Source organism: Podarcis vaucheri (genome assembly GCF_965113315.1).
Source record: "Podarcis vaucheri genome assembly, chromosome: 9".
NCBI classification, from domain to species: domain Eukaryota; kingdom Metazoa; phylum Chordata; class Lepidosauria; order Squamata; family Lacertidae; genus Podarcis; species Podarcis vaucheri.
The window spans coordinates 34053855-34125943 of NC_138767.1; the positions used below are offsets into that span (position 1 = coordinate 34053855).

The 72089-nt window shown below is 40.5% G+C and overlaps 1 protein-coding gene across 1 annotated transcript; it reads left to right on the forward strand.

Annotated features, from left to right (window-relative positions):
- Positions 1-5667: 5667 nt before the first annotated feature.
- Positions 5668-44486, forward strand: LOC309540685 (uncharacterized protein). The gene is made up of 2 exons (XM_082237767.1): positions 5668-7383; positions 44330-44486. Exon 1 carries the CDS (start codon positions 6170-6172, stop codon positions 6830-6832), a length of 663 nt encoding a protein of 220 aa, XP_082093893.1. The 5' UTR covers positions 5668-6169; the 3' UTR covers positions 6833-7383; positions 44330-44486.
- The last annotated feature ends 27603 nt before the right edge of the window (positions 44487-72089 follow it).

The window sequence follows — 72089 nt, forward strand, 5'->3', positions numbered from 1 at the left end:
AGCTACAAAGCACAAGGAAAACAGAAAGATGATTAAATATAGTAAAAAAAATGAGGTGTTTTTCTTTTTTTCTTAAGGGTTTAAGTTCTGCCAGCTTTCCTCGAAGGACTGAAGGATTGCTTAGTTTGTAGGCTATTTCTCATTCCTGTGCCATAATTATCAGTAACTGCCATAGGCCATAATAACTATTACTGAAAAGAAAAACAATAAAAATATATTTACACCAAAGAGTTATGAGTGTTCTTTTTCTCCTAGAACCGAATTCTGAGCTGATTGCCAATAATGTAAAACCCTGTAGAATCCCATTAGTTGCTAGAAGTTTTATGGTTTGAACCAGTATACAAGACTCTTTTTTATTGTTCAAAAAAGAAAAGAAAAGAAAAGAAAGCATTCTGTGAGGCTATAACTTTTTGACAGAAAATGAGCAGAATTTTGGGAACAGAGATGAAATAAGAATGGTCATGTGTCCTACTTTATAGAGAGCAGTCCTCCATTTGAATGGTTGTTAGAGGATAATCCTCGCTTTGAAAGTGTCTTCTGTTTGGAGCACTGTCTGGTCAAACTCCAATTAAAGATAAAGAACAATGAGTTGCCCAAGCAAATAAGTAAAATAGTTGGATGAGACACAGGTTGTTTGGAGCTGGTTATGGATTCAGGGGCTGAAGGCCCTTAATTTCCTGGTATTTTATAACCCAGGATGAGTAGCTACTATTTAATGAGAGTGGTTCCTGCAACACGTATACCAGAACAACGACACAGCAATGCTGCTTTTGATAAGCAATGCTTCTAATGTTGTTTGTTTTAAGACTCAAACACTGGATTGGAGTCAACAAGCCTAGTATGAGTTTCTCCTTTAAGGCCATCAATGTCCACTCAGTTTTGTCTGAACCCTTGGTTATATACCGTAATCCCAGGCTTTATGAATTCATATGAATATCTGGAGAAAGTTCATACTCACACATACTGTATCTGCATATACATAGACTTCCCATGTGAACAGGAACCCTGCATGATTCTTCCCAATCACATGTACAACTATACACATGAAGGCACATTAGCATGAATCAAAGAGTGAGTAGGGAATCTCAACACCATGCTTTCAAAATAATGACAGCATCAGAAAGTAACTCTGTTAGAGATCTCACCTGGCACCTTTGTCACCGGAGTGGGGGGGTATTCCTCTTCTTCCAGGCCTTTGGCTAATTAAACATTCTATGGCCTTTCAAACTGTGATCCATGGATGATGAGTGGTATAGAAATTTAATAAACGAAGTAAATAAATAATAAAATATTCTCTGTAAAATAAACTCAATGCACCAAGATTAGGAAGCCTTCTTTAAAATAGTCCAACAAAGCATGAAACACTATTCTGAATGCAATTTGGGAAGTTGGTGTTAGTGTTGTGAAGCTGATTTGCCTGTGCATCCATTTACTGCATAAATAAAGATCTATTGCGCAAATAGGCTTACTGCTTGAAACAAACAAATTTATGTATGTAGATCAAATTCTGGTGTTTATATGTCTCAGAGTACAAAATTCGCAAATTAAGAATGGTTGCAAATGTTTTTGCTATTTGGTATTTTACTCCATTCATACTTAATCAACCTTCATCGTATGGCAGCTATTAATTAGTGAGTGGTCTAAAGAAATGCCAGATAGCAAATAAAAAACTTAGTAAATGTTGATTTTTACTTTTTTCATTTTCTTTCAAACAGTTTTGTTGCAGATAGGGAGTCATTGTGTCTTTAATTTAAAATAAGTTATGTCCGTGTTAAAACACATGGAGGGAAAAAAGGAGTACCACACTCACTGGGTCATATCCTTGCCAGTATCAAGGATATTTATGTGATCTGGAATCTCTATCATGCGCTGTTCCCAGACTTATGGAGCACACAAAGGAAAAGAAATGAATATAAAATGAATGGGCATACACCAAAATGTGGGAGAAGGGTAGAGCATTTTTAGTAGAGCATCCATGCAGAAGGTCCTTGTTTCAGTCAGTGTACACAGTTAGATGGACTCTGTATAAGACAGTTTTGTATATTCCTTTGGTAGCACTGGAAGCCACAATCTGCTGCACAAGAGCCCAAACCAACATGCACACAGGGCATTTGTCCATTAGCTGCTTTTTTTCTTTTACCATGATAGTTGGATGATCTAAGGAACAGAACAGCCATTTTTCCTCCAGCTTTGAAGTATTCTGTTCTCCCACCAAGTGAGAAATCTACAAGAAGCAAACAAAGCAAATCACACACATAGAAAATATTTTATGCCTATGTGTCAGTTTATTTATTCAGTTTTCCCCATACCTGTGAGAAGAATGGCGATTTCTCAGCATGTGGATTGCCATGGTTGTACAGGGAAGCTCTTCACCAACGCGTAGATCCAGCTGCTGTTATTTTTAGGCTTGCTGTGCTTGCAAAAAAACATTTCAACCACAATAGAAGAACTTGCTCTCTCTGTCTCCATATGCATCCCAATTCATGTTAAGGAGGGGTGGGGAACTTCTGGCCCAGGAGTGGCAAATGTGCCCCACCAGGGATATTTGTTTGGCCCTTGGGACTCTTCCCAGACCACTGTCCTCACCAACCTTCCTCTGTGTGCATCCTACATGAGGGCATTTTTCTGCTGGAATGTGCCCTTGTGCTGTGATCATGCCTCTTGCAGGCTTTGAGAGGGGGTAGGAAGATCAAAAATCAGAAAAATTCTGATTTTTGCGTAGCAGGGTGGTAGCCAACTGAACAAAGGTAAGAGTCACAGCCATTGTTCTGATCACTTCTGCCTTCGGTCTCAACCACCCTGGAAAGTCCCCCAGGAATAAATGCACCTCGCTAGCTGAAAAAAGCTCTCCACCCCTGCACTAAATGATGGTGGCCCTGCAAATGGGACTATGTGTAGGACACATAGGACACAAACTTGCTGGTAATAGTTAGCCTGAGCAATCTGTATCTGGTGGATGTGTCTCAGCTTCCACCTGGACTGAAAGACAGAAGGATTATTATACACCTCTAAAGTAGTTGCCCTAGCTTTGCTTGCACAGCACAAGTAGTACAAATACTTATGATTTTTTGCTGGAACATCACTAAATTAGCCAACTGACAATATTAGCTAGCAGTTTGGCTAAAGCTCAAAAACATTAATCTGAAACACCACCGGGCTCCCATTATTCTCCCTGGGCATAGCAAGATTTGAAAGAAAACAGAGAATTAGAAGAGATCGGAAAGGAAAATGCCATTTGCCATTAGCCTTGTTTGCTGAGATGCTAATGTGTATATCATTTACAAGCCATTTAACAAATGAATGGATGCAGTGGAAACAAATAACAGTGGTAAAAATACAGTTTTGATTCTGATTTCATTGAAGAGAGCAGAGTAGATTCCGTAAGCCTCTGCTTGTGGATGCAGAAAACAGTTGAGTGAAATGAATGCGAATGCAGCTATTTTGAATCAAAGTGCAAAAACAAAGGGAGGGGAACCAAACCATTGTGTATACTTTCTTTTTATTTAGTAAGAGAATTTCATACTACTTTTGTGTGCAATAGAGCTATGGATAAGGACATACAGAGCTATGAACAGGGATGATCAAACCTATCAATTTTTATTTCTCTCCATTTCTCATTTTTACAATCTTAAATCCAGTTTACCCCGTTTCTGTATCCATTTCCTTTTAAAAAAAATGAATGAAAATGCATTTTTTCTTCACATTCCTCCTATTACACATTTTTCTGTGCACTTTTGCCTAGTTTTGCCAGCAATTTCCTATAATCCACTTTATTTATGTATGTTGTATTTCCTAACATGTACAATTTTGTGTGCAACTTCTCTTAGTATATTTTTGTACACTTTTGTTGCAGTTGGAGAACTGCATCAGAACTATGCGGAGAATTGTGAATTTAAAAAATAATAATAATGTGTCAGCGGCCCGTTATTGTGGAATACAGCCAACAGAGATTTAAAGGGAACCTTCGGTTTCAGCTTTCAAGTTTTCTGTTCTGTTAGGCTTATACAGGTGAATACATTTTTCCATAAGCTTAGCTGGTTTCTGTATTCAACATTTTTATGTGATTTTTATTGTATGGTTTTATGTATAATTGTTGTAAACCACTCTGATATTCTTATGAATAGTGGTATATAAATGTTTTTGTATAAATAATCCACACAAGCCAAGTGCTATCTAGGACTGCTGGGCTCCACTATCATTTTACAGGGACTGAGAGTGTACACTCAACTTTTCCTGGTGGTTATACCTTTTAGTGTCTGATTGATAGCAGTGAGTTCAGCAAAGCTTCTCTGCCAATATTGGGCTTCTCTTTGAATAACACTCAATAAGCTTCTAAAGTATCTCGGGTTCCTAGACTGTAATTTGTAAAACATTACATCAAACCATCCCAAATGAATATAAAATTGCTTTTGATTCTGACTCAGTTAGTAAAAGGGAAATCAGTGTTAGTCACCGATAATCCAGCTCTGCATGAAATAGATTTTAACCATCCAAAGGGTGTAATTAATAACAGGCAAATAACATCAAGAAGTTCACTGGTACCATCCATCAGTTTCAAGCAGAATGGCTCTTGCTGCATTTTTCAGTGTTCTTCTTGTACAGATATATTTTTGTTTATGTTCAGTAATAGGATGAGGAGAAGCCAACGCTTGTTGCCATCTCTGCTACATCTTTGTGTCTCTCATGCACCAAGCTTGGAGGGAGCCAATTGAGCTTCAGAGTGAGTGTGCTATACTGTGGTCTGGGCCAGGTTGTGATGTAGTGAGAGCCAATCTGGACTTCAGACAGTTGTTGAGGGGCAGGGATTGCACACAGATCAGGATGAGAACTCCTTCCCTATGGTCCAGGCCCATAATGGAGTGTTTCACCTTGTAGGCTCAAGGCAAATTTGGATTTGAGGGCATAGCATCATTCATTGGGTACACCAACACATCATCACCAGCATGTGGGGCCCATACTTGGGTCCTGGCAGCAGAACTCAAGTCTCTTAGTTTGACATGTGCAACATGGCATAGGATGGCCTAGTACTCATGATCGCAGAGATGGTAGTCACACACAGTTCTCCAGAAGTTTGATCATTCAGTTTAGCAAGAGTGATCTGGGGAAAAGGAATGTCCTTAATTGCCCTGATGATCACAATGAACTTTGACCCAGTTGCAAAGTCCTTCCTGGGGCTTGCAGTCTGGTGGTCCAACTTGCTAGAACATTGGGTGTGGTGATGGGCACCTGATCTAGTGAAGATGGATGGGTCAAGGAGAAAAGTCTGTGTATTTCGGACTTCCGGGGAGGCGCCTCTGGCAATGGCTGAATTCCTCCGATCGGGAGGAATTTGCTCTGTGAAAAGCAGGGTCTGACCGCCACGGTGAAGGCGGAGACCCATAGAATTCACAGGCGGGAGAAGCCTGTGAACCTGGGATTCGGCTGGCACCATTTGCGCCCCCCCTACTCGTGGGGAAACCCTATTTTGGGGATCTGGAGCGACGTGGGGTGAGTGGCGCAGTGCTTTGAATCGATCGCTTCTTTCACGGAGTGAAGCCGCATTGCTGTTGCCGGAGAGCGCTGACTTTTTCCTGTGGACAATTGGATTTTAAACGACTACCCGTGAGTAGAACGGGAAATTGGACTTTGAAACACTTTAATTTGGCACTGAAGCGGGAAGGCTCTAAACAGGAAGTCCGCCTCCCGTTTTGTAAATAGATTGAAGGAAAGACGTTATAAGCTAAAGTCTTTGAAAGCTTTTGATAAAGGATTAAATTCCCACCGGACAAGAATATATAACCCCTCTTGGAAGCAGGAGAAGAGAGGGGAAGTTTTGGATTTAGTGTGCCTGCAGAAGAGAGTCAAAATTAAATTGCCACTGCTCTGAACCTGGAAAAGGGCTGCCAGATGACGTTCGGGGAATGTTTATTGACAGAACGGATTTGACAGCTAGCTAAAATAAGAAAGGCACTGTCTCCATTGTCCTCTTCTGCGTTTAAAAATGGAGGAAAAAGTAACCGAAAATTGAAACTATTGTTACTTGCTTGAGTTGTGTTTGAAAGAATTGATACAAACGGAGACTGTTTCCCTCTAGAGGGAGCATGTGAAACTGTCACAGGAGTGCAACAGGGAGAGCTCCAGCTGCAAGATAAAATTCTGAAAAATAGAGTCTGACCTTGGATCACTCAAAATGTTGATAGGAGAAGCCATTGTGACTGTATTATACAAGATAAACTACTCGCTGGAACAGCTTCATAAAAAGACAGATGACACGATCTCTAAAATTGACAATTTGGAACAGAACGTGATTAACTTGAATCAAAAAGTGAGTGTCAATACAGAAACAACTCAGGATTGGGTACAGGAACATATCTTGGTTGGACAAATCGTGGAGGAAAAGGAGAAAGTTGATGATGTGAAACCAAAAGTAGTACAAGCGGGATCCTTAATTTCTCAGAAGCAGATTGAGGATTATAAATTGAGGTCTTTCATAACTGAATTTAGCAAAAGTCAAATTTTGAGGCTAGGATCCCGGCCTGGATTGAAGAAGGAAAGTTGGAAAGAACCCTCTATCCAGGGATTGACTGACTTTTGGGACATGGACCTGGGCTTGGAGGAGTTTGAAGTTTTGGGGGTCGCTAAAATTGGAGGAATCCTGAAATACGTTCTGAAACACTCTATGGACTTTACTTTTAACTTTGGAAATTTGGCTGAACTGTCCAGAAGGAACAAAAGAATTGCTAGGCTGGAGTTTTCCCGAGATTTGCTCCTGAGCATCAAAGAATATGAAGAAGACCTGCAGAAGGGACTTGGAAGAGATTTAAGAGCCTCGGATATAAGGGCACCAGGTTGATGGATTATATGGAACTGACGGAAAGGACTAGCAGAATCCGAAGCCAGGGAGAGGAGATAGTGGAAGATTAATGGAAAATTTAAAGTGTTTATTTAGAAATTTTGTTAAAGTAATGACTGTCAGAAAAATGATGGAATGATATTTTATGGATTTAGCAGAAATGCTATAAGAAGTTGGGTGTATATAAGTAATCAACCGTTAATGGGAAATAAGGTTAAAGAATATGTTATTCACAATATGACAGAAAATAGAGAAAGATGGAAAGGATTTGCTGAAACAAGTACTAGAAGCGGGATACAAGAAGGGAGGTGTGAGGAAGTCGAGGAAACAAGGGAATGAAAGACAGAGTATGGAAAAGGAGGGGTGTTTTTAAATTGTTTTTGTCTTGCTTTGTTTATGTGTTTAGTTCAATGGGTTTAGGGTGGGCTTATATTGTTTATATATTGTATTGTTTTTCTCTTTCTTTATTCTTTTTTGTTTTTCCCTCTTTTTCTACTTTTTTGTAACTTTTAAAAGCAATAAATATTATTTTAAAAAAAGAAAAAAGAAAAGTCTGTGTATTTCACACCAATGAGAGGAGCTCATCTGACTACCCCATTCATAGACTGGGACAGATTTTTAGCTGGCAGACATGCAGACCTGCATACAGGGCTAGTGGTGAAACTTTCAGCATGTGCTTCTGCCTTTTGTAGCAGTAATAGGATTACTTCCATGGGTGGTGGCATGTGAAGGTCTCAGCTCCAGCTGAGGGGCTGGAAGAGATATCCCAGGTTGCAGAAAAGAGTGGACTGCATTGTGGTGGGCCTATGGATCCTGCAGCACCCTCCTAGTGCCCAGCAGTTAGGTTGAGGAAAGGCAAATAGGCTGCCTGAGGCCAGGCTGACAGTCACACCCCCAGGTTTCAGGTAGGACCCTCTATAGGTGGTTGCATTATGTTGGGTCTGTAAGTCCTGAAACATTATTCTGGTGCCCATCAGTCAGGTTGAGGAGAGATATTGGCCAATGACAGGATCCTAACCGTATGTTACTCCAAACCAATATGCTGTTACCAATAAAGTTGTGGTCATTTTTAGCCCCCTTCCTACCTCAGGGTGTTCATTGTTTCAGGTGGACAGCTTACTCCTTTTGCATGCAGGGCAAAAATTCCTGACCTAAAGTTACGCACTAAAAGAACAAAACGTGAGAGTGAAAAAAGTAAAACTTATTTTGTAGGTTTAGCACAATATAGAAGTGATGCATGGAAATCTGAAGTCTGGCAGGCAGATCTTGATAGAAAAACATATTTCTTAACTGAGTCATTTGACTTGGTAAATTACAAAGCACCATATCATTTGAAAGAATTTCTCCCAATGTGATTCATGACTCACTCATGATCATTTGTTGATCCTGATGAGACAATGACCTTCTTAGACGAGAAGGAAGCACTAGCAACAGAAGTATTTCAAGATGAGTGGGTATGAATGCAAACCATTTCCCATGAAGCAGAAGCCTGTTAATGAAGGCAGGAAACCAAAACTATTTTCTGCTAGTTTGATTCAATTTATGTTTTAAATGTAACTTAAATACGAATAGCATGTGAATGGAGAGAGAGAGAGAGAGAGAGAGAACACACTATATAAACCCATCAGCCTTTATAGTGAGTTCATGCTTTAATATTTTCTTGCAATTGCAGCCTGATCCTATGGTTTGTTGTGCAGCTATGGAAGCATCTCATAAAGTACACTCCTGACTGAATCCCTAATTAAAACCTGAAGATGGATAGCTAACCAAATCTGAACTTTTCATTTCATGCTTTCTTTATGTGTGTATAGGACACAATTTTGTTGGGCATCATGAGTACTCAAGACATTACAGAATCTTCCCATTAATTATCCTTTTTTATTGGTGAAGCAATTTTCATCCCGTATATACTTTTGCTTCCTATTACTTTATTAGATTTATGGGAGATGATAGAGTTGAAATTAATCAAATATTAAAGGCAGAGTTTTAGGAGCTAAAGACATTCCTGTGCAAAGGGGAGGCAGGGGGGTGGCAGTAGAAGGCTGCCATCATTTTGCATAGGACTTATGCTTGCCCTCTATCCAAGATAAATTTTGCTTTAATTAATAAGATGATATAAATTGTGATCACTTTATTTTATAGGCTGCATTCAATTAGTCCATAAATTATTAATACTTTGGTAAGTGCTGCTGAAATGCACCTGAATAAGCATATAATAAAAGAGCAGGTGTGAGCCATAATTTCCCAAAAAGTCAGCATTAACAAATAATATTTTTAACACCAACGTAAGGCTCAAATAAAGTGCACCAACTGTACACCTGTCTGCCAACTGTTACTCAGAAATGATGCAACACAGTCACTACTTGTCCGGTCCCACTTGCATTTTCAGTGTATTTCGAAGAATTATTTGGATATCAGTTCAGGTCAGTTTGCTGCTTAAAGAGATAAGCAGCTTTTCTTTGTTTTTCTTTTTAGAATAAAGTGTCTTAAGAGCCATGCATCAGTGAAGCAGAGGGAGCTGTTCTGTGTTGTTTTGTAAATTAAGTAGTAGGTTGCAAATTAGTAGTAGATGGAGATTAGGAAACTGCCTTTACTGAGCCAGACCATTGGCCCCATCTATCTCATTACTGTTTACACTGACTAGCAATAACTCTCCAGGGTGTCAAACAGGGGACATTCCCAGACCTACATGGAGACCAGACCCTGTCCCCCTCCCCCCAACTCCCCCCCCCGCTCCCAAATCTACATTTATTACCATTTGCACAACATCCTAGTGACACTGTCTCCCCTGTAGTGAAGGGACTACCTTTGTCCTGCTGACTTCCTGCCCTTAGATTAATGAGATGGAAAAAACAAACACTGTATTTCATTTCTTCATTCAGTCACTACAAAGAGCAGCTATCCAGTTAGCCAATTTGCAGCAAGTTGCCTACCAATGCCATGGTGAGCAAACTTTTGTGAATCAAATCCGTTCCACAAACTGTGTCCACAAGCATAAGTGGACTGTTAGTGCTTTGTTCTTACCTGTAAAGGCAGAGGAAGGGCTACTTTTCCTGCTTTGAGCTCCTTGGAGACATGTCATAATAAAAGCAGGGTCTGCAAAATTTGGAGCATTGTGAGTTTTGAAGGATGGCTGTGTTTCAGTTCACATACCATTTCAGGAAGTGCAGATTGAATAAGTGGGCATTAAAACGCAAATCAAACTGAATCTCTCCCCTATCCTTAGAGTGTTAGAAATCTACTGCAGTTTACCCAGAGATGTATTACACTGCCCATGCCTTTTAAAGAGACGCTTGGCACCCATTAAGGCCGCAACCACACCATACAATTAAAACACATACAGGTAAAGGGACCCCTGACCATTAAGTCCAGTCGCGGACGACTCTGGGGTTGCGGCACTCATCTTGCTTTGTTGGCCAAGGGAGCCAGTGTTTTGTCCACAGATAGCTTCCGGGTCATGTGGCCACCATGACTAAGCTGCTTCTGGCGAACCAGAGCAGTGAACAGAATTGCCATTTACCTTTCTGCTACAGCGGTACCTATTTATCTACTAGCACTGCCAACTGCTAGGTTGGCAGGAGCAGGGGCTGAACAACGGGAGCTCACCCTGTCGTGGGGATTCGAACCAGTGACCTTCTGATTGGCAAGCTCTAGGCTCTGTGGTTTAGACCACAACACCACGTTTGGGGTTGTTCATAAGAGCCCTTCAAGCACCCATTAAGGCTTCATCCACACCATACAATTTAAGCACATAGCTTCCCCGAAAGAATCTTGGGAACCATAGCTTGCTGGGAATTGTAGATCTGCAAGGGGCAAAGACCAGTTCCCAAGATTCTTTAGGTGAAGCCATCTTCTTAAAATGAGTTTTAAATGTATGGTGAGGTTATGACCAAAATGTGACAATGGAGACTAAAACTGCTCTTGTGAATCCTTGACCACCACTACCTGCCAAGTGTTGATGAACCTACTAGTTACATCCCTTTGACATGCCAACCAGGGCTTTTGATCATGAGGACAAACTCTACACACATAGGGCATTTATCCCTAGGGGGCATGGCCAGTGCATGTGGTCCCTCCTGTATTTTCTATATGGGTATGTGGGGGATATCTGAAAGGCCCATTAAGGTGCTTATATCATGTGTGGTAGGAAATGGGTTATTGTATTCAAAGCAGTAATCATCAGTGGCCTATATATTTCTTTATTGGTTGCACAGTAAGACAAATACATCAACCAGACTTCAAGCATAGCACTTTGTACCTTTATTTATTTTGCTGTTCTGATATCCCTAGCATGTATGATTTACAGAAGATATAAGAGAAGAGCAAATATATGAAGATGACAACTGCACTTCAAATAGCATGGTAATAATAATGATATATATTTTAATAGATGAAAGATTCAGAAAAGTTCTCAATTCCAGACAATATATTTCCCCTCCAATGCTCACCCTTAAACTCTAGAAACTCAAAGGCTTTGTTCAAAATTCAGGAGCAAAGGATTTTGTTTATCCTTAAATCTTCTGAAGACATTTATCCTTAATATGACAGAGAGCTGCTGGTATCATCCTGGTTTCTCCCACTGTGACTCATAATGAATGAAATGGGCAAAGGGGCGCAAATATATATGCTTCCATCATTAGAATATGCTTATCTTATGAAATCTTCAGGAAAAAAGAAGATTCCCAATCCATTACGTATGGAAAAGGAAATAAGCTGATCTGGGTGTTTTTTCAGAGAAGCTGCAATTCCTCCAGAACAATGCTTGACCAAAACAAACTGTAACAAAAAGTTTGCACCTTCTAATGAAAACTAAATTGGGGAGGGGGGGATGAATGCCCTAAACAAATAGTGGATCAATTTTTCTTTTGCTGGAGTAAGCCAGGAGAAGAAAGGGAATGGAATACTGAGCATGTCTGCAAGTAAACATACTCCAGACCAAATGCTGCAAGCACCTGAACAGGCACCACACTGAGTCAATGAAAGTGAAATAGTAACAGTAAAGCAGGGGGCAAGAGAAGTAATATTTGAAGGGAAATTATTGAATGCCCAGTCAGTCAAGATGTTGTTCTTTTAAAGGTAGAGTTGGAGTTTTTCCACATCAGTGAGTCCTGGTATATCTTGCTCTTGTTAAGGTTCTGGAAAATTTATTACAAGCTTGTTTGACCAGCTGGATAACCCATTGTTACAAACACAGATGATCATTTACTGTAGTTACCCAATCCTGTTCCATCTGCAGATTCATCATGGTTTACCAAACAGTGATATATAAACATGCTAAATAATTCCCATGTGCAGGTAGTAGACAGACATGGGTTGGCATTATTGTATGTCCCAGGTGCATAAGGCACACTGCTTACCGATGGGGATTGCCAGCGGTAAATCATACGCAGGAGACTATTAATGGGGGAAATCAGGCCACGACTTTATTGATTACAAATGTAAGCTGGTTTCACAAAAGCATTGGGTAAGTATCTGCTCTCCAAGAGCCTGTCTACTGGTAGAACAAGGGATGGGTTGGCCCTGGCATGACGGCCACCCTTTGATATGTATTTAAAGTGTGACATTCCTGCTGATGCCCCCAACCAGAAGGGGTGTTATGGCCCACCAGCCCCCATGTGGGCTCCCAGATAGCAATACTCCTTCCCAGGCCCTTTTAATGGGGGGTACCCAGATGTTAAAGGATACAGACATAGGCTAGCATTACTCCCTCTAACAATTATTTCAGTTGGTGATGAGAGCCAACAGGATTGGAGCCAAAATTGCACTACCGACAAATGAAATAAAGGGATCAGTATGCTTGGAGAACATGTGATTTGAAGTACTTAAAAATAAAAATAAATGAGTCTGTTCTTAACCCTGTAACCTTATGATCCCTGAAAGGGCATATCAGTGTCGTATGAAATATTAGATTCCCTTCTCTAGAAGCAGACCTGGGAAAGAGGAATCTGATGTCAGACATCTCATCCTCATTGCCAAAGAAATGTCCACAGCCCTTGTCCTACCAACATCAGTAGGATCTTTAAGAGGGCATCCTGGGGCCAGACCAGCAGAAGCGCTGGATCTAATGGATCCAGTGCTCTCACAATCACTCAGCATAGCCACAATCCAGATAGAAAACTTGTATCCTTTCTTTCCTTCTCATTTGTTCGCAATGGGGGGGGGGACTATTTAAAGGAAAGATCAATCAGGAAAGAAACAGACGAGAATTTTGCTGTGTATACAATATTTCCTGCTTGGCAGGGGGTTGGACTCGATGGCCCTTGTGGTCTATTCCAACTCTATGATTCTATGATTCTACACAGCCTATTCAAGCACATCATTCAAAGCACATCATTTCCCTTGAAGAATGTTGGATTCTTTAGCTTACTTCTCACACAGTAGCAATTCCCAGGAACTCTGAACAAATTACAGTTCCCAGAATTGTTTGAGGGGGAAAATGTAGTTCAAATGTGTTTTAAAGTGTGTGTGTGCGCGCGCGCGCGTGCGTGCGTAGGAAAAGAACTGTTCTTTCATTCCTTCCTGCTGGTGAGAGCCCAGCAAGACATTGGATGAGGCAGATAAATTGCATCCTAAATCTTTCTTTCTTGCATTACACAAAACTTTCATCATACTATATGGCTCTCTCAGTCATCAAAATTTTCAAATTCCAAAGAATGCATAATGTTTTGATTATCTTGTTTTTGTGACTTTTTATTCTCTACCTTGCCACATCCCTTTTTATTACTATCAGCCTCAATATCAGTATTGAACAATAATAAGATTGTAATGGCTGATTTTAATAAGCCTATTACAGGTCTCCATGAATTATCATCTGCATTAAGACTTGAAATATGCAAGTGTGGTGGAATGGTTTATGAGTAATAAACAGCAGCACAATATCACACCCATGCCCACAATGATAAAAGTATTTCTTTATCTGAAATAAATACTTGGCATAACACTTTATAAAGATCTTGGTTTCTTAGCTGTTAACAAACATGAAGATGCACCCCATTTTCCCCAACATTTTTGAGAATTAATAGTTTGGCCTTTGACAGCTGAGATATATATAAATGAAGACACCATACGATTCTGATTTTAACTGGATTTAAATCTTGCATTTCAATAATCCACCCTGGGAGTTTATGGTGAAGGGTGGGTAAGAAAGTTAAACAACAACTTCATCAGTTATCTAGACTTAGGGATGAGCAGTGAGGTAACCAATTTGCTGGTGATACTCAATTGTTCAGAATGGTTAAATGTGGGTTGTGTGTGTGCAAAGAGCTCCAAAAAGATGTATCTAAACTGAATGACTGGACCCATAAAATGGCAAATTAAATTCAGTGGAAACAATTGTTAAAGTGATGCATGTTGTAGCAAAAAAAAATATCTTAATTATACATATACGCTCCGAACTGTCAGTGACTGATCAGGAACGAGACCTTGGGGTCACAGTGGATAGCTTGATGAAGATGTTGTCCTAGTGTGCAGTAGCTGTGAAGAAAGTAAAATCCATGCTATAAATCATTAGGAAAGGAACTGAAAATGAAACTACCAATAATGTCATTATACCAATCTATGGTTCAATCACACTTGGAATTCTGTTTATAGTTCTGGTTACCTCACCTCAAAGAGCATATCACAGAATTGGGGAGGTTCAGAAAAGGACAACCAAAATGATCAAGGGGATTGGGCAGCTCCTCATGAGGTGAGGTTACAACATTTGAGATTTTTTTAGTTTAGAGAAATGTGAGTGAAAGGTGACATGTTTGAGGTCCATATTATACTGAAAGTGGATAGGGAAAATGGTGTTCTCTCCCTCCCTCCCTCTCTCTCTCTTATAATATTGGAACTTGGGACCAACAAACGAAGCTGAATGTTGGAGGAGCCAGGACAGAGAAAAATAATGTACTTCTTCACACTGTGCATTGTTAAACTATGGAATTAGCTCCCACAAAAGGCAGCAATGGCCATTGAGTGGCTTCAAAAGGGGATTAGACAAATTTATGGAGAATAAGTCTATCAATGGCTGCAAGGCCTGGTGGCTATGTTCTACCTCTACTGTCAGAAGTAGTATGCGTCTAGATATTAATTGCTGGAAACTCCAGAAGGGGAGAGTACTGCTGGCCTTACTTGCATGCATCCTATAGACCTATGGCTGCTGTGAGAACAGGATGCTAGAGGGGGCGCTGGCTTGATCCAGCAGGATCATGTCTAAAGCAGATGCCCAGGAATGATAAAGTCAACAGTCAATGTTCTGACCTCTATTGATCAACTAGAAATTCCCCAGTAAATGTGTAAAATGGATTAACATACCATTCTTTAAGTGGGGTATATTATACGAGCTTTGAAAATATTTACTGATATATGATTTTAAAAGTAACAGAGTGCATGCATATACTTTTTACAGCATCTATTCATAAATATATTAAATTACAAACATATTTGTGTCTGGCATTGCTTGGGAATTCAAAGGAACAAAAGAAAATAGTGCAGTTTTGAAAATTTCAGTCTGCCATCTTGATTCAAAATGCCGTTCAATTATATGCAAGCATACTCCTTGATCCCTGGAACTATCATGCAAAATTTGGTTATAAGATCTTAGCAGGTGTCCAAATGCATAGCAAACAGCTTTCCAAAATACATACCACACAGTGAACTAGTGTGTATGTGTGTGTGTATGTGTGTGTGAGTGAGTGAGTGAGTGAGAGAGAGAGAGAAATGCTTATGTTAATATTAAATTCCAACCTATTCGGGAATCAAGACTCAGCTCTGGAAATTAGCATTAAGCTGGCGAAAGACTAAAGGTCTAATATATGATTTTTTGTTTATTAGAGGAATTTTTAAAATTTTAATGGGATATTTTAATGGGATATTTTAGTGGTAGCTACTGTGTATTGTGCATTCTCCTCCATTGTCCTTTTATGTTCAGGTTGTTCATATGTTTTTTTCTAAGCGATACCTTTTTTAAATATCAAAGCCAAAGTGAATATGCACCTGAAAAAATTGGCTCTGAAAGGCATCAATGGATGGATTCTTATTTCAAAATACTGTGTGTGTGCTATAAAGTGTGATGCTTCAAATGTGTGATGCTTATAACAGAACTGGGTGGATTCAGTTCATGTATTTTGCTTGTAATAATAATACTGTTTTAGTGTATATGGCAATATGCTTTGACTACTATATTGACATTTATGCTTGACAAACTTCAGGCCTAGGAGCTCTGCAAAGCAAGTTAAAAGGGCAATAGCAGTCTTTGACCCAAAAAGGAACATTCCGGTTCAGGTTTAATCAATTGAAAATGTAAGCTATGGAGGGAGGGAGGAAATATGTCTTTGGATGACACAGTTTTCTTTTGAAGAACGGAAAGCAGAATTGTACTTTTAATAGCACGGAAATTATTTAAGTTATCATTTCATTGCCTTTGAAAAATAAGGATTATGTGTTAAGTGCTCATTGGGTATGGCTGCCTTTTGCCCTTTTCAGTGGGGGTGGGGTGGGGAGAAGTAATCCTAGGAGATACTTTGACTGAGAATATAGATGGTTTCTTTTGTTTGTTTGCCAGGGAGCATACAGGTAGGGTTCAACGGCCTTTACCTGATGGACAGATCAGATTTTTTGGAAATTATTTCAAATTTAGAGCAGCATTTAACTGAAGGTCCACCCAAATCTCTGGACTGTGCTTTAATATATACATACGCTTTGTATGATATCTTACCCCAGGGAACTGTACTGTCATGGTGTCTGTAAGGGCTACAGTCCAACCAGCACTCCCTTAAGGAAAACTCAGTGCACAGAATAAGAGCAGCATAAAGCAATTCAAAGAGGGTCAGTGGCTTTATGACAATACAAAGCCATGAAGAAAGAGGCAAGAGCAGGGAAGCCTCCTAGCTCTATCTGCCTCTGGACCAATTATAGTTATTCCCCTGCTCACAAAGCCTTTCCTCAGCGTATGGTGTCAGTCAAGTAGCAGAACAAGTCAGCAAGGGAGTGATAAACCAAAGATGTCACAGGATAAAGAATTGAAGCAAAAATGTAGGGAGTAACTGACTGGTGAGCTCCACTTGAGAAGAAAAAAATGAAATAGCCAGAATTGACCCTCAATACCTTCTTTTCAAATGGTGGTTGTGGGAAGGGGGGATTACTACTCCTATTTGCATGCTGAGAAATTCCACTGAACACAGCAGATGCTTGATATGTGAGAGATCCAAGGGTACAACTGTGGCAATAGAGACATGCCCTATATCCACCACCATATGAAATAGTAAGATAACCTTAAGCAGATGCCACCTTGGAGTCCTGTAGGTCTTCTCTGACACACACAAAGAAGCAGTTGATGTGACCAAAATAATGCTATGGTAAGTAATACAAACAAATCATCTGCAAAGTTCAAGTTGAGAGTTTTGTAGTTTCATAATATTCTGGAATCATGTTCACTTGAAATGTTAGTGAGGAATGTGAAACAGCTTTGACTTTCAATGTAAGATGTGTGAAGAAATGAAGAGCGTTAAAATCTGAGTGTGCCTCTCTTGGGATTGGAGCTTTCCTCCAGCATCTGAAAAGATTAAAGTTTCTCTAAGGGGCATCCTCATCTTTTGTATACTTGTTTCAAAGCGGCAGGGGAGAATGATTATGCTTGCTGACACAATGCTGTTAAAAGAGAAACATGAAGACTATCTCTACCTTACGGAAAGCACACATAAAAGAATCCCAGTTCAAGGTTCACATTCTTTTCTTCTGTATATGAGATTATTAGAGCATCAAGTGTATCATATTTGAAAGCTGCCATTTCATCTCCTTTGTGGCCCTACCAGAAAAAGGAGGATGTTATTGACAGATGATTATTTGCTGTGAGGCTACAGGATATATGGGAACCACAATATTTTCCTATTATAAGAATATGGCTTTCTACAATGAAAATGTATTGTATGAAAAGTATTAGGTGGGAACCAGCAACTATGCATAGGGGAGGAGAATCCTACACATATGAGATGTTACCACTTTGAAGATTCTGCATTTCATAACAGACCATGCTAACTTTAAAGAAACTTCTTTTGTAAAGAAAGATATTAAAAGATTCTTAGGGATTCAGCAAATCTATATTTATTCTTCTTCAGATTGTTTCATTTTATCATATGCATATAGTACATGTATTTATTAACACTTGAGAATGTTAAAAATGTATCACATATACCATGTCAATATGATTAGCAGTAGATCATTATTATTATACCCATGTTGCAATTGGGGAATAAGTCTGAAAGAATGGAGCCTTGCATACCCAATGATTTAACCTCCCTATCATTACATTCTTAGCTCTGTATACCGGGGATGGGAAATATTTTTAGGCCAAGGATCTCATTCCTTTCTGAACAAGTTTTTTTTGGGACACACAAATGGTGGGCGGGGCCAGAGGCAAAATGTGAGCAGAACAATGAATATAAATCCTATATTTGTACAGTTGGCTAACTTCTACACACACACACACACACAAACACAAACAAACAGACAAACAGACACACACCTCTATCTTCCATCCAAGTAGACAAGAGTCCTTATCTGGTTCCAGTGACCTATTCCAGCCAGGCAAAAGTGATCAAGGAGGAGGTGAAGAAGGGTGGCAATTGGGATGGTCTTAGGAAATAAGTTGTGGTTGGGGAGCAGGTCTGACCTGGGGAAAGCCTGAGAGCAGAAAAGGAGCCCTGGTGGAGAGTATTTGGCCCCAGACTTGAGGTTCTCCACTCCTAATGCATATATAACACTTGTTTGCAGCAGCCTTTCCCAGCTTTCTACCCCCAAATCTTTTGGACTGCAACTACCTTGATCCACAGTAAGTCGTCATGTGTACTTTAATCAGTTGATACCCAGGCATGTCTGAACCAGACCCTAGTCATACTTTCATGCCCACAGTTTTCCCTCTGGTGTGATTCACAGTAAAGCCACCACAAGCTTGCTTCAAAGTAAGATGACTAATTTTGTGAATATGGGTTCAGTCAAAATATATGATTAACAATCTCAACACAAATCAGAGACATCTCAGATCATTTAGAAACCTGTTCACAGAATAAAAAGTCATATGGGGGCATGTAAACACTATGTCAAAATGATTGTATAATTCCTCCCTCAGGTCAATGTGTAATAGCTATGAATTCTTAGGTATACCCACCTTTGTCTCTGTGATTTTTCACAGCCGTGTTATTTACACTGTCAGTTACTCGAAAAGAAAGTGAAACACAAATGACTTCTCCATGTGTGTGCTTTTTTTCTCACTCTTACTTCAAACATACATCACACCTTAGTTATCTGAAGTCTGAGGTTAAAAAGAGTTAAGTTTTGCTACCACAGGATGTGTGATCACATAATAGTCCACACACAAATTAGCAGTTGGGGAGTCTGAAAATGCAAGACCTCATGGCTGACCCTGACAGGCGATAGTTCTCAGCATCCATCTCAAAGGGCTCTAAGATCTTCCTGTGATAGCAAACAGCTACCACAAAGTTCCTGGGATTCCAGAAATGCTAATCAGCAATTCTAGTCTGCAGCACATTTATTACACCCTGACATCCTGGAGACAGCCTGTTACAAATAGAACTGCCTGGTGAAAAATGCTGTTCCAGTGTTTTATAATAAAGTGCACCAATTAGATGCATTCATTAGGACAAACTGCTTGTCTTTTCCTATATTAGAGCTTTTAAAAGGCACAATGCATTTTGTAGCTCGGCCTACTTGGTATTATTATTAATTGAACAGAGCACATTACAAAGTTTTAATCCAATAACTGTAAATACATAATGAATAATGTTTCCTTGGGGACTCTCAGGGTTGCATCAGTCCATTGCTGCTGTACTCTGAGGCAGATGCATTGCACTCAGGCACTTCCTTTCCCTTTTTAAAGGCTACCCACAGGTATTGTAGGGACATCAGCAAGGAAAGTAGCTCAGCAGGTGCTTAAAAGGCCAATCTGTCACTGGTGTTAAGAACTAATTAGGAGCCGCCCCCAAAATGTATCTCCACTTTATCATGAGGAAAAAGGGTTGGAAACTCAAACAATTCACTAATTCCTCATGTTGCCTTGTGGCCCCCCCAAGGAGCTGGAAATGAGTCTGTATTTTAATTTTAGCAGCATGAAGAGCCCTGAGGGCAGTCGATTATTTATAAAGGGCAAATGGCAAACAGTAAGTGCAGAAGGGAAGAAACAGGGGGTGGTGTGCAAGAGAAAGGAAGGGGGGGGAGTTGGAGGCTAAAGAAAAGGACAACATTATTATACAAACCAGGAATGGACATAGCAAGATGAATTGAGCTACTTCCCCTGCTGGCACAACCATTACTTCTCAATTTTGTACTTCTACACCAATCTACAATGGATGTCACATTGCCTGATCATTATCCATAATGAGCATAATCTAGATTAGAAGGACACCAAGATAAAGGAGAAAGGCCAGCTACCTCTTCAGAAATAAGAGAGAAATGATAATATGTTGGTGCTGAAAGGGGTCAACTGATCCAAAGACTTGTAATAGGTAAAGATCCTCTATTACCAAAGCCTTTTCTAAGATGATCACTCCACAAAACAAAATAATGCAGTCGAAGCAACTATCCAAAATAGGAACATAGGAATCTGGTTTGTTGTTGTTTACAAAGTCAGAAGATTGGACTATCTTGCTCAGTATTCTTTACTCCATACAGATTGGCAGTGGTGATCATGGGATTCAGACAGCAGGATTTCAGCCAAGCTACAAGTAATGTTACTCACATAGCTGCCACTTTTAAATGCAGGGCTTCTCTTTGACAAATAGCCAGTGTGGGACTCATAATCCAGATCGGAGTCCTAGCATGTGGTAAGGGGTTTTTACCTGCTGTGGGCCCAATCTGGGTTGGGGGTCACCTGCAATTTGCTTTGCCAGTACCTGGACATACTAGGTATTAAAGCAGGAGTAGCCAATGTCCTGCTCTCAAGTTGTTGATACAACAAGCATCCTCCCTGACCATTGACCAGCTGGCTGGGGTAGATTTGAGTTGTAGTCCAACAATGTTTGAAGGGCACCACATTGGCCAGCCCTGAATTAAACTTTGGAACTTCTATGTGCAAATAATGCACACTCTACTACTGAACTACATCCATTCGCCTGCAGAATAGTAAAAGGAGGAAGTGGTGAAACAGAAGGGATAGTTGACCTTTGAATTCCTGTCCTGCAGAGTTCTACAGGAGGTGTAATTGCCAGTTTGTATTTCTTGGCTGATGTCAGATTTCCAGATATGGTGGCTAGTCACTAAGGAAAGAGGTGCTCCTTACTCCATCATATCCATTAAATGGCCAATAATAATTCCATGAAGATGTAGCTGTTCCATATCATCATGGTATAAAGTCTTCAGCAAAAGCCCAACTGGATGAGAAGGTAGACCTCTCTATTCTCCCATATATCTGCCTTGTAGAGGGGACTCAGAGGAGGCAGTGGCAGGTTGGTACAGAACAAATATTGTGTTTCCCCTTATCATTAGACAAGAGATATAAAAAGCAGAATTTTGAGTCAATACATGATGCCCTCACTAACTGCTGTACTTGATCTTCTTTTCTTATTGTATTGGAGATGATGACTGGAGCACAACAGGGTTCATTTTTTTTTTTTTACATAGCTGTCATATTACTTACTAATAACCACGAATTCAGTTTTACAAGGCAGGCACAGCCAACCTAAAATTGCCATTGCTTTGTGTCATGAGCTCACATCTCTCTGCCAGCCACATGCCCTGACCCTCACAAGTTCTTACCTTCATGGACTATGATTTTTGCCACCATTATGTTGTGTTTGTGTTTCTAACCGACATTCTGAAGGCATAGAGGTGAAAAACAAAGTATTATAGTAGATGGTTTACTGGTTTCTTAGAACCTCACATTGCTTCCCTAATATGGAAACTTTCCACATAGCTGATCTGTCATTATAGTACTGAACTAGAAGGAAATCAGTAAGTAAAGAGGAGGGGAGGTATAAAATTGTTTTGGATTCTGCTTTCCATGCTGATTCAACCATTCTCTGCTCCACTTTTAAGGCAAGTACAGTTCTTTCGTGGCTGGTGGATGTCAAATCAGTACACCTGCTGTTCATTCTCTAAGACCTCACTATCCAGGGCTCGCCCTACTGTTGTGCCGAGTGAGGCTATTGCCAGATGATGCAGATGCTGTGGGCAGGGGGCAGCAGCCACTGTTTGATCAAGTATTTGGTCTCTAGTGGCATAAAAACCAAAATGAAAATTTTCCTACAGAGATACTCCAAAATGCACATTTCATTTTGAAAGTTTGGCAGTTTAATACAAATAATATCCATATTATGAGATAGATTCAACCACCCATTTCCAGGACATTCTACCTCCCCCACCATATAACCACGAGCCATCTGTGCCTCCCCAAATATACTCTGGAGAGTCAGGGGAACCCCCAGAGCAACACACAGGGAGGAAAGTCACATTCATTTCACTGGACAAGTATACATGCTTGTGCTATGGAGTGATCTCCTTAGTGCTATGTTGAATTCCACCTTAGGTTTTTAATATAGAGGACATTTTTAGTTAGTCTGCTTTCTAGTTCTGCTAACGCTAGGCCATATCCCATCTAACAAACAAGCACTTTGACTTCATGTATCTTTTAAGCTACTCAGCATACCCAGCTAAAACAAATGGATGTTCCATTCTGATGTTTTGTATTTGAAAGTTCTGATTTGTATGTATCCATCCACCAATTTCCTCTTAATATAGCAAAATACATACTTCTTCTAGATGTAATTATATTATTTGTCTGCACAGACAGTAATGATACTAAGGGGCTGGTAGGGATCATGCCTAAACCAATGAGTTCTTTTCCCCTTTAAGATGCAATTGGTTGAGAACATTTAACTACAGTGTTCCTGTTCCTAAGAACTTTCCCCTCATGTTCTTCACCAGGCTATAATTTCAGGAGTAATAACTGCAGAAGGTAGATTACCAAAGCCCTTTGTGCATTCTTGCTCAGTACATCTTAAGCCAACATTCTGATGTATTTGTTTGCCTTAAATTGCCTTGCCAGAACTGCTTTTCTATTTCATTACATTTCCCCCCCCCCCCGCTACTTTATCTGCTTTTTGCAATGTGGAAACAGCAATGGAATCCTGATTTATAAAAGCTTTAAACAGCTTCAAAACAATATTAGCAGAAGTAGGGATAACCTGCCTATAGCTTTTACTTAAATGAGCTGCAGAGAGAGAAAATATTGATTAAGTACAGACTGATACATGTTTCGGATGCATTTTATTACCCATCATTTTTCATCACATTTTCCTTTGACCTTTGGCCACATACTGAATTTTATAGGTGGGGAGTGGGAAAGCCATACTAACAGTAGTCTTTTTGTTTGACCTTGGGCGACCTTGAGAAAATACACACCTCTACCTGCTGGAGGCCCCAAAGAGTATTGATTCAGGACTGTATTCAAATTCCCATTAACAACAGGCTACTCAAATTAGTCCCATAAGCTAAGTGAAAGAGAGAGAATAGAAGAACACTATCTGAAACTATACCATAATGCCCATTGATTTACCATAGTTCCCCCCTTGTTCTCACAGGAGCACAAATGCAGTAGCAGATTCATGCAAACCCCCTTCTCAAATCCTGCTAATACCACATTTGAAATCTGATTTGCATGAAACAAGGAGGGTGCAGGGGGGCAAAAGAGAAGACAGTTTGCACAACATCAGTGCCAATGGCATGGGAGTGAAGCAGAAGAGACACTGAGAGGAAATTGGTGGTTTTAAACATCAACATAGGTTTGAGTAAAGCAGAGAGGGAGCCAAACTGAGGGGGAAATTGGTGATTTTAAACAACTGCAGTGGTTTGAGTAGTGTGAGCAGGAGGTTACACTGGCCTCAGAGAAATAACTTGTAAAGAGCAAGAAACATCAAGCCAAGAGGCTATTTTATTTGTGTCAACATCCCTCCTGCAAAGTCCTGGGATTGGAGAGGGAGACTAAATCATTCCAACTGATTACAAGCTTGCGCTGTCAGTCACAATAGAGCTTTCCTCCCTCTCCACACCCTGGTGATTGCTGTCCCCTCCAGCATTTTCCTTATAAATAAAAACCACGGGGTTTGCAGAAGCTTGGAGTCATTAGTTCTGCTTTTCCCAGATATTTGGCTGCAGCTTTTGGAGGGTGTTTGATGTGCTTAGGTACCATAAGGTGCTGTGGAGAGGGAGTTCCCACTTCAACTAAGAACACCTTGTAAATATCCTGCTTTGCCTAGGAAAGCCGAGAATTCCCTGAAGCACCCCACCTCTGCTTGGAATTTGCCAAAAACCACTGCACACACTTAGTCACAGTTAAAACAACAGAATGAACAAAAGAAAGTAAACAGAACAGGAATAAAAACAAACCATATAAAAGAACAGCTGGATGATAAGCTAAAAGCATGCTAAAACCACACTAAAATGAAAAGGGCTCCAGCAAGTGAACTTCCATAAGGAGACAAGGCAGGACCAAGAGCAGATCTTTACTGGTGGACAAGCTCATGCAGGAGCAAACCGTCAGAGGAGAGGGTTGTTGCAATTAGGTCCTGCTTTCAGGTGGCACTGTAGTCTAAACCACTGAGCCTCTTGGGCTTCCCAATCTGAAGGTTGGCGGTTCGAAGTCCCGTGACTGGGTGAGCTCCCTTTGCTTGGTCCCTGCTCCTGCCAACCTAGCAGTTTGAAAGCACGTCAAAGTGCAAGTAGATAAATAGGTACCACTGTGGTGGGAAGGTAAACAGCGTTTCTGTTTACTGCTCTGGTTTCACCAGAAGCAGCTTATTCATGCTGGCCACATGATCTGGAAAAACTGTCTGTGGACAAATGTCAGCTCTCTCAACCAGTAAAGCCAGATGAGCGCCACAACCCCGGAGTCGTTTGCAATTGGACTTAACTGTCAGGGGTACTTTACCTTTACCGTTGTCAGACTTCAGAGAGGCATCTGCTTTGGCCACTGTGAGAACAGGATGCTGGACTGATTGCACTGAACCAGAAGAGCTCTTAAGCTGAAGCAGACAGTTCGTGATGTTCTTCTCATTTATCTGATATTTCAATATGAATCAACTAAATATGGCAAATGTACTGTATATCTTCTAGCTTTAACATTCTAGTAGTGCAATTGCTTGCAAACGTAGGAAAGTTTTATCTTCAGGATGGGGAGGATTTATTAAAGGATATGAAGCTCAATCCTCAGCATGTTTTTGACATAATTTACCTGATTTCACCCGTGCTCCCCCCCCCGGGGGAGGGGGTAAATGTGTGTAGAAGATTGTAGCCTTTAAAACAATGTTAACAATATGGAGACGGCCACATTAAGTGTAATCAGTCACCCTGCACTACAGAAAAGATGTAGGTAGCATCATTTATTATGCAAACTCATTATATCAAATAATAAACAAGGTTGGCGACACCACTGTCAGTCACTGGGTTGTTTGCCTGCTCCTGCTTGTCATTAAGGATATTTGTGTGTGTTAATCGCCTTGAGGGGGTTGTTTAGAAGATGATTAATAAAAATAAAAATAAGAGTAATAATAATAATAATAATTCACTGGTGTTTGTTTCACACAGACATTAAACAATAATCACTTGCTTTTTTGTTAAGAAGTCATTTAATTTAAAGCTGTATTAATCTGCAATTTTAAAGAGCAAATTTAATTACCTCATTTACAAACGCTCTATTTTTGTTCCTGTAAATAAGGTGGGGGTTTTTTCATTTATTTATTTGCTGTTTCAGTCTGTACCTAAACATGTACTTATGACTTTGTAGTAAACATGGGTATTTCTTCCAATCCTCTACTCCCTGCCTCAGCTGAACTCCCAGATGTTTTCCCCTTCCCTCGCCACTCTTCTCATCTGTAAACTACTGTTTACTGCGAAGTAATTTGAAACAGGGCCTTCTCAACTGATCTTAAACTATGGGGAAGATCTTCTGGCTATAAGCACATCATAAAATAATTAAGACCCAACCCATTTAAGTCTCTAAAGGTCAAAGGCAGAATTTTGAATTGGGATTGCAAACATACTTTAAATCACTCCGTGTGGATGACTAAGGAATCTAATTTTTGCAAGTGAGTGGATTGGAAATGAGCATGGGGGCATTCAGCTAAGTTTTACTTACTGTGGACCCATTGAAACTAATGGACCTAACTCAGTCATGTTCACTAATTTAAGTGAGTTTACTCTGCATAAAACTAAGTTCACATATCTGCACCTCTCAGATGAATTTGTAAATTGGAATTTAACTATCCTCTGGAGTTTTCATTCTTTGAATGTAGTGAGGCAGTTATCAGAGTGATGTTTAAATGCATCAAAATAGACATTTAAATGGGTATATTGAGAGGAAACTCACAATTAAATATTGTTTTCATTCTGTTTATTTATTTGGCCCATTATCTTTTTCCTTGTTAACTCTTCTTGACACATATGCTAAAAACCTATTTTAAGAAACTACACATAAAACATATATTTAGAAACATATTACAATATATAGTTTGAGATTTATTTGTCTTTTAAATTCAAATTACTGTGGGAAACAGAATGGGTGGACTTGTGGTTAAAACATGCAGAAGTAATACAGAGCAGAAATAGATTCTAGACTGTGCTGTTATAGGACAGATGTAATATGATTACATAGATTCAGACTCAACATCAGAATATAGTTCAATATATTGCTGAATGGCCTGATGAACAGAAGCGTGGGGTTGATTATATGAGCCTGTAATTTATCAATCTGGCAATATAAGGAGTGAAGGCACAATATGCAAAACTATGAAGGAAATGTCACCACCTGCCTACTGCCTTGTTGCTACTTTGCCATGTGTTCATGATCAAACCTTGGACATAAAAATATATACTGGCCCATCTGTACCTCAGGGCTAGGTTGGGATACATAGGCCCTTTGCATCAGTGTTTTTATTGCTCTTCTTTGACACGAGAATTTGCTTTCTTTTCAGTTTACTGGCATATATTCTGAGTGTGGTGTTGCCCTGGGAGATTATAGATCTGTAACTTTGTTTTACCACTTATCTGCCACTTCATTCTTCAGCTGTTCTAAGTGTACACAAGTGTAAAAGAGGTTGGCTCTGGACAATGGTTTGGTTTCGACAATATGTACACTGCCCATATTGCATACACAGCTACATTCTAGATTGGAAGCTTTCGACATCTCCTTAAATGACACTTCAGGCTTTTGCAAGATCTTTTGTGTTTCTTGCTTCTCAGAGAGAAAATGTTGCTGATTGCTTCAGATCACAGCTGCTACATAGTATTCTATCGATGCACAAGGCATGTTACATTGTTCTCATTGGTTTTTTCCTGTCAAGGAGTTTGACATCCAACATATAGAATGGGAAAAGCACCAGAAAGAAGCAGAGAAGATTAACACACAAAGGGACTATATGGGCAAATGCCATTATAAGTACTTAGTTATAGTTGGGAATACCATTGGTCTATAACATTTGGAGGGTACCAGACTGGCAAAGGCTATAGTAACAAATGCTCAAATAGAAATATGGGTTTCTGGCTTTCAGATTTCAGCAGGTATTTCTGCTTGGCAACTGAGACATGTACCTGCCACAAAATCTAAGCCTAGGGCTTATCCATACTGCCATTTGTCTCATGCCTAGAAAACACAGGGCTGAGCAGTTATCTGCTTGTTCTATGCTTCTTAGACAGGGATTTGACCAAATTTGCCTTTATCTCACTACTTCCCCCCCCCAAAAAAGCCCACTCATTAGCACTAAATCGGAGCAAAGTAAAATCTGGAGCAAACCCAATTGAAGTTTGGTCTGATTCGTTGATAGATATTAGGTTTTCCTGAGGAAAAGAGATGAGGCAAGTGCATGTCTGGATGAGGCCCTGATTTTATTATGGTGCTGAATAAGCTACAGTTGATAAACATTAAACTGGAGATATATTTTCCTGGTAACTTTTTGCCTTTTGGGCTAATGTGACTGATTAATTGACTAGCTGTGAGCTCCTTGGAGAAAAAGTTGGGATTTGGATTCAATAAATAATAGCAAACATACTTATTGCTAATAGTCTTGAACCAACAAATGTGACTATGTAAAGATTTTGTCTTTGCAACAACTATATATTTAATGGACTAATGGTGATGAACTTTATCATCCTTTTATTCTTAAATCTTTATTTCCTTAGAAAGAAAGAAAAAGAAACAATTTCCCTGCAGTTCTCATTTTTTTTCTTTCCTCACTTTGATTGATGCTTATTAGCTATGTCAGAAATGAACTTGCCCATAAAGGTATCATTGACATTGTCAGGGCCTATAGTCTTATAAAGAGTAAGTTATAACTATATAATTAAAGCAATAACACCAGAGGTCAGACATTTAAAACCTTAACTCATTTTTTTGCCCTTACTCTGAATCTAGTGGTTGGTGGGTGTGTTAAATACTATATAGTAAATACATTTGATTTTAAACAAGAACCGATGCATTTTGTTCAAATAAAACACTTTCAATGAAAAGGTCTACATGTATTTATGTTGCTATAAAGTACTGAATATACACCTTTTTTAAAAAAAGAAAAGAAAGAAAGGTACACTGCATAATTTTAACCAGAGCATTATTCTTATACTGATTTCTTCAGTTTTAAAGCCAATAGAAATCTTCTGCATTTCCAAGCTTACCTTGGATTAACTCTGAAACAGTGCAATATCTTCTTCCATTATTTTGTTGAGAACACTTAGGATTGTTTTTTCCAAGCCAGAATGAAAAACGACCCACCTCATCTTCTGAAATTTCCCTGTATTGAATGTAATGGGACAATATTGCTCCATTTCATCGAAGAGGGCAGAATTCAGAGCCTGGAAAGGCAATTGTCATGAAGGACAAGCATAATAGGCATTGGGAAAAATATATCTCCCATGGATCATTGACCCCAGGTGCATTTACGCCAGTTATCAGTGAGCCCACATGCTAGGATGCCGGTTATGGGAATAAAAAAAATCTCTCTTCTTCACTCTTCCTGTGCTTATGTTTCTTCTTATGTCACCCTGCCAGGTAGTCTTAAGGGAAAGGGAAGGGATGAGTTTTTGAGATTGGAAATTTTCTAAGCTTGTGAGGCACTTATAGGGAGAGTGGGGGGAATATTAGAAAAATTATCTTACTTGGATTTTTATAGGAATTGTGAGAAATTACAATTTGTTTGCATTTTAATGGAAAACTACCTAATTTACGGGACGCGGGTGGCGCTGTAGGTAAAACCTCAGCGCCTAGGGCTTGCCGATCGCATGGCCGGCGGTTCCCCGCGGCGGGGTGAGCTCCCGTCTTTCGGTCCCAGCTCCTGCAGTTCGAAAGCACCCCTAAGTGCAAGTAGATAAATAGGTACCGCTTTATAGCGGGAAGGTAAACGGCATTTCCGTGTGCTGCGCTGGTGCTGGCTCGCCAGAGCTGCTTCGTCACGCTGGCAATGTGACCCAGAAGTGTCTCCGGACAGCGCTGGCCCCCAGCCTCTTAAGTGAGATGGGCGCACAACCCTAGAGTCAGACACGACTGGCCCGTAAGGGCAGGGGTACCGTTACCTAATTTACACTTCTTGACCCAATAAGGTTGAAGGTACACCCATCCTACAAAAGTCAAACTTTTCTGAATTTTGCAATGCAAATTTCCAACTGAATAATATATATAAATATACATATATTATATTAGGGGGAAAGCCATTAAAATACATATGTTACAGAAGAATATAAGAAATATAAGAAAGTTTGTGAATAACAGAGTAAGATGTAAATTCAAAATGTCCTTAATTTAAACCCACGCACAAGATGTCATTCAGCCTTCCTCCATCAAAAATATGGAGATATAAACTCTGAGCTACCTCATACTTTTGTTGTTCAATACCTTTATATTTTAGCTTGCCAACTTTTAAAAAACAGGTCCTACTCTGATGCCTTTAACGGCAGCTTGTCATGCACAAATGTAACAAGTGGAGATTTTCTAAAAATGTTATAGGCAAAATTTGGCACATGCTGTTACAGGCACAAGAGCAGGAAACAGTTACCAGCTCTAGATAAAGATGCTGTTAAAATTAAGGGGGTTAATTGTTACAGCTCATGGTTATAAGAATGATGCATAATTTCATTTAATGTAATAGTTACTATTAGGACAGAATTGATGGCTCCTCAGGATGTCTTCAAAGCATGGCTTCCACTCCTTTGCAAAGTGTGACCAGGAGTGTATGTCAGCTGGCAAAGAAATAGAAAGAACAAATAGGTTGCTTATCACTTTATTGTCCCCATATTTCCGTCTCCACTTCCTTCCTCCAACATCTACTGCTTCCCACCAGAGCTTCTTACCTAAAGCTCAAATACATTGGTTCAAAGACACCTTTGAAGATGACCCAGTGGATGTCTAATGTGTAGATCTTCCTTTAGCTAAGTATAAGGTTATAGTTATTTCATTATGGCCAAGTTTAAAGTTAAGAGGTTTAGTGTGTCAGGAGAGGAAAGGAGCGCCTGTACCTTTAAATGACAATTGCTGAAATGCCCTATCAACACAACAGAGCCCCTTTGTTTTGTTCTGTCCACCCTAAGGTTAATCAAGGTTCAGTATATTTATATAGATGTAAATCAGACAACACCAACTTGGTTTCAGCTGCTATGAGCTTTTGTTTGTGTTTGTTTTTAAGAAAGTATTATCCCATTCTGTCAGCTTAGAAACCCCTTTTAGTTGTTGACTCCGAGTTGCTTTGTTGCAATATTTATAAGCTTCTTTTCATGTGTCTTTTAAAGAAATGTGAATTAGCCAAATAATGAAGCTAAAATTACAATCTGTTTGATAGCTGTTTGAATAGGGAATCAAAAATGTGCTGTTTTTCAGCAGCACTCTGGAGACCGCATTCTTTTCAGCAAAAGGTACTCGTTTTATTACTTGTAAAGATAAAGACTAATTAAATGTTACACAGTCTTTCAGTAATTCAAAAGCTTGACTAATCAGGAGTACCATACTGTTTAAAAAGTTATAATGCAAACAAGCCTGAAGAATGAGCACAGACCTCTGAAAGGTAAGCTAGAATTTCACAGCAGTTGCTACAATTTCTGCTGATGTCAGATGGTGCACAACCTGCGTAACCCATACCACTGGCCAGGCTCAATTGTTTCAGAAGAATTAACTCTGAGGGAGGAAATTGGGAAGAACTGTAGGTCTTCACACTGTAGGACTCAGTCAAGAATCAGGCAAATAAACCTAGGGAGTGACAAAACCATGACCACTTAGAAGGTTGGTCATCACGTCTCAAGAAGGATATTGTAGAACTGGAGAAGGAACAAAAATGGGGAAGTCAAAATGCTGAGGGGGCTGGAAAGTTTATAATGCTTTGGAGTTTTAGTTTAGAAGAAAAGGCAAGAAGGGACTGGATAGACATTGATAAAATGATGTGTGGTATTGAGAAGGTTGATAGTTTTTCTTCTCCTCTCTTAATACTAGAACCTGGATACATCCATTTGAAATAAAATAGTAGGACAGAAAAATATATGCTTCTTGATGTTCAGCATTGGTTTGAAAGGGTGTCTGAGGATATAGAGGTGTATGTGCATAGGGCTCCTTCATGTGAGTGACAGCTCCAGCAAAACAGGGTTACTGCATGTATAGGACTCCTTTATGTGAGGGACTTCCCTTGCCAGCTGAGGTTTCCACATGCATAGGGGACTACTTCATGTGTTTATCTGTGTATCAATAGACCCCTTTACCAATGAATGTTGAACATACAACTAAGTGTGGGGATAGCCTGAGGCTGTGGTTACAACATAGGGTTTCAACAGTGGATGTGGTCCTGTTTCCTCCTTACGTATTCATTAACACATGAGGGTTTTCATTTTAACAGGCCTGTCTTTGACAGGTCAATTAGAATTGCTGATTTTGCTCAAGGGGAAAAACTATAGCTGAGTTGGTTTGGCTGGTGGTTGCCTTTTTGTTTCTTTTTGTTTGCTCTGTGTGAGAGTGTTGTTTGGTTCCCGTTTATGGACATTATTGTACACTATTGGCAACAAAATTCACCAACCACCATTAACAAGTCTAGAATGAGAGATGAGTCTATTTCCCAGGCAGTTCTCAAATGACCACTGCACTCCTGGCTGCTATCAACCAGGCTCAACAAAGAGGCAATTTTGGGTTTGGGGGTTTGATAGCTATTGTGGCCTTTTAATTAAAATTTTCTTTCAATCTAACTTTTCCCTCACATGGTGGTATTAAAGAACAAGAAATGGCCATCAACAAATAACTCAGCTATATCTTCTTTGCCCTTCAGAACGAACTCTATGGAACTTGAAAGCAACGCCTCACATAGCAGACACATTTTAATTTTTCACACCATGAAGGCCTCGGTGCAGCCCAATGTTGTGTTTCAAAGAGATGATTCTGAGCTGGACTGACAAACCAAAAACTCACTGGTTCAGCAGAGGTGGAAGGTCATAGCAAGGTGAAACTTTAGGAGGATAAGTAAGATCAGGGACAAGAATCTTGATGCCGGAATAATGCAGCAAACCATTTCTTTACATAAACACATGCTCCCAGGAAATAAAGGCAATATGCTAAAGTGTAGAGACTGGTAAAAGAATATTACTGAGGAAGGCTTTATATATTACCTCTCCCCCCAAAAAGATAATGCTCTGTTTCCACAACATGCAAACAACATCTTTTAAACCATAAATGCATATACTGAGAGGGTGGTTTTTGTTTTACATCACGTATTATGCAGAAATGAAATGGAATCAAATTATGAATAAAAACATCCCATTCACTAAAAACAGCTTGGCTCATCCCCGAGTACGTACCGCCAAGCTATACTTGTGGCATTCCTTCTTTGGCCATTCATATACAAAGCCAAGCACTTCAGGATTTGCAGGCAGAAGACTCCATCCAAACCCTGGCATCTTAATTCAAAAGGAGATCAGGAGCACTGAGAAAGATATTTACTTGAATCATTGATAATTAGATCATTGACTCGAATCTTTGATTATTGGAGCTGGCCCAAGACAGTCCCTTGTCTGATGTGAAGGACAGGTTGGTGTCCCAAAACATGTAGAGATGCCAACTGGACTGTTGGATAAATCTTTCACTAGCATTTGTGAGAGGAGAGTGTCCTTCACTGAGGCAGCAGGCCAGATTAGGGAGCCAAGGAGAGGCCATGTGGCAGCAAAGGAAAATAGTTGGGGAGCTCTGAAGGGACAGGTGGGGGGTGATCTCCTCCAGCATCTGCTGCCTGGGGAAGTCACGTTATTCTTCCTAATGGTAATACTGTCCTAGAAAACAATTCTGGACCAATAATTTGACTTAGTGTAGGGCAACTGCATAAGGGAAAAATGAAAGATATGTAGTTAAAATCTCCCATCTTTAGTACCCTACTCTAAAGTGTTCTGAATGTACTAGAGGTATGAACCAGGCTGTCATTCCCTAGTCCACAGCTTTTCTCGGGAGAGCTAATCATTATGTAATTATTTGTTTGAAACAGACAACATCAACAGGCAGTTTTTCATGGATTTTATGACATGCTAATTTCCCATCTGTCCCAGATAAAACAGACTATGCGCTTTCGTTTATTCACCATCGCTTAATAAGCAAAATATAGGAACAAAATGCCTCTTTGTGCCTTCAAAAGCTTAGGTGTACTTCAAATTATTCATGTAATCTCCAAGGGTTATCTTTTGTTTTCCATCACATAGCCCTCTCCAACCTCAGATTATCAGTGACTGCTGGTTAACAAATATCTACATGGAACTTTATGACAATATTGGGCATGCCTGATAGGCCTAGAGGTGTGTGAGATTTATAAAATTTATCTAATCTGAAAGCATGAAGTGAAAACAGATGGCTGATACTTTTGCCATTTACATTAGATCATGAGATGTAAAGCTGGTTCATGTAAGCAGAGCAAGTCAAGTGGAACTGAGGCAGCAGTCTTAGCTTTTCATTTAATTTTATTTTTATGGATTAGGTTTTGGTCTCCTGGTTCACATTTGCTCACATATAGCAAATATTGGGGAGCTTATTCCCTGCCTTGCTCTCCATTGCAATGTGGTTCTTTGAAATCCCTGTGGTTGCTGTTAACTTGGCCTCCACTTCCATTTGGACAATCCCTACATGTCAATAATAATAATAATAATAATAATAATAATAATAATAATAATAATTGTTTTATTATTTATGCCCCGCCCATCTGGGTGGGCTTCCCCAGCCACTTTGGTGGCTCCCAACAGAATGTTAAAAACACGATAAAACATCAAACATAAAAAACTTCCCTAAGCAGGGCTGCCTTCACATGTCTTCTAAAAGTCAGATTTCCTTGGCATCTGATAGGAGGGTGTTCCACAGGGTGGGCGCCACTACTGAGAAGGCCCTCTGCCCTGTTTCCTGTAACATCACTTCTCACAGTGAGGGAACTGCCAGAAGGCCCTCGGACCTGGAACTCAGTGTCCGGGCTGAACTATGGGAGTGGAGACACTCCTTCAGGTATACTTCAGGTATGTCTATGTATGAAGTGCATCAAAAAGTCCTGGTGTGGCACCTGGAGTACTACCCAGGCAAAGCCTAACTCAGTATGATTTCAAAGCAGAAGAATATGGAGATACAGTGGTACCTCGGTTTACAAACTTAATACGTTCCGTAAGTCCATTCTTAAACCGAAACCGTTCTTTAATCGAGGCACGCTTTCCCTAATGAGGCCTTCTGCAGCCAGTGCCCTTCCACTGTTCGAATTCCGTTCTTAGACTGAGGTAAAGTTTGCAAAACGGGACACTACTTCTGGTTTTGTGGAGTTTGTAAACCAAATCATTTGTAAACAGGGCTGTTCTTAAACCAAGGTACCACTGTACAAGGGCAGTGGTGGCTGATGCCAACTGAGACTGGTAGGGCAGAAGGTAGAGAAGCCAACCGTAGGTGGAGACAGAGTCAATGACAGGAAGAGGCAACTCATTCTTGTGTGGTCCCCATCCTCCTATCAATGTCACCCCCTGGACTGCATGTAAGCAAAATGATAGATAGGTAGGTGCCGGCTGAGAGTAGAGTGGTTGGGGAGTAGAGCATGCCGAATTTTTCAACTTTCAAATTCCCCAAATAAGGGGTGCTAAAAAGTTGTAACATGATATTTTGGTTAAATTAATATATTTTAGTTTTGCTTACTAAGCAAAACTGCACAGAAATCATTAAAATAATTCCAAGTACTTGCAGTTATATTATATATTGATATTTGTTTTTATTATTATTTTTTTATTATTATTCATTACCTGACATTTTCAGAAGATACAATTATTTTTCCCCAAAAGCAGTTTATGTGCTTTTAAATCAAATGTAGATTTGCCAAGCTAAATGTTGTCCAATCACAAAAATAATAGCAGATTTGAATCAACCAAATTTGAGGCATGCCTTATGGTCAAGTTTGAAGCATGTCCCTTATCATTCTGCTCCATAATTATATGTAATAAGTCCAGCAGTGACTTGTTTCTTATGCCCCTGTCCTACGCCAAGCCTTTTTGATCTTCACACCTTGAATATCAAGATATCTATAGATAATCATAACTATAGAGGCATTTTAAAAAAGCATTTGAAGGTTGCATTGCACAGTTCTAAGAAAAATGTTTTCCTGTAATGATGGTAGCCTCTTAGAGGGGTACTGCAAATCTTGATATTGTTTCTCATAGTCTTTTGTAACCAAGAAGCGTTTATGCTTTATAATACTTAGTGATCTTTAAGTGTTGAACTTCAAGATCCTAACATAGAAGTGTGAGAAATGGAACATTAAAAGAGAGAAGGAGAAAGAAAAGAAATGAAAGACTGCTATGCATATGGTATGTTCATTTTGTCCGGGTGGCATACCAGATAACTAGTTCTAATAAATGTGGAGAAGGAACTTTGAGTTCTCTGTAGGGATGCCAAAAGTTGTGAATAGCTGCTGGCATGGCGTTATGCCTAATAAGGTGGCTGGCCTCTTTCTCTAGGTCAGAGGTTTCAAGAAATAATATGTTTAGATTATTCCTGCAGGCAAGCCTGGAAGCGTTATTGGAAACAGACATTTCCCCCTCACTTGCTTATGCTAATACATGGGTGCTAATGAACCAAGAGAGAGAGAGAGAGAGAGAGAGAGAGAGAGAGAGAGAAAGGCTAATGTAACAGTCTGTAAACTGCTCAGAAAGAACTAGGTTACTTGTACCAGATTATTAAAGTATGGGTAAAAATATAGAAAGAGCCAATAAGTCAGCTGGACAGAATATCAGGATTATATACAACATCCACATGCAAATTCAACAGAAACCAATGGCATTTTCTGTCAAATATCATTCATTGAAAAGTGCAAAAGTCATCATATTTACAAGAAAATCTAAGAACAAAATTGTCTGCCACCTCAAGCATGTGGTCACCAATGTTAATGCATGGCGTGCTGATGACATCCTGATATTGGTCTTTGTCAGGTCGATGGTTAAGGCTGAACTCCATGCAGGCTTGGGCAAAGTAGTTGGTGACTCTGTAGAGCTTTCTCAGAGTACACTGTCAAGATCTTGTCATCTGCAAACAATATATCTTGGATAAGAACCTGATATGCTCTCCCAAGCCCAGATTCCCAGCATGTTCACACTCCTGTCTCCAGCAATATCTTCATTGGCTTAGTTGTGTCCACATAATGAAAGATGGCAGGTTCCCCAAGGATGTGCTCTACAGGGAGCTGTCTTCAGGCACCAGACGCATTTGCAGACCAACTCTGGGGTGTGAGGATGTCTGCAAACATGACATGAAGGCTGGCAACTTCAACCCTGTTGTGTGTGAACCCCATGCAAACGACCGCAGCACCTGGAGATAGCAGGGTTGTGTACCCACAGCAGTGATAAGAGGAATAATGACTGCTGGTAGGAACACAGAAAGAAAAAATGCCATGGTGCTTCTGTATCAGCACAACCTGATTCTTTCATCTACCACAGCTGCAACAAAACATGTCTCTCCTGCATTAGTCTCTACAGCCACAGCAATGGTTTGACTTCATCCCCAAAGGCTAACTCTTCCATTGTATCCCAAGGCAGATGCATGTCAACCAGTCCAACCAGCCAGAATATTTTCTGTGTGGCACTATGGAAAAAAATCCTTATAGAAACTCTATTTCACTTGCAGGACAGGCACAAGCGCTGCAATATAGATCTCTGGAATTCTCAAAAGACTAGTCTGCATATTAAGTGGAAGCAAGCACAGATTTGTGACTGAATGTACAATTCAACCAGAATGGCAGCCAATAAGGGTTCCCAATAATGTTTGCCCACATGATATATCTATGTTTCCAAACACAACTTCAGCAACTTCACACCGCATTTTTAGATGCACACAGAAAACATTTTAAACTTAACATAATGTGTAAATTAACTCTGTGGGAGGAGTTATATATCACACACACACACAAGGGTAACAAAAGCTTAATGGCGTTTTTCCTTATAGGAAAGTTTTCTTGATCTGCTGCTTCTCCGTAACATATCAAACCCTTCCTACTTACATGGTCTCTCTCTCTCTTTCTCCACTTTCAATTTAAAATCCACAAATGTAGATTAAAAACACACTTAAACCAGTAAAAGAGTGAATGTGTAGTACACACACACACACACACACACACACACACATTTCAATCATACACATGCCCACAATACTCAGAACTCCCATTGAATTCAATGGAGCTTACATATGAACAGACATTTATACATTTGCATTATAAATTAATAAAACACCATATGTTGTTGTTTAGTCGTTTAGTCGTGTCCGACTCTTCGTGACCCCATGGACCAGAGCACGCCAGGCACTCCTGTCTTCCACTGCCTCCCGCAATTTGGTCAAACTCATGCTGGTAGCTTCGAAGACACTACCCAACCATCTCATCCTCTGTCATCCCCTTCTCCTTGTGTCCTCCATCTTTCCCAGCATCAGGGTCTTTTCCAGGGAGTCTTCTCTTCTCATGAGGTGGCCAAAGTATTGGAGCCTCAGCTTCACGATCTGTCCTTCCAGTGAGCACTCAGGGATGATTTCCTTAAGAATGGAGAGGTTTGATCTTCTTGCAGTCCATGGGACTCTCAAGAGTCTCCTCCAGCAGCATAATTCAAAAGCATCAATTCTTCGGCAATCAGCCTTTTTTTATGGTCCAGCTTTCAATTCCGTACATCACTACTGGGAAACCATAGCTTTTACTATACGAACCTTTGTTGGCAAGGTGATGTCCCTACCATATATAAACTTCAATTTGTTGCATCAATCACTTTTCACAGGCATCAACCAGGATAAGTCATAGCCCCAAGGCAGGGTGCAGATGGGTTCTGGTTCTGGCACAGGTGGAGGAAGGTCAAAAGGCCAGAGAATTGGGATGGTGAAAGATACAGCCCAATAACATCTGAAAGGTACCATAATGGCTACCACTGGATTAGGAGTCTGATGTACCTAATGTTTGTTCATAACGTAAGGATATGCTTTATTACACAAAGAAGATCTGTTTTGTGCAGATTTCTACGTTAGTCATTTGTTTGTATAAATTATCCTAACGAAACACATTTCTTTATGCTAGAGGAAAGAAAAACACCAATCTCTACTTCCATTGATATTAATCGGAACTGGGCCTTCATCTGAACTGCAGGTCTGGCCTTTGAAATTGCATTATTTTTTTTTCCCGTTCTGGCACTATCACTGTCATTACAAAGATGTAATTTTTTGAGGAAATCAATAGTTTCAGTGTCCTTGGATGGAGCAGAGTGTAAAGAAAAGCAGTCTGAAAAGAAACAAATTATAGAGATTCAAAAAATTCTGCAAGGTTGTTTGACAAGATTATAATGCAGAAAAATCTAAACCTATGTACTCTATTATAATAACTTCTCTCAAATGGATTTTCAATCTCCTGGTCTATGGCAGCTTCATGGAGTTCTCAGATTATGCTAGTAGGAATATTTTCCCGTTCTGTTTCCCACTCTGCTATATTCATCTCTTGTAGCATCTAATTTTTTGTTTTTTGTTTGTCTTCCTTAGTGGTGCAGGCTTCTCTCAGCAGCCTGACTCGTATGTAACTCTGCAGACAACTCTGGCTCTCTGCTTGTAGCACAATGACTTATGTGAGTTAATCAATAGAAAATACCTAATGTGTAATTGACCATATTCTGCAGCAGAAACTTGGACTTGTTTATGTTTCCTCCAGTATTCTATGGGCTTGTGATGGGTGAATCTATCCATTCCCATTTCTCTCATCCCATCCCAAACCCACCATATTTTTTCCAATTCAGTACTGCACATTTTGTAGCCCGCTTACAGATTTTTGTTTGTTTGAGTAGCTGGTGTTTTGTCAAATGAATAAATAATCCCACATCTGTTGGCTGGTTGATTTTTTTAATATAGTCCTCATGAAAATTTATCCGCATTATAGGGTTAATTTCTCTGAATATATACATTTCTACATGCATTTTTGCCTAATATACTCTTCTTTGCAATGCAGTTTTCCCTAATATAACATATTTTCACATGTGATTTTTATTAATATATGCATTTTATGGACACTTTCGTACATGCATTTTTTTACACATTTGGCTGGAGAATGGCACTGCAAAATTCAGAGGACTGCAAATTCAAACGAAGAACAGAACAACCAATTTTATCCTCAGAACAACTCTGTGAAGTATGTTGAGCTATGTTTGAAGAGAGACTTTGTTCATATGTTTTGCATGCAAAATGGCTCATTTCAAAATTAAAAACAAATAAATAAAAAGGTCAAATAGCAGCTAATGATAAAGACTTCTGTCTGAGACCTTGGCCAGCCAAATAGACCTTGGCCATGGACCAATAGTTTGACCTGATATAAAGTAGAGCTTATGTTTTGCTAGGCTGAAACTGCTCAAAGACGGTTTGAACCTTGATCTTTGCTGTCCTGATCAGACACTTTACCTACTATACTGCATTGCCTCTGTTTTGTCACTACTGGGAGCAATTAATTCACAAAGAAGGATGTAATCTCACCAAGATATGTTTTACAGCAATCTGGGAAACTCAAATTCCATGTTGTGTACTCATAAAGTGAAACTGCATGTAGCAAAGAATACCCCCTTTGCTATTCTCTTTAAAGCTGAAGAAATGAAAATTGCCACTGAATAGTATTTTTGATCAATTTTCTGGTTTCTGATCATTCAATGGGGGAAGGTAACTATTCCTGGCCTTCTGAGCCCCTTTAATCTCTGGTGTGGTTTTTCTTTTTTAAGTGCATGGTTGAATCTAGAGTGCCCTGTTGCTTCAAAAATGCACCATGCCTACAGAAAACAATAGGTTTTAAAAATCACCAATGAACCCTTTTATTCACTACAGTGACATTCCCTCTAATTAAATTTTTATCTTTGAAGGTATTTAGGCCTCTTGGATCCATCTGGGAAATGTTTGCCCTCAGGTTTGCCTCAGGCCCAATGCATTTTTGTTGATATACTGAACAGCAGGCTCTCCTTCGTGATTGCGAGTTTATTCCCCACTGGTGGTTTATTTAAGAGATTATTTTGCCAGCTTCCAAGTGCTTCTTCTAAGGCACTTTTTTTTAGAGAGAGACTGAGCAAGTGAGAGAGATACAGAGAACACTAGATAGCCGTGAGATGCTGTCTTTGTAAATCAATGAGATTTTATGTTCCTTCCTCCTAAGAGTTTGGACAGGTTATATCTGTATATAGACATTATGGAGCAATGAGAGATTCATGGACCCATACAGACCAGATGTTATTGGTGACTGGATAATATGACACCCATTTCACCCTAATTGGCATGGAGGGGGGAGATACATATCAACAAAAGAAAACCCAATTCTAACATGTAGAAAATAACTTCAAAGGACTACATTAAAAATAGGAAGTGTCTGCTGATAGGAAGAGCCTATCTTCCTATACTCATGGTGGCCAGCCAGATGCCTATGAAAGCCCACAATCAATACTTGAGCACAGCATCACTCTCCCCATTTGTGATTCCCAGCAACTGGTATTAAGAGATGTACGGCCTTTGACAATAAAGAATATAGCCTTTGTGGCGAGCAGCCAATTATAGCCCTTGTTGTTGTTGTTGATGATGATGTTGTTTAGTCGTTTAGTCGTGTCCGACTCTTCATGCCCCATGGACCAGAGCACGCCAGGCACTTCTGTCTTCCACTGCCTCCTGCAGTTTGATCAAACTCATGCTGGTAGCTTCGAAAACACTATCCAACCATCTAGTCCTCTGCCGTCCCCTTCTCCTTGTGCCCTCCATCTTTCCCAGCATCAGGGTCTTTTCCAGGGAGTCTTCTCTTCTCATGAGGTGGCCAAAGTATTGGAGCCTCAGATTCACGATCTGTCCTTCCAGTGAGCACTCAGGGCTGATTTCCTTAAGAATGGATAGGTTTATTCTTCTTGCAGTCCATGGGACTCTCAAGAGTCTCCTCCAGCACCATAATTCAAAAGCATCAATTCTTCGGTGATCAGCCTTCTTTATGGTCCAGCTCTCACTTCCATACATAGCCCTATCCTCCATTAATTTGTCTATTCTTCTGTTAAAGTCATCCAAGTTCATGGTCACCATTGCCACTTGTAGAAACACATTCCATAATTTAACTATGCACTGTGTAAATAAGTTCTTCTTTTTTTGGTCTTCTTAAATCTTTCAACATTCAGCTTCATTGAATGAGGCTGATGAGGGGAAGACAAAAGCTCTTATTGCTTGACTTTTTCCAAGCCATGCAGGGAGAATTTCAGATGCGTAATTTTATATGCATCCCTAATATCTGCTACTACTCACCTTGTAACTTTTCTGCATAGGGGAGTTGCTATATCCCCTTGATGGTTTGGGTGCTCTTTTCAGAACCTTTTCCATTTCTATAATACCCCCTTTGATGTCAGGCACCCAGAACTGTGCACAATATTCCATATGTGTGTGTCTGTTGCACCACAAATTTATAAAACAGCTGATTAGCTGTTCTCCCTGTGCAAAGGTCAGAGGGGGCAGGGTTTCTGTTGAGTCGGGTGATTAGCTGTGGGAGGAGCTTATCAGAGCTTGCAGGGCAGTTTGATCCATCTTTTAGATTTAGGGGAGCTAGTCTCAAACATTTGTTGGGAGAGACCTAGGTTTTTTGGGGGGGTATTTGTCCTGTCTTCACGCTTTTTAAGATGGAGGACCACTGTAGACACCCCCAATGACACGTTTTCAAGATGGAGAGTGAGGGAGCAGCTGCAGTTCCTGCGCAATGTTTGCCATCTTGCCAAAGGTTGCAGGCAGCTTTACCTGCAGCAATTGTATGTTGATTGCCCTCTTAGAAGACAAAATCCAGCAACTGGAGGAACGTGTAGCTATGCTCCAAAGAAATAGAGAGCTGGAGCTCTTCTTGGAAGCAACAGAGAACACCGTCTCCACCAAGGTGCATACAGGGGACTCCCCTGAGAAGGAGGCTAGTTCACCAACACAGGAGCCAGATATATGGAGAAACATGACTCAAAGAAGTAGGAGGCCCAGGGTTCGCTCTGATTGTTTAGAAATACACAATCGCTTTGAAGTCCTCTCCCCTAGCATGGAAGACGAAGAACAGACTCCATTTGAGGATCTCTCCCTCATTACAGTCGATCAGGTATATGAAGATGAGCAGCAAAGTCAGTCCTCAGGGAATGTGTAGGCGATCTTGGAACGGACAGCTCATGGAAGAACCCTGACCAAACCTAAGAGGAGGCGTGTAGTGGTGATAGGGGATTCCCTACTGAGGGGAACAGAAGCAGTGATCTGTGGGCCTGACAAGATGTCTCGGGAGGTGTGCTGTCTCCCCGGGGCTAAGATACAAGATGTAACTGAACGACTGCAGGGAATCATAAAACCCACTGACAAATACCCCTTCCTCTTGGTTCATGTGGGAACCAATGACACTGCAAGCAATAGCCTCCAGAAGATCAAAAGAGACTACGAGGCTCTGGGCAGGAAATTGAAGAATTAAATGCACAAATTGTCATCTCATCTGTCCTCCCAGTTGAACAACGTGGCCCAAGGAGAGAGGGAAAAATAGTGGAAGTGAACAGCTGGCTTCGCAAATGGTGTAAACAGGAACGGTTTGGATTCTTAGATCACGGACTGCAGTTTCTTGAAGATGGACTTCTGGCAAGCGATGGGCTGCACCTCACAATGGTTGGGAGGAATGTTTTTGCCAAAAATCTCAGAAACCTCATCAGGAGGGCTTTAAACTGACTAATGGGGGGGAGGGAGACAGTGCTCCTGATGGTAGGAGTCTATCAATTGATGAAGATGATCATCCAAATGTCATAGACCAAATGGAGCAAACAGCACGCAGACCTAGTGGTGGGAGGAAAAAATCCTTAAATAAGAGACGGGGGGAATGATTAATGGACTTCAGTGTCTGTACACTAATGCACAAAGCATGGGAAATAAACAAGATGAGCTTGAGCTCTTAGTACAGCAAACTAAATATGACATAATAGGCATCACTGAAACCTGGTGGGATAAATCCCACGATTGGAATGTAATAATGGAGGGATACAATCTATTTCAGAGAAACAGACCAGACAAGAAAGGAGGAGGAGTGGCGTTATGTCAGGGATGTGTATACCTGTGAAGAGATCCAAGATTTAGAACCTCAAAGCCAAAGTGAGAGCATTTGGGTCAAAATTAAGGGAGAGAAGAATAACAGAGACCTCATTGTGGGAGTTTACTATAGATCCCCAAGCCAAACGGAGGACATAGATGATGCCTTCCTAGAACAGATGGCCAAGCATGCAAAAGGAAGGGAGATAGTAGTAATGGGGGACTTCAATTACCCGGATAGTTGTTGGATGTCAAACTCAGCCAAGAGCATAAGGTCAAACAGATTCCTCACTGGCCTTGCAGACAACTTCATTGTCCAGAAAGTGGGAGAAGCAACAAGAGGAACAGCCATTTTAGATCTGGTCCTAACCAATGTTGATGACCTGGTTAGTGGGGTAGAAGTGGAAGGATCATTAGGCTCGAGTGATCATGCTCTTCTGAAGTTTACTATACAGCGGAAAGGAGCAGCCACGCATACTAGGACTCAAATTTCTTGACTTTAAGAAAGCCGACTTCATAAAGCTTAGGGAAGTGCTGGGTGAGATCCCATGGACTTAAAGGAATACTAAAAGGAAAGGGAGTTCATGATGTCTGGGAATTTTTTAAGAGGGAGATAGTAAAAGCACAACTTCAGGCAATACCAATGAGACGGAAACATGGAAGGTGCCTAAAGAAGCCAGGGTGGCTACCTAAAGAACTTTTAACTGAGTTAAGATTAAAAAAGGATGTGTACAAAAAATGGAAAAGGGGGGAAACCACCAAAGAGGAATTCAAACAAATAGCCAGCACATGTAGACACAAAGTCAGAAAAGCTAAAGCACAGAATGAACTCAGGCTTGCTAGAGAGGTTAAAAGCAACAAAAAAGGCTTTTATGGGTATGTCCGTAGCAAAAGGAAGAACAAAGAAACAGTGGGGTCACTCAGAGGAGAAAATGGTGAAATGCAAACAGGGGACACAGAAAGGGCTGAACTCCTCAATGCCTTCTTTGCCTCAGTCTTCTCCGATAAAGAAAACAATGCCCGACCTGAAGAATTTGGAGCAAATGATTCAGCAGAGGAAACACAGCCCAGAATAACTAAGGAGATAGTACAAGAATACTTGGCTAGTTTAGATGTATTCAAGGCTCCAGGGCCAGATGAACTGCATCCAATAGTATTAAAAGAACTGGCAGATGTGATTTCAGAACCACTGGCAGTCATCTTTGAGAATTCCTGGAGAACAGGCGAAGTCCCGACAGACTGGAGGAGGGAAAATGTTGTCCCTATTTTCAAAAAGGGGGAAAGAGAGGACCCAAATAATTATCACCCAGTCAGTCTGACATCAATACCAGGGAAGATTATGGAGCAGATCATCAAGCAAACAGTCTGTGAGCACCTAGAAAGGAATGCTGTGATCACCAATAGTCAGCATGGATTTCTGAAAAATAAGTCATGTCAGACTAACCTGATCTCGTTTTTTGACAGAATTACAAGCCTGGTAGATGAAGGGAACGCAGTGGATGTAGCCTACCTTGATTTCAGCAAGGCATTTGACAAGGTGCCCCATGATATTCTTCTAAAGAAGCTGGTAAAATGCGGTCTTGACTATGCTACCACTCAGTGGATTTGTAACTGGCTGACTGACCGAACCCAAAGGGTGCTCATCAATGGTTCCTCTTCATCCTGGAGAAGAGTGACCAGTGGGGTGCTACAGGGTTCTGTCTTGGGCCCGGTCTTATTCAACATCTTTATCAACGACTTGGATGATGGACTCAAGGGCATCCTGATCAAATTTGCAGATGACACCAAACTGGGAGGGGTAGCTAACACCCCAGAGGATAGGATCACACTTCAAAACGACCTTGACAGATTAGAGAACTGAGCAAAAACAAACAAGATGAATTTTAACAGGGAGAAATGTAAAGTATTGCACTTGGGCAAAAAAAATGAGAGGCACAAATACAAGATGGGGGACACCTGGCTTGAGAGCAGTACATGTGAAAAGGATCTAGGAGTCTTGGTTGACCACAAACTTGACATGAGCCAACAGTGTGATGCGGCAGCTAAAAAAGCCAATGCAATTCTGGGCTGCATCAATAGGAGTATAGCATCTAGATCAAGGGAAGTAATAGTGCCACTGTATTCTGCTCTGGTCAGACCACACCTGGAGTACTGTGTCCAGTTCTGGGCACCACAGTTCAAGAAGGACACTGACAAACTGGAACGTGTCCAGAGGAGGGCAACCAAAATGGTCAAAGGCCTGGAAGCGATGCCTTATGAGGAATGGCTAAGGGAGCTGGGCATGTTTAGCCTGGAGAAGAGGAGGTTAAGGGGTGATATGATAGCCATGTTCAAATATATAAAAGGATGTCACATAGAGGAGGGAGAAAGGTTGTTTTCTGCTGCTCCAGAGAAGTGGACACGGAGCAATGGATCCAAACTACAAGAAAGAAGATTCCACCTAAACATTAGGAAGAACTTCCTGACAGTAAGAGCTGTTCGACAGTGGAATTAGCTGCCAAGGAGTGTGGTGGCGTCTTCTTCTTTGGAGGTCTTTAAGCAGAGGCTTGACAACCATATGTCAGGAGTGCTCTGATGGTGTTTCCTGCTTGGCAGGGGGTTGGACTTGATGGCCCTTGTGGTCTCTTCCAACTCTATGATTCTATGATTATGATATTGCCTACTTCATCTTCGGTTCCTTTCCTAATGATCCCTAGCTTGGAATGTGCCTTTTCCACAGCTGCCTCACACTGATCTTTACTGTGACTACAAGAAGGGGGCATGGACCATAGTGTCAGGCTGCTTTAAGCATGTTTCTGAGAAGGAGTTTTAAATAGGTCCCATATCTCCAGTGCTGTGTAGACCACTGTATACTTTGCTGTCCCTTTCTTTGACTTACATCAAAATAGGTGAGTGCAATCTGAAGCCCTGGAGTCCTTTGGGAGGAAAGGCAGGAAACAAATTTTAAATAAATAAATAGTCCTATAAATGTCTTCTAATATTCCTAGAGCTTATTCCAAGACAAGTGAATTCAAAAGGTGGACAATGATCACTGCTGAATCTAGAAACACATATATCTATCTATGTGTTCCAATAACTTGTTTCTGCTTATAAGACTATGCACCATAGAAAGCTTTTGAAATGAACTTGCTTTCAGTGCCAGGACCAACTGACGAACAACAGAAGCAATAAAGAAAAGAGTAGATTTGAGCATGTTCAGAGGGCTTACTATCACAACCGATTAACATCATTAAGTGTATGGGATAATATTTGCGTGTAAAGCTTCCATACACTTTGGCAGGCGGCTGGGCAATCTTGAGTTACAGTACCTTCTCCAGTGTCTTTCCCAGGTTACATGGGGCATTTTAAGCTGTGAACCATTGATGTTCTCCTACCAAGGCATGTGCTGTATTGTACAACTATGGCCCCACCCCAAGGAAAGTACATCCACATCAGAGATCATGGCTTCCTTACAGTCCTATCTTTTCTAACTTTAGCAATTCAGTATATATATATATATCCATTTTATAAACCTGTGTTTGAATTCATAGCAGCATGGCTCAGATATAAATGAGAAAAACATCATGGTTTTGGGGGGGGGGGTTAACAGTAATGTTCTGCTTCTGAAGGACATGTGATTATTCAGTAACTATCATTCCAAATCTGTTTTATCACACCGGAACTCTTGGGCAAAGGTACCATTACCTTCATTATCTGGAATGAGCACTTTGTAAATTGATTTCCCAAAAAACTTTATATTGTACTCCCCCCCCCCAATTTGCAATCCAAATGAGTATAAAGGAAGGGGTAGGGGGAGAGTAGCAGAGGAAAGATGTCAGCTCAAGCATTATGAAGGTCAAAATTGTTTAAAATTTCATTTCACCCCTTCCTCTCTTTCATATTTCCAGGATGCACTTTTTATAAACGGTTAGATTTTGTGAATTAACGTCTCCATTGCATTTCATGCTGGGATGAATCATGGCAGGCTTATATCTCCTGGTACATTACATCACGCTGCTTGAATGGTATGCCACATTGCATGCCGCATCCAATTAACAATGATAATAGAGGGCAAAAGTTGGTGATTTTTTTTGTAGTTGCATTTACATTAACTGCATGAAGGTATAGAATTCTATTTTAAGTAATGTCAGTAGAATATCTCTTGGATGAATAATTAATTCGATAATGTTTTGGAGCTCTCTTAGCTTTCAATCTTATGCATACTTACTTGGACTAAGTCCTATTCAACCAAATGGAACTTCTAAGAAAACCTGTGTAGGATTGTGCTGTTAATCCTGGTTAGAAATTCTTATGGAACATCCTGCTAATCTGGAACCTTCCATACCACCCAATCTTCAGCCATCTCATAGCAGAAACATATCAACCTTCAGTCCTACTTGTCAGCCTCATCTCTCCCTCTCTCTCTCCCCCAACATTTCCCTTATATTCACCACAATGGACTTCCACTAGTTTTTAAATATATCTGTTTTCAGCAAGAAGAAAAGTTCTCTTCTGTCACTAATGGAAAGACAAGTGGGGAAGTGTGTGTAAACTGAATTTCAATACCAGCTAGTAAGGAGTCTATGTTTAATTTTATTTACTAGAACACATTCTTTTTTTCTACCAGCTTCCACCGTCTCTATCTATATCTGCCAATTTGCTAAAAGTTGTCAACCAAGGGAAAAGAAGTTGGGGTGTCAGAACAAGACTTCACCCCCATTGAAATGGGAAGGAAACCACATGGCTGAATCTCAAAATAATTCCACACCTCAAACCTAGGCTATTTAGAACTCCCACCTTCTGAGGGAATCTGCACTAAAGTCACACTGTTCCTCTTCCTTACGCACCACACTATCACAGTGTTGAACATATGAAACAATTGCACCATGGCCCATGCCAGCAACCAAGCTGCTGCTGCTGCTGCTGCTGCTGCTTCTTCTTCTTCTTCTTCTTCTTCTTCTTCTTCTTCTTCTTCTTCTTCTTCTTCTTCTTCTTCTCCTCCTCCTCCTCCTCCTCCTCCTCCTCCTCCTCCTCCTCCTCCTCAGTATCTAGCCCAGTGGACTAGGCATATCTGTAAGCAGAGGAATGGAACACTCTTCTTCTAACCCATCCGAGCCTTCACCAGGATCTCCATTCTGCCAGGCCACTGGGTTCCTCTGTGGGGTCAGAAATCTCTTGAGGCTTGGAATGATTTGAAACCCACTGTGTCCATCCCCAGGATCTTACAACACTAGGGACTCAGCTACATTAGTAAAGAAATAACAATTTGAATGCACTATAAAAATGCAACACCAGATGGCACCAGAGAGCAGGAAAGTTTTACACACGGTTTTCCATAGGGTTTTGTTTTGTTTTGTTTTGTTTTGTTTTGTTATAACAATCTAATTTCTGACTTATTTATAGCGTGTGTGTTTTTCCTGTGTATAGATCCACCTCAGCTCTCTGAGCTCCTCCTGCTTCTGCTCTGGAACTGACTGTTCCCTCCATCTACATGGGACTCATGACAAATCCCTGCCACTCAGCATTTGCCATTTGAGGTGGCTGCTCACTCTGCTATGCTGGTGAAGAATTGGCACAAGGACAATGGGACCTTTCAGACCTATGCACAGCAGTGCCACCATATCAGTTCAGAGGGTCTGTTATAGTGACCCTATTCTAAAACAAATAAGGTATTAAAACTTCATGGAAAATAAACTTTCATTACAAGCTTAAATGGGTTATAAAGAATAACTGAACTGAAAGAAAAGGGCAGCACTGAAGACATAAATGAAAAAGGATAGGACAGTCAATAAAACTGAATGGTTACGAATCACAGGTCCAGCAGAATAGCCATAAAAACTGCATTTCTCAAACTATCCAATTCACTTTACAATGGCAAAAGAAGGATCAATGTCTACTGCACACCAGCAATTCTTCACAATTGTAATTCATCTAATCTGTCTGATTATCTGTTCCTAAATCTCACATTCCAAAACCCCAACCCCTGAATTGTAAAAGCTGGATCCAGATATTCTGTTTGCATTATACATTGGATGGGGAAGAAGGTGATTGTGAAACACCATTAAACTCCTTTCTTCATCCGAGAAGGTTGCATTTTAATAACTTGGAAACAAGGGCTACCTGAAAGGGGGGGGGGAGTAAAAAAAATCATGAAAAGTGATCCCAAAATGGGTGGTGGTGGTTGAGGTTCGTATGATTGAAAGGCAGTTTTGTTCCATCTTGTGCACTCTCCAAAGTCAAGGAAACCCTGTCTAAGCAGCTGTGCTGCTTTTCAAAGTTTCAGCAAAGCAATTTAGGGCACCAGATGGGATACCGGTCAGATCAAGTGCTTTCAGACAGGTGCCCTTCACCTCTTCTGGAAATTTGTCAAAAAATGAAGGCGAGAAAAGCACTTCTTACCTATTCAAGGTAGTCCAGGTAGGCTTGCATCTGACACTCAACGCCAAACGCAGCTGCTTTGCCAGCCATCTACAATCTGTACTGGTGACTTCCTAGATGTACCTGTGTGCCCTGAATGCAAAAAGCAGCTGTTTCCCTTTTTATTCATTTACTCTGATGGCATTATCTGCATTACTTGGTACCTTTGGACACAAGACTCTCATTTATAATTCATCGTACACAGATGCTTACAGGGAGTAGAAGCTTGGGCTGCATTACCTGTCACTCTTAGTATATTCTGTATTCATAGTGGGTAAATACACAAGTATAAAGCTGCCATATTGTGTATAGCTATCTATAATGCATTAGCAAACAGTTGTTTGATCATTTACACTGTCATTCGCAGTGGCTGAAATGGGGTTGGAATGAAAAATGAAATAAACGAAAGTCTCTCTCTCTCTCTCTCTCTCTCTCTCTCTCAGAAGAAGATAGAGGTGTCCCCTGTCCCCACCTCCTTCTGCCTTTTTTGGATTATCATTCAATACTCCATCTACCATTCAATATGCTCACCAGTGCAGATGGTTTCTGGGAAAATATGCTTCTGTTCCTTGCTTTCATAGGGTTATAATCCAGCTTGCTGAGAATGTTAAAAGAGGGTGGGGGTGGCACCGGATGAGAAGAAGTCCACTCAGGCAGGACTAAGGCATACCAGCAACAGAAGCTGAATTTAGTGGGAGACACATCGATTCAAGATTACTTATCGAGCAATTTTCTCTTTAGTGCTGAAAATACTATAGAAAGACAATATATTAACTGTATTATCTGCCACCTGCAATTAAAACCCCCTAGATTCCCTGCCCCTCAATCATAAAGTGTTGTGGGATTTTTTTAATGCCTTTTTTTTTTTAGTGCCGCTGATGCAAATGGAAGTCACTGTCCTTTGGATGAGCTCTCACCCACTCCCCCTGCCCTCCTGAGTGACTTTGCCAGATATGCTTGACTTGGGAACCCATTAAAATGAAAATGTACTCAAGATCCTTGCAGGGAAAGCTGCATAAAGACATGGACACCAACCATGTGTGGCAGCCTGGGGAAGCTTTCAGGCCTCTCTGAACAGGAATGCCATCACATTAAAGAATTAGTATAGCCCTAGGCAGCAAATTTTCTCCTCCTATTGGTTGTGAGTGACATTTTGAATTTGAAATACATTTTTTTTCCAGCGTTCCATATCAGAGTATGATATTTTTATGACTTTATGTTAAAACAGAGGAAGCTGTTTGCACCTGTTGACATTTGTTGTTCCTTATTTCTCTCTCCCTGACGACCATATAAAGCCTTGAGGCTTGCCATGGTTTTCAATACATTGCTTCCTTGCCAAAGACATATCACCAGTTTCATCGTCTTTCTTTTTCTTAGAATACATAAATGAGGATACTAAATCCTACCAGCAGTATCAAATTTCCACTTGTTTTTGTCTCTACGATCCTCTTTAAGTCTGGAAGCCTGTTAACACATTAAAATTGACTGCTTATTTTTGTTTTGTATTTCCAGTTGTCTACTTACACGAGCTATGTCATGTGTGGACAAAGTATACTGCTGCTAGTAGCTCTGCTATCAAATGTATTTACTGAGTGTAATTCATTTCATTTTATATTTTGTATATTCAAGCAGCCAGTACTTTCGGGAAATTATTCATTATCTCTCTGGGATGGCTCATGGCCATGGGATGTAGTGATGACCCCTCATTTAGATAGATTTCAAAGAACATTAGATAGCTAGTTACAGATGAGGTTTACCTACAGAGATCAGCCAAAATGGCTAAATGAAACCTTCAAGTTCAGAAACAAGTGCCACTGAACACTAGAAAGCAATGGTGGAAAAGGGCTATTCCAGCTAAACAGCTGTGTTCCCTTCTGGACCACCTTACAGGAGCCACATCCCAGTGGTGCAAAATTAGGTGGAACAACGAAGGCAAATTTTGCTTTTGAACTAGTTCTGAAATATACACTTCTATCTGTCTACTTTCCAGGCAAACTGGAGGCATTATCCCGGTTGAAGATCACTTTCCAGCCTGGCCAGAATACTTGAGGAAGGTGGTGAGGAGGGTGGCTGGGAAGTCAGGTGAGCCAGAGGACAGTCTAATGACTGAATAGAGAGCCCCATAGAGCTATATTTGGGGCTTAGATCCCCCACCCTCAGGCTAGCAACTACAAATTCCTACTTCTATTATTTCTGCAAGCTCGTGGATGGCCGCTGTGAGAAGCACAACCATGAATGCAATGGGCACCAGGAATATTTATATTCTGTCATTTCTAATATGCAGGACAGTGGTGAAGTTTCCCTGTCACCTTGTTCTAGCACCAGGAACTGTCCCTGCTCATCCCTTGACCACAGCAGAAACAATCTGTGCTACTATTAGTGCAGGAAAGATATCTTCAAGTCCCGGGAGCTTTTCCAAGACAGGAAGGGAATTGGGCATGTTGTGGAACCAATGGCTTGAAACACGTGTTACCATAGTTACATTGTCCATGGGGGAGGCCCCCAGTTCCTAATGCTAGGGACCTTTGCTAGGAAAGGTGGCATGAGGTTTCCCCCATCTCTTAGAAGCTTGCAGCATGGTTCTGCCTGCCTTGCACAGTGGTAGCTGTTTGCACTGCAACAGCTACAGGCACAGATAGGATCAGGCTGTGAAAATATTTAAATCAATTTCTGAAGTTTATGGGAAAACATCACTCACAGCATGAGAGTACAGACTGCTCAAATTCACACTAGAGATAATATGAAATCAATTGGAAATGGATGTCTGCTGAACACACATTGATTCCAGTAACTTAACAGTTATTGCAAAAAGTTTGCTAATCTCCATAGCTCATTAAAGTCTCGAGTTAAAACTCCATAGAAAATGTCCTGCTGCAGCAAATCTCCATGTGCTTTTGAAATAGCTGCAATGACTATTTCATATTACAAATATGTATCTTCACAGTACCTGCCCGTTCCAAGGCTACGACAGTATAAGAATTCATTATTATGGCTGACAACTACACTGAAGCCCGTAATAAGAATCCCCTTCACTTGCTCTAACAAGCAAATTCCCTGTTTCCCTCTTACAGAAAGGGAGTGCTGTCTGTATATCTGGATTGAAAGGAAAGCCTATCTGCCCTTCCATTTTCTCCTTTTATTTGCCTGATTTGCAATTCCGTGCAGGTCTGTCTCAAAGAAGCAATTCTCTGCTGGAAGTGCTGCAGCTGGTTTCCTCCATAGCTCCCCCCTCCCCACGTTGGTAGCGAGGGAGGCAGCGGTGGGCTCACACAAGATTGGCTTAAATGGGAAATCAATACTGGTTCCTCATTCCCTACAAAAGAGCTGAACTGGGCTGGCTCAGTTCCAAGGGGGGGGGAACGACTCAAGTGGAAAAGATTTGGCTGACAGTGGGATAGGTACTTTGCTTCATACCATGCTCATTGGGCCTGTGCCACTAAGCACATCGCAAGAAGTCTGAAATAACCTGGCTTGCCTACCACCATCAGCTTTCCAATAGACAGATAAATATTAGAGAAATCAAAGTCAGAGGCTCTCCTTCCGGAGACATGTACATATTAGCTTAAAAATACATAAATGGTCCAGCTCAGCATCTGAAGGATTCCTTCCCCCCTTCCCTGGGATAAAGTGGCTGCAGAAAGGATTGATGCTATCTTTTCTTCCCTACATCTTCCCAGATTTTGGAAATCCCTACCTTGGCAACTGCATGTAGCCACTTCTTTATAGGACCTCTCCTGCAGCATCAAATACTTTCCTATTGGGGCCAGCCTTTTGCCTTTAGAGGCTAGGTTTTTACGGCTTGCTTGCTATAATTATATGCAATCCTTATTCCCCCCACTTCTTCCATCTCCACTTTCTCTACCTTCTCTGGATTGGAATTCCATTCAGGCTTGAGATTCTATACTTGCATGGTTTTTGAGACTGCACAGAGAGGCAGCCTCTCTGACATCATGATCAGTTCTTGATGTTGAGCATAATAATAATAATAATAATAATAATAATAATAATAATAATAAGTTTTACCCCACCCATCCGACTGGGTTGCCCTAGCCACTCTGGGTGGCTTCCAGCATATATAAAAACAGAATAAAACAATAAATCTTAAAAAGCTTACCTGTACAGAGCTGCCTTCAGATGTTTCCTAAATGTTATATAATTACTCATCTCCTTAACATCTGATGGGGGGGCATTCCACAGGGAGGGTGCCATTACCAAGAAGACCCTCTGCCTGGCTCCTGGAGCTTCACTTCCACAGTGTGGGAACTGCCCTAAGGAGCTAGATTTCAGTGTCCGAGCTGAACGATGGGAATGGAGAAGCTTCTTCAGGTATGTATACTGTATTCTTGATGAAGCTCTCATTATTTGTTGTGAACCACATGACCAAATAGCCAGCAGCATATAATTTCATGAATAGTTGCTCTATTTGACTTAGTTCTCTGGATTCTGCCATGCCAAAAATTAATGCAGTTCTTATGCTCCACCTAGATCCAAAGCAGCCTCTTTTTTCCTCAGATGTGCTTCCTGCCTATGGTTGTCATGTCAGGAGCATTCCAGACCCCAAGATTTCAGCACCCAAACTTGATACCTAGGAGCAGCCCCTAGTGATGTTTCAAGTGTAGGCCCTGGTACTGGAGGTTAATTGGGGAGCTGAGGAAGTTATCTATGCTATATGTCAAAGCCAATTTTTTAAATTAAAGACATTTGTTGGCACCTGGAGAATCAATCCTCCAGCTGCCACCTGGAGGGATCCAGGCAAACTGGGAGATTTCAGGTCAGATTAGAAAGTCTGGCAACTCTATTCCTGCTCCCCTTTTGTCTTACACACCTGGGAGGGGAAGCTGAATTCCCAAAACTCTCTCCATGGTTGGTATTTGGAGATAAATACAGAGCAGATACAACCCAACTACAGTTTCAAAGGACTAACATGGCAATGTGCATGCATGTGAAACCCTCAGCATGCATGTGCCAATGCTGGAAGATGGGAGAGAATGCTCAAAAAGACAGATTAGCTTTTTCCAAATGTTAAATGTTTGTAAACACTGAGCTGATTCTGAATAGGGGAGTTCACCCATCACTAATGTCCAATGCCCTGCAATGCAGGAATATGCAGCTGTCCCATATGGGGATTGAACCTGTAACCATGGCATTATTATCCTCTAACCAACACACACACAAACACACACACACACACAGCATCTGGGACTACTCCCCCCCCCCCAATTTACTGTGTGGCTAGGAAATGGAGATAAAGTTATTTCACACATAGTTTTTCAGAATATATGGACTATCAGGTGACCCATGGCCCATCTAGAACTGATTTGGGAGGTCTATAATAGTTGTGTGGCAGGCTCAGGGCTGACTTTCTTAAGGAAAACATAATGTCCAAAGCAACCCTCATTTATCAGTTGAGCAATCAGGGAGGAGTTAAGACTAAACTTGTTCTATCTTCAGAGTGCGTATTTTCCAGTCCTCTACTGCACAAGCTGTGAACACATAGTGAATTATGTCATTATATATTGAGTCTATTCATGACCATCTGCCAAGGGCACTTTTCTGAAATTCAGGAAATGTTGGGTTCATTTTTTTAAAACACACACATACACCAACAGCTAGATGCTAGTATATTCAGAAACACTTAGCTATTCGTTTATTTATACATCAATTCTAAAGATGCATTTTAATGATCACATGGAGAATGATGTGTTGTTATTAGCAATGTTGCCAAGTTTCTTCTTCCAGATACAGAAGAGTATTTCCGGGACCGTGTAGTACTCATTTTAACTTTAAAGTGAGCATTTTGACCCCTAAACTTTTATCTAGCTTGGATTGCAATTCAGTATTTTTTCGTCCCACATATCTACTTTTAAACCTTCTATTCCCTTCCTTTCACCGGCACTTGCTGGATTGGCATAGCTGTTATTGATGGTCTGCAAATAGCCCCTGGGAAATATGGAGTCATAAATGTAAGATTCCAGACATAGGCAGGAAGAAGCAGGTGCAAAATATATGATGGGGGACACCCAGTTTTCCAGCAGTAAATGTGAAAAAGGTCTAAGGGGTCTTAGTAGATCCCAAGCCTAACATGAGTGTGATACAGCAGCAAAAAAGCAAATGCCAATCAACAGAAGTATAGTGTCCAGAACAAGAGAAGTCATAGTATTGTTCTATTTTGCTTGGTCAGACCACACCTGGAGTATTGTGTCCAGTTGTGGGCACAACAAGTTAAGAAGGATATTGACAAGGTGGAACACTTGCAGAGGAGGGCAACCAAGATAATCAAGAGTCTGGAAACCAAGCCTATGAGAAATGATTGAAGGAGTTTATGCTGGGAAAGAGGTGATTGAGAGGCGGTATGATAGATATCTTCAATTATCTAAAGGGTTGTCACATGAAAGATAGAGCAAGCTTGTTATCTCCTGCTCTGGGGGATAAGACCCAAACCAATGGGTTCTAGTTACAAGAAAGGAGATTCTGACTGAACATCAGGAAGAACTTTCTGATGGTAAGAACTGTTTGACAGTGGATGGATTCCCTTCAAAGGTGGTGGACTCTCCTTCATAGGTTTTTAAGCAGAGGTTGGATGACAGTCTTTCATAGATGCTTTCATTCAGGTTCCTGCATTTCAGGTGGTTGGACTAGATGGCCCTTGCAGTCCCTTCCAACTCTACAATTTTATGATTCTATTATTCTAAATTGCACATATATGTCCATGCTGATAAGGAACCTGTGGAATTCTGTGTTGTATGCCACATTCATGCTGCTTTAAGATGAAAAAGCCAGAGACAAGGAAACAGCTTATAATAAGTGCTTGTTACCTTCATTTATGCAGTGGATGGGGGAAGGCAATGCTCATAAAAAGATGCAGGCAGAAATTTCATGCAGCTGTAAAAGCTAAGCTATTGTAAGTGGCTTTTCTTAATATTCATTGTAATGAAAGCCCGTGATATGACCCATGTCAGCAGTAATTGGTGGCATTCTAAAGTAGAAGCGCCATATTAGTAACTTGGGAATCAAACAGCTGACTTTTCTATTATTGGGTTGAAGGTTCGGTGTCTGCTTAATGTAATTCAGTGAACTAGGAATGTGGGCTCGGAGCACAGAAATAACGTCTTCATTTTTAGAAGCACAGTATGAGACATTTACATTAAAAAGCTACATAATCTGTCAAATCCGATGTGAATAATTTATAAGAACAGTAATGTCAATGGTGTGGGTGGGGCACCATTGCTCTCCCAACTTTCAAGCATAGTAGAATGCTAGTGCTTACAGAAAGATAGGGGGAAAATGTGGGGAGCTTGGCCCAGTGTGGAACCTTATAATAACTCAACTAGTTGTAACAGGTTGAAACTCTAGCTACTGATATGCCAGCTCTGAGTATGACCAACATTGGACTTAACCTTATGTTCCCAATTTCCACCTGCTTGGGAATGGCTATATCATATAGGTGCATACTTTACTAGCTAACCTAGGGCTGCCATATATCCGGATTGTCTCAGACATTACTGGGATTTCAAAGGTGGAATTGACGTCAGGGAGGTATTTCCAAAATGCGGCACTTTGTCCTGGATCTTAGGCAAGTCAATAGAAAAATCACATTGTTGTTGTTTTGGCATTTTTGTAAAAGAAAAGCTTTTACAAGCTTTTAGGGTTTTCCTAAAAAAGTTCAACAACCCTAACCTAATCTAACCCATCTGTCGACTTGGAAGGTCACTAGTTATGCAAGCCAGGACTCGGTATACAGGTCTTTTCACGTGTACTTCATGCTTACTAGAAATGCACATGTGGGGTGCTGTCATGGCAAATGCCACACTACCCAATTGTACGCAAGTTCATTATGAAGTCTGAAAAAACCTATGCACTCATAACTGTAAAAGCTCTGGATCCATGTCTGAATGCAGTTGTCGACTGGGTGAAGGTCACTAAGCAGTGCTTGAATCTTGGGAACATGGAGGCTCTTTGGAGAGGTGGTTCCCATGTTCAAGGGATAGGAAACTTACCTGTTCTGGATAGAGTTGCACTCCTTCTGAAGCAGCAAGTGTGTAGCTTGGGGGTATTCCTGGATACATCTTTGTCACTAGAGGCTCAGTGGTTGCCTGTGGAAAGTGGTTGTCTCTGGAAAGGGAAACTGACTAGAATGGGAACAATGAGAGTAAATATTTTGAGTGCTACTGAAGCAGTTTTATAGTTAGACCCTTGCACACTTTGGGCTGTAGCTCAGTGATAGAGCATCTGCAGGCATTCATAAGGCCCCAGGTTCACTCCCTGGCATCTTCAGGTAGGGCTGATTTTATCCTGCTGCCTTAAACCTGCAAAACCACTGCCAGTCAGTGTAGACAATGCTAAGCTAGATAGAACAACTACTGTCTGACTTGCGATAAGAAAGCTTCCTATGTTCTTCTTGTTGTGAGTGAGAAATGATTCCTTCCAAGCAAATAGCTCACCAGACCCACTCACAAAGTCATCCTCATCACAGAGCCCCTTGTCATCACCTCTGGCCACCACCATTGTCAGATCAGCCGGCTGCAAAGTCTGTCACACAAATAGATCCACTCAGCTGAAAAGATGTAGATATTTGAAGGTGCAGTGCCTCAGCAGCTCTTATCCTATTCATGGCTATGAACTCAATCACAATATGCCCTTTATCAGACATAGGGGAGTCCTTACAATAATTCTTGTGACAGGTTGTATGGGGAAAACGTGTGTGAGGAGCTGAGAGACCAAGCCATCTGCTCTCCGATAATCCTGTGACTGACAGCCTGCAGGACTGTGTGTGTATTGTATCTGTGTCATTACCAGCAGCCCCCTCCAGGGAGTAGACACCCTCCCTAATGTGTCCCTTCATCAGTGTTTTACCTTGCTATCTCCTTACTACTTTCCAGCATATAAATCTTGCCCTCAATGAGACTGATTACCAATTAAGAAACCAGGAAACATATGGCCCAAATCACATTTCACTTTATTGGAAATGTTTGAACACTGCCAGCAAATACTAATGCATCTACAAATATGTGCATATGCCCTCTTAAATCTCCCAGGACATTAATTACCAATGTTTCAATCTCTTTCGGTGTTAAATAGACACTGAATTGTCAGTGAATTAGAACCATTTGTAGATTTTTCTATTTGAGACTCTAGAAGTTTTGGATCAGGTGCAAAGGATGGCATTGCAGGTAACTGCATACGTATATCTTTGGGAAGAGCAGAAAAAGATAAAGAAAGGATTTTGACACCTTAGAGCATGGATAGGCAAACTAAGGCCCGGGGCCCAGATCTGGCCCAATCGCCTTCTAAATCTGGCCCGTGGACATTCTGGGAATCAGCGTGTTTTTACATGAGTAGAATGTGTCCTTTTATTTCAAATGCATCTCTGGGTTATTTGTGGGGCCTGCCTGGTGTTTTTACATGAGTAGAATGTGTGCTTTTATTTAAAATGCATCTCTGGGTTATTTGTGGGGCCTAGGAATTTGTTTATTCTCCCCAAAAAGTTATAGTCTGGCCCCCCACAAGGTCTGAGGGACAGTGGACTGGGCCCCTGCTGAAAAAGTTTGCTGACCCCTGCCTTAGAGTTTAAAGTGGTTTATTGTTGCTTGAGTTTTCATAGCAGTATGAGTTTTCATAGGATGCCATCTCTGTTATTGGATGTGGTCAATGGATGGAGAAGATAGCAATTCTATATATATAATTATACCATGCCCTTTTGATTGCTGGTGATGGCTTGGAAAAATAGTGGTATCCTCATCATTGTTGTTGAAGTGAGGGTGAAAGTTCACTAGACTACAGCCATGATAAGCCTCAGAATCCTTAATTATACCCTTTCCCCCAATATTGCCCTCCTCAGGGTCAGTTTTTGCTCCCTACACTTAGCACTATTCTACATACATGAAAGCAATTTCATTAGCTTCTAAACATTGTTTAGATTACACACTGTATTAATTTTGAGGGATGAGTCATATATACTCCTGATGTCTATATATTGTAGACATGGTGACATAGGATTGGCCTTTGGGTGTGTACATTCCAATCATCCATAAAACGTTTTGTATGAAGCTAGGATTGCACAGGTAATTGCCTCCCATGGCCCTAACCTTCCATGTACTTATTATGGCAGAATCTCGCACTGTTGTTAATGGGGAAGGGCCATAGCTCAGTGGCAGAACACTGGTTTTGCATGGAGAAGATCTCAAGTTCAGTCCTCAGCATCTCAGTGTAAGACCAGGAATGTCCCTTGCCCCAAACCCCAGAGAACTACTGCCAGTCAGTCCAGACAATACTGAACTGGATGGACCTCAGTACAGTATAAGCAATTCTCCTGTTCACCATTTTGACCATGGGTCTCTAAAAGACCCAGAGTAGCCACAATGCATTGGCTGGATGTTTTCTTCACAGAGTGCTGCAGATATGTGCACCCAATGAAATTTAATGCCATGGCTCTGAAATAAAGCAAAGACCCCAACATCTTCTTCCTTCATCATCCCTATTCACTCCCCATCAACGTAAGCCTAGACTTTCAGTTCACATAGACACTTGTTGAGTAGAAGTAGGCTTGTCTTGATGAAACAGTGCACATTTATTCTAAAATAATGCTCTGAATTTGAGATAAAAGCTTTGCATTATAAATGTACAAAGCATCCCGCCAGAGATTATAATAAATCTCCCTTCAAATATCACTCTGATGTATAATGTATAACACAAAAGAACAGATACACTTTAGATGAAATAGGCACTTCTCATGGTACTATCTTTATAATCTTTCCCAGCCCTTCAAAATGTGAATGACCAGCTCTCAATCACACGCAGAATAAGGTGCAAGTAGTACACTTGACTTTTTCACTTTTAATTTAATGGAAGGTCTTAAAAATGGGCTGAGAGAGACAATCCGGTTTCTGAGCACAATGACTACGTTTCTTTCATGGTGGAGGAGTCATCCCCTTATGTGAAAAGTTCATGTACTGCCATTCCCTTCAAAATGTCATGGATACATTTTTAAAGCATGTTGGAGGGGGAAAGAGAGCTGGAGGCAGTTTTTTAAAAATGAAAGAAAGAAAGAAAGAAAGAAAGAAAGAAAGAAAGAAAGAAAGAAAGAAAGAAAGACATGCAATTTCAGAAATAATGTATATGGTTCTAAGGCTTACATTATTGAAGTTTAAAAGAACAGAGATGAATAACTGCATGTTAAGAAAAGAAGTAAAAAGCTATGAAAAAACTAGGCAAATAATTGAATTTCTATATTTAAGCAAAGCTTCAGGGTGTGTCCTTTGGGCTCCATGACTTATTCGGACACACTGATCTCTTTTCACTGATCCAAATATTAATAACTATGAAAATAGATGGGTGGAAAGATGCAGTGGGTCACAACACAACTGTTCCAATTATCCAGGACCACCAGCCTCTGCCCCAGGTTCTCCAAAGCCACACTCTACAGGGAAGGCACTTCAGAAGCAGCATCCATAGAATCAAACCCTCAGCTCTCAGTTGCAAGGGGTGGAGAATAAGCGTCTTTGAATTCTGCAGATGAGAGGCACTACATATTTTGTCTAGTCACTGTGGGGCACGCTAGGACAAAGCACATCTCCTGTACCCTTCTCACCACTCACCCCAGCCACTGACAGTCCTGGATCACTCCAGGCAGGCTGACATGGCCCAGGTCAATCCAGAGTTGAGTTGTCTTGATATGATTTGGTCCAAGCTTCCCTCCAAATTGGCCTGATTTGGTTCAGAATATGGGCTTTGATTGAATCTGGTGCACAGTCCTACTTTTTATAGGCTCAAATGGATGTGCCACCGGTTCACTATGAAATGGATAATCCTGTTGCTTTGATTTCCCTGCTCTCATTTATCAGGTATCACAAATATCTTTGAAACATCACTGAAATCTGCCACATTTCTGGGTGGGTATCATCACCCTCCAACATTGTCATAAATAACACTGCTGTTCTGGATGGGGGTTCTTTGCAGAATTATCCCTTCACATCAAAAGGGGGGGACCAATGTTTTCTCCGCTTATACTGTATAATTATTCCCCCCTTTCATGTATGCAAGACAATGACTTCCCCTCTCTTTGTTCCTCATATTAAAATGATAAAGGAACTACTGTGTTAACTTACTGCTCTAATATAATGCACGGTTCAGTGTATTGCATTTCATTAAAATATGCATACTATCTTCTTCAAAAGTCAGTTATTGAAAGATTCATGAAATGTAATCAACATCAATAAAACAGCCTTGCTAAGTCCATAAAGAATAGGATTATGAAAATGGTGGAATGGCCAGCAGACTTGACAATTTCAATCTCCTATCTCCATTTTAATTCTCTTTCTTCTTCTCAATCTCTGTGAATGCAGAAGAGATCAATATAGTTAACAGCTTATTATATTTACAGTTTCATTCACTACATGGAGGTTTATTTTTGCATTCCTTGTACAGCAAGCATTTTTTTTTAAGTCCACAAGGTGCAACTTCAGCAATGCACAACAATGAATCAATTCACTACATTTTGATGCAGAAATATTTTGCTTTTTCAGACCCACTGTGGTTCAGCTATGTTGGAAAGACAATAAAGGAACAACAAACAGTACTGCAAAGTCCGCTGTTAGAATGGTTGTCCCCTGTAGCAAGGCTATCCTCAATCCACTGTATCACATAGGCATGGGAAATTGTGCTACTGACACTGGATATAGGGCTGCTGGTGCACAAAGTATAAAATGCAGATCAGCCACTTTTTAAGAAGAAAAAGTAAAAAAAGTGAGCTAAGATATGGAGCCCGGAAATGGGACAATACGCAGGACTGAAATTGTGATGATATTCATGAAATCCATCTGTTTCTGTAAACAATAGTTTTTGGTTTATATACCTTTGACAGATCTGCCTTTTAAATATTCATCTTTGAAAAAGAGAAGCTATGATATCATCAAGAAATCTGATTCACTGAAAGGCCTACAAAATGTTGCTGGAAGTCATCTGTTTTGCTTTGTGTGTATAGTATGACTGCACTGATTATACAATGGAACACAGAAGAAAACAATACATCATAAGCTGCATTAGTATTGATCTGAAAAACATCTTACCATTTCATGCTATCTACAGTTTCCACACAGAAAAATAGGAGGCAAATGTACTGATGTCCTGACCAAGAATAAAAAGAAACTCTGGCAACTTAAGCACATGCAGACCCCTATGTGTGAAGTCATGCAATTTCCCCCTCCCTACCGGCTCCCCACATGATTTGGAACTCTGGAAGATCAGAGCTCTATCTCATGTGGAGTCTACATGGATAGGAAAGGCTCTTTGCTCAGGTTAATTTTCAACCTATGAGGGGCACAGAGAAGCCACACAACCTCGGGAGGGGGCAGGACTAAACATGTTGCCCCCCCCAGTCCTTTGTGCAGCTGTGTTGTTCCTTTGTGCAAGCAACACATCCACACAAAAAATGGAATTCAGAAGAATCAAAACGCAGAGGCAAAATGAACAAAAGAACAAAAAGGGGAATGGAAATGTGTCTAGTACAGGCTTCCTCAACCTCGACCCTCCAGATGTTTTTGGCCTACAACTCCCATGATCCCTAGCTAGCAGGACCAGTGGTCAGGGATGATGGAAATTGTAGTCTCAAAACATCTGGAGAGCTGAGGTTGAGAAAGCCTGGTCTAACACCTACTGCATCCAGTGTTCACTTCTAACTAAATATCTGTTAAATGTTAATGCTACTTTCTGGTGCAAACAATGGTTATTCTTTAAGTGTAGATAATGATACTTGAGTGATCTTAATGAAATTTACTAGTTACAAACTTTTTTTCTTTTGATAAGAAAAATAATCCATTATTTGTTTGCTTTCCTTATAAGTTATCTATTTCCATGTGAAATTCTCTATTCATAACATTATTAATTCCCCCCCAATTTTTGTAAAAAAGAAAGTGGTCATATTGAGTGCAGCACAGTCCTCTTATACATAAGAATTAATACAAAGATCTTTTGTGCAATATAAAAGATGAGTGTTACTCACTGCTCATCTATGACCAACAGTTGATAGTTGCTGAATCATCTCCAGCCACTGAAACTATAGTACATGGTAGTTTAGTTCTACTAAGTACTATTACATCTGTATTTCTTTGTTCCTCAGAAACTCAGAAGAGTATGTATTAAATTCTCACAAAGCCTCTCTACTCAGATGCCTGACAGGTCAAGACCTACTTAGTTGTAGTGATGAATGGCACTATAGTTGGTTTGTGAATTTGCTTGTTTAGGTACAATACAAACATCTGACTATACTAAGGATGTATTGATTGTACTTTTTGTAGAGAAGTACAGGCCACTCACTATCAAATGCAAGCATTTGATATCTATTGTAAATATTGTGTGTTCTACCTTTTTTCAGCAAAATTCATAGATGAATCAGCCTGATACTTATTGACATAGGAAGTTTTTTTTCCAGAGCAGAGCAACTTCAGTAAAACTGATGGAAAATAAACATCTGACATGGACATAAAAACACAGTTAATATCAGGAACAACTGTACAGCATGTCCTGTGTGAGAGAGTTCCACATCTAGGGTGCTTTAACCAAGAAGGCCCATGATAAAATGTACTGAATGAGCACATACATTCCCATATTTGACTGGCTTACCATCCTGTGCTGAAATTGGCCCTCCAATTTCTTAAAGGTTTCCTTTTCCTCATGAAAAAGCTTTCTATTTTTCTAGCTCATTATCAGGGCACTTTAGAATTGGTTTAGAATTTTGGTAGGCAAAGGGTTATGAGCTTTCCCCATCAATGTGAGGTCTCTATGGTTGGTGTGTATCTCCGCCTGCTTGCCCAACCACATTTCCTGATCTGAGAAAGACTCAGGGAATGAGATGCCCCACAATATTGTTACAGCCCACCCCAATCTCTGCTGAACAGGGTGATATTCCAGGGACTTGGAACTTAACCAGGATTTGTTTGGTTTTTTCCTTCGGGGGAAAAAAGGCACTTATTCCAAATCAACAAGAACATACAGCATGATGGTGAGCAATCAAGTCATAGTGAGCTTTTGTAAACATTATCACATCAATTATTTTTATCGTTAAATTCACAGCATCACTAAATAAATGGAATGGAATAGAATTATGGGTAAAAACAAGGGAGAAGTGTCATGGGCCAGTAACATCCAACCTTTTAAGATATATAATTTAACACAATCCTCCTTTTGATCCTATGAAATAGATATGTTCATGTTTGTATTGTCTTTTCAATAGCAGAGTCAATGCAGTTTTAGAGTCTGTTTCCTGTTTGTTTTATATAACTATTTCTTTAACAGACCTCTTTGCATTAATACTGTTTTATCCTATTCTGTTTATAAGAACCAGTCAGGCTCAGTGTGTATTCTCATTGCATTTACAGAACTTTTATACTTCTGCAACCTCGATGAACCAGCTCAGTAGTGTCTGCCCTAGTGCAAATTATTTTATAATTAAGAATTGTGTATTATCTGATTCTCTCCACTGTTGCATGAGGCTCTCACTCCTGTACTTATTGAGGGCAGCCCCAGCTGTGATACAAATTAAGGCTATAGCCAGGAAGCTGCAAGTTTCCAATACTGCTATTCTGTTGCCAGGGAGAAAATCTGACTTGGCCAATGTCAACAATAAATTTCCTACTCTTTTGAACTGAAGCCAAATTTCACCCATGGGCAAATGGCAGGGAAAGAAGTCTGAGGGAGAATTTTGAGAGGATAGACCTAGAAGTACCATTATATCCCTCTTCAGGCATTTTTCTTCTGAATTAAGCAAGCACTTGGGGGGGGGGGCGACAAACATGCTAGCTCCAATTCCTTTCCTTGTGCTCCTGGAGACTCCTTGTGGATTTTATAATCCCAGCTAGGTCAATAGCCTTAATCAATAATATCAGACGGTTTCATATATTTTGATGTGTTTACTATCCACCATATAATCTACTGCTAGGACATTCTGATCTAGCTTCTGGAGAAGACTAAATCTAATTTCTACGAATATCTGAATAGCTGAGTCAGTAGAGTATGAGACTCTTAATCTCAGGGTTGCGGGTTCAAGCCCCATGTTGGGCAAAAGATTCCTGCATTGCAGGGGGGTTGGACTAGAGGATTCTTGTGGTCCCAGGTATGAAGTTTACGGCATGTAATGCCTTAAGAGAGAATATTATGAAAATGATGTACAGGTGGTACATGACACCAGTCAAGCTTGCAAAAATCTATCATTTGCCCGATAATAAATGTTGGAAATGTAAGGAAACTGAAGGTACATTCTTTCACTTTTGGTGGACGTGCCCAAGGATTAAGGCTTTCTGGGAAATGATATATAATGAACTGAAAAAGGTATTTAAATATACCTTCTTGAAGAAACCAGAGGCCTTTCTCCTGGGCATAGTCGGCCAATCGGTGTTAAAGAAGGACAGAACTTTCTTTATGTATGCTACAACAGCAGCAAGAATACTCATCGCAAAGTATTGGAAGACACAAGATTTACCCACTTTGGAAGAATGGCAGATGAAAGTGATGGACTACATGGAATTGGCGGAAATGACTGGTAAAATCCGGGACCAGGGAGAAGAGTCGGTGGAAGAAGATTGGAAGAAATTTAAAGTACAGAAGTATTGCAAAATTAATGAATGTTAGAATGATGTTTGATTGAAGTTAAGCGGTTTCTAGCTGTAATGATATAAAAGAATATGGAAAAATTGGATTTCTAAATAGGTAAAAATTCAATGTTATAATATATTAAGATCAAAGATCTGGATAATAAGGAGGGAAAGAAATTGCTGAATTAATTAATTGAATTGGAACACAAAAAGGGGGGTATGAGGAGGTCAGGGAAACAAGGATATGAATGTAGGATATGGAAAGGTTGATTTTTTATTTTTTTCTGTAAGTGTACTATTTTTTTTATTCTGTATTTTTCTTGTATTTTTATTTTTGTCTTTTACTTTTGTATTTCTTGTTTTTATGTAATTCCTTTTTCTGAAACTTTAATAAAGATTTTATATAAAAAAAATAGAGGACTCTTGTGGTCCCTTCCAACCCTACAATTCTATGATTGTGAATAAAAAGTGAATAAAAAGCAAGGAGTGGAACACGTCAAGTTATTTGTTCCCCTATGGTCAATACATTGTGCACTTAAGCTCAATTTCTTAGAGGTAAACCTAAGTGAGCATCTGGTTAGAACATGATGTTTTATGAGCAGTTTTACATAGCACATTCTCTGCTTCGCACACTCACTCATGTGTGGCTCTCCCCAGCCAATCCCAAGTTCATCTAAGAGGTAGACAATAAGCTCCACACAAGGGATGTAAAACCGTTCATAAAATATTATGCTGCGGTGCAGAAGGTTCCTGCATGGGCATCCTGCTTGCTATTTAAACCAATTAGAAAATTTAGCTGGGACACAGTCACAGATGTTCCAAGCGCATGATGTTCAGACCTGACTCTCCTCCAGCCCCCACCCAAACAATTTGTGCAGTCCAGCATTCTGCCTCACAGCCAAATAAATCAGTCACGTTTCTACAGAAAAGAAACAAATGATCTGCATTTACAGTAGGATTTAATTTTTCCAGAGTGAACCAGGCTGATACAAAAGGTCAGGAAAGATATTCTCTGTACCAACAGTAGCTTTTGACATATTCTCTGCTGTGCACAATAGGCTCTTCCTTTGATGATACTAATCTCAGCTAAATCCAACCCGTCTTCAGTGTCTCAATGACTTGATTTTTCCTCACTTGCCTGCTGCAAAAGCTGATGTCATATTCCTGTACTATCAATACAGAAATGACTCCTCCTCTTCTGACTTTTAGTGTGCATGATACCTGTGTTTTTACCGAATTTTTCGCCCTATAGGACGCATTTTCCCCCCTCCAAAAATGAAGGGGAAATCTGTGTGCGTCCTATGGGGTGAATGCAGGCTTTCGCTGAAGCTTGGAGAGCGAGAGGGGCGGTGCGCACCGACCCCTCTTGCTCTCCAGGCTTCAGGAAGCTATCAGCAAGCCTGGGGAGCCCACGGGAGTTCCCACAGGGCTCCCTAGGCTGTGGATAGCAGCCTCCTGCCCGGAGCGCAGGGCGCGCTGAAGCAGAGCACCCTGCGCTTTGGGCAGATATCCTTTTCTCCTCTAAAAACTATGGTAGGTGCGTTTTTAAAAGCTCGGGTTTCCCCCGTGGCTGGGGGAAAAATATTTTTCCCCTTTATTCCCCCCCCAAAAAAACCTAGGTGCGTCCTATGGGCCGGTGCATCCTATAGGGCGAAAAATACGGTAATTATGAATATTGCAGAATAAAGTGTATGTGTGAAAGCACAGTTGGATTTCTGTCACTTCATTCATGCTCTCCTCATTATGGCACTCTCTCCCTCTCCCTCTCCCTCTCCCCCTCCACCCACCCACCCTTGTCAGCAGTATTAACACAAAGTCTAAAGTTCACAGGGTGATGGGCAAATGTTGGCACCTGTCCCCAATGTTCCCTGATCATTACCCTGCCCCTGGCAACCATGGTGTATTTAGTGTGAATTGAGAATTGCACAATTGAGGTTAATGCCTTTCTCTTCAGTTTTAATTCAATTCTTTGGCTGAATTCCCCTCAACCATAACTGTGAAACTACGCAGACTGACAGCTTCTGCTTCTTAGGCCCATTTTTAGCCACTTCTATGCTGCAATAAAATACTGAACTACATTGCAGAACTGTTGTAAGACATTCCCTTGGTGAAAGTGTCCTGGCCTGAGGGAGCTGGCTCCTGTTTGAGCCAGAGACCATGGGTGATGTGGGACATTTCCATTGCCAGCAGTTGAATGGCTTGTTGCACTTCACCTTCCTTAGCTGACAGTGGCACTCACTTGAATGCACCGTTTAGAGGAAAGCTGACTTTGTACCACTTTTCAGCTTTGCTGGCCAGAAGAATAGCATTTTAGTATGCAGCACATGTTTCCAACATCTCTCCTTGCTCTTTTCCTCAGCATAATTTTGTCTCTATTCCTCATTCTTGCATGTGTTCCTTATCTTGTTTTTAAAACTGTCAAGTGTCTTGTGTCCAGATTTTCTTGTTTACTTAATGATTTTTCCCTTTACTTTTGCTTATTCACTTTCTTTTCTTCCTTTAGCTTTCCTTATGTGTGTATTTTTTTTCTGTTAGCTCATCTTGTTTGTTCTGTTTTTACAAGCTTTCCCCCTTTCTTTTGCATGTCACAAAGAGCTTGAGTATGCATTTACATCTTAGAAGTTCATGGACTTCATGAATTTGATCTCATCATGCTCTTTGAAATGTCTGCCTCAGCGCTGACACAAATTAATGTAATGTAGAGTGTGGGGAGAAATTAAGACTTGCTGCTATTCTTCCATTTCTTCACAAGGTCTTTTTTAATCCTCTACTGCTACACAAACTATGTAGGGTGGCATATAATTAAGATTCTATCCTGATTTTAGACCAGAACGAATCAACTCTGAGCTTCCATACCACACCATATATTGACCTGGTTCTCACATAACACTAAACCATGGATTAGTATTATGTGTGATTCCAGGCCAGCACCTTATCCATGATTTCCTTGCTGTCAACAAATCATGATCAGAAGCCATGGTTAGTTATTTGCTTAGAAAATTGGTGTGAAATGTGTTACATGTGAGCCCAGCACCCTTCCTTAACCATGACTTGTTTGGCCTCCTGACCTCAGATACCTACCAAACTACAAATGCATGACACAAACCAATCAAGATATTGTTTGTTTGTTCATGGACAATCATGGTTTATTAAGGAAGTATTATAACTTCATCACAAGCATATTGATTATAACTGTCCCAATAATTTCAATGTGACTGAATTCCTTGTAAATACCCTTAGGAGTAGAAGCTATGTAGCTTGTTCTTTACATGTTTATGAGGGTTGTTCATTAAAGATTTCCCCTGACCCACTTCTGGTTATATAGGAGGATGAAATTGCATATGTATACATCTCTCCATAGGTAACGTAATTTGTAGCTCTGAACTCCTAACAGTTTCTCTGTTATAGGTGCTAACATGGATTAATGTCTGATAATGGAACCAGTTGAATGCAAAGTGGTAATCAGGTTCCTGTATTTGTAAGGGCGCCGACCACAGGAGACGTTTGATGAGATGAAAGGGACTTATGGGGAGGATGCCCCATCGTATGATGTAGTCAAGCACTGGCATTGTCAGTTCAAATGTGGTTGGACTTCAGTGGAACGGCTCCCATTCCTGGGCAACCACAGTCCGCCATTGATGAAGACACCATCCAGCAAGTGGAGGCCGCCATTTTGGAGGATCACTGCATAACTGTTTGCCAACTAGCTGCAGATGTCAAGATCAGTGTGGGCTCTGTAGAAAAAATAATCCATGACCATTTGCACATGGGAAAGGTGTCCGCACCGAGAGTTCCCCAGATGTTAATGCCTTTCCAGAAGCAGGAACGAGTCACATGCTCACGGGCTCTTTTAGCCATGTGTTATGACTTCTTTGCCAGACTACTCAGGACAAAACATTGGTTCATCATTATGACTCAGAGACTAAATTCTAGTACAAACAATGGAACCACTCTGCCTCACCACCTCCAAAGTAGGCACATGTACAACCATCAGTGAGCAAGGTCATGCTCACAGCCTTTTGGGACCAGCATGGAGTAGTGATGATGGATTTCCTGGCAAAGGGTACCACAATTACCAGGACATACTACGCTTCACTGCTGCAGAAATTGTGGAAGGTCAACAAAATCGAGTGGCATGGTATGCTGTCCAAAGGTGTCTGTCTCCTGCAGGATAACGCCCCAGTTCACAACTCGCATGTTGTTCAGACAGAAGCACGGTCCTGTGGCTATGAAATCCTTCCTCACCCCTCTTATTCTTCCAACCTCTGGTGGTGGAAGTCTGATGGTGATCAGACATCCACCTCTTTCCAACCATGAAGTTATTTTTGAAGGGCAAGCTTTTTCCAGATGCTAAAATGCTGATTTCTGAGGTTAAGTTGTGGCTTCTGATGCAACCTGCTGACTTCTACAGCTACATAAAGCAATGGGAGAAGTGTTTGACTCTTGCTGGTAGCTATGTAGAGAAGGACTAATAACTGTGCCTAGTTTCATTTGTCTCAGTCCATGGGAAGTACATCAGGGGAAATCTTTAATGAATGCCCCTCGTACTAGCCTGAGTATAGCAAAACATAGGCATGAAGGCATCATTCTTAAACTTTGTTGCACTGATCATCTCTATTCTGATTTGCCCTTTTTCTTTTTTTGGTAGCACACTACATGTTTTTATCCACATACCTCCCAACACATTTTCACTCTGCAACATGCTTTCCTCCACTTATACCTTTCCTCTGGCACACTACTTTTAACTATTTTTTCTGATTAACATACATCTTCAGTAAGGAGGTCCTACTGACTTCTTCATGATATTTCCCCCTGCCTATTTCCCACTCAAACCTCATTCTCTCTTCTTGGCTCAATTCACATTTTTATGTGTTCACCTGTACATCCCAATTCTTATTCTTTTTATAGCTTGCACTGGAAATACAATTGAAGGATGGTGTTCCATCTATACTTACTAGGGGTGTGCATTTGCTTCAGGTGAAGCCAAAATCTGCTTTGGATAAATTCAGACCTTTCTCAGCATAGTGGGACTTGCCTGAAGCACATTGGACTGGTTTCAGAAGTTCAGAGAGACATGGACACACACACACACACACAGAGAGAGAGAGAGAGAGAGAGAGAGAGAGAGAGAGAACTGTTTGTTAAAAATGAATACATTTCCACACCGGTTCTCAATTAAAAAGAAAATGCCAAGCAGGGGGAGGGGGAGGAGAGGTTCTACATTATATGGGGACCCTACATGAATGCAGCAGTCTCCCCACTGCAGATTTGTTTCTAGTTTATGGATTGTGAGATTGGGAGTAAGATTTGGGGTGGGTGAGATTGGAGATAGTGCACATATCCACAATCTCCCTGCTAGCATGCTTCACTTACTTTTAAGAATCATGTCTGAATGGGATCTAGGTTTGTATCATTAAAACTGCAGTGGGATCCATTGATGCTGTAATGAAAATGTAATATTGTCAGACATAAAGCTATAGTTTCCAGTTCCATTACTATTTTCCTAACATTTGAAGTGACAATTGATATTTAAATTCCCCCTCTGCTTCCCCTGCTTTTTCTGTGTTTGAACTGTGAAAATAAAACTTAAAGTGGCAGATAACACATCCTTTGGATCAACTGCTTTTACTTTTTCCCTATGTGTACTACATATTTTTTTGTTGTGTATTTGTTTCTTCAGTGGTTTTAATACTTTTGATTCATAAACAACATTAAAGCAAAACCACTTTTAAGCCAATGT

Coding starts and splice junctions, on each gene's coding strand:
- LOC309540685 (XM_082237767.1), top strand. CDS start 6,170: ATGTTGATAGGAGAAGCCATTGTGACTGTATTATACAAGATAAACTAC.